Source organism: Diplotaxodon limnothrissa, linkage group LG5, assembly GCF_057381915.1.
Source record: "Diplotaxodon limnothrissa isolate DT_005_m linkage group LG5, D_limnothrissa_male_GT1.1, whole genome shotgun sequence".
In the NCBI taxonomy this organism is placed as follows: Eukaryota; Metazoa; Chordata; class Actinopteri; order Cichliformes; family Cichlidae; genus Diplotaxodon; species Diplotaxodon limnothrissa.
In genome coordinates, this window is record NC_140600.1 from 33,184,537 (window position 1) to 33,256,625 (window position 72,089).

Here is a 72,089-nt window from a genome sequence, read left to right on the forward strand (position 1 = left end):
AACACACTGTTTGCTTTTGTTATCATGGGGGTAGATTTTGATAGGATTTTTCCCTTCACCCTTCCTTGACTGCTCCCTGAACAAACAGCACCTGCCTACTGTATGTTGCTATCACAGATGATGGAGTTCTGCAGTGCGGGGGGTCGAGCAGAGCTGACAGAGCTACGTGTGTGACACACTAGTAATTTGTTCTTTTTCTTTTTTCCTTGTTTAATTTGTTTGTTCAGTGCAGGTATTGAAAAACATAACTGGCATAATTCATTATAGCCTCGGGTAGATTATTTCTATAGTTTTCAGCCATCGATTCAAATAGGCCACCAACCATCCTCGTTAAATTTTAATCTACCTATTTCTATTGTTGTTTGAACACACATTATAAATATTTAGCTATATATAAATACTTTTAGAAGGAATCAGTTCAAGTTTTATATCTTAAATCTTGAACCCGTGTATTTAACCCTGAGTAAAGGAACTAAAATAATAAGACGAACCAGTGTCCATTTTTTCTCTGTCTGTAGTGATTCAGGCAGTGCTTCTGGACTGCAGAAAAATAGTGAATCCCATCTCATAAAAGTCATAAAAAGTAATAAAATTTGTTATTAAAACTATCAGACGTATCATTGTTTCACATATGCTTTTTCTGCTAGTTTTTCTTCACTTTTATCTTCATCTCAGGAGAAAGGTATTTTCCAAGGTTTTCATCTTCCTGCTTTATACAAAGTCGTACTTACACATTTAAGTACTAAATTAAAAACAAATTACCAGCAGAATGTACAAAACAAATGACAAACAGTAGATTTTTTTAGGAGACATGGTTGCAAGTGTGGGAGAGTTTTTTTGCACATTTAAATTTATCCTTGGTTCTGGATGCAGTTTGGGGTCTTGCCCAGCGATGTCTCAGCACATGGTGAGGGGGAGTCAGAGAGCAGAGATAGCAAATCTCTGATTTGAATTCATCTTTTTGGAGTACTATATTTTCCAACAGTGTTTTAACACTCTAAAGCATTGCAAATATTACAATATGTTGTATATTATTATAATAAACAATGATTTCAGTTTAAACAATTTTTGTGATAAACAGCTGTGTGGATTGTGGATAGCTTGTGGACAAAAGTTATAAAGTCAGATCCATAAACTTACAAAGCCCTAAATCCAAGACATTAATAAAAAAAATCCAGTGAATTCAAAGGCAAGGAAACACAGAAAGCACATGGATTACATGAGTAAGAGACTATGAGACACAACCAATGAAACAATTCACTGGTCATTCAAAATTTAAAAACAACTGATCCTGAAAAACAAAAATGAATCATAAATTCACAAAAAACCTTGGGTCCAAATCCCAGGGACCATGACGAGTACTTACATTTAGATTTAATATATTAATAAATGTGTTTCTGTTTAAAATTCTTAGTTACTATAACTATCTTCATCATTCTAATTCATAATGTTTACTTCAGCGGATTAAGTAAGTAGAGTACACACACCCACTCGTGCATGAGAATCAACATTTTGACTTAACAATTTGAATTATGGGTGTCTTATAATGAAAAAATATTAACCGCATCAAGAATATGTTATTAAATCCTTTAATCTTAAAACCCTGTTCACAATTTGCATTGTTATTCCTCTGGGACCACAGACATCTGTGCCGAATATAGAATACAGTAATCTTTTAAACCTTTTTTATATTACTTAACTGTTTATGTCATCCCCCAAACTTCATTGTTTTTTCTTTACTTTGCACGACCAACAACTCAGTTTTGAACAGCATCCCCCCGGGTCACAGTGATGATGGCAGGGTGCCAAAGGGAAGACAGCGCCTGTGGTGGAGGAGAGCAGGGAGGAAGGAAAGAAGACTCAGAGCTGGCATAATCACCAGGGGCATTGAGCTAATGAACACACCGCAGGAGCAATAACAATAACAACAGGAGGGACCAGCTCCTCAACTCCTAACAGGAGGGAAGACGACCTACTGCACAACTGTCATTATGGTCTTTTTCAACAACAGCAGAAACAACAGGAGGGCTGAGCTCCAATACCAAGCGGGAGGGAAGAGAATATATTCTGTATAACTGTCATTAATTCATATTTAGATGTTAATTGTTTAAGTCAACCAACAGGTATCATAATTGCTTTAAAACACCAGCATTTCTCCAAGCAAATATTGTTGAATTTCTCCCTTTCTATGAATGTTTTGTAAAAAAAAAAAAAAAAAAAATCAACTCTTGTTTTTTATTATTACAGTAAATTTCTAAATTCAGTGATTTGCACATTGCAGTGTTAATACAACTAAAGAAACCTTGCTTGAAAATCTAGGGATTATATTATGTACGGTTTAGCCTCCTAAAAGAATCTATGGACAATGTTCAAAGAACTTCTAAAAGAGCTTAAGAGAAGCACAAAGCATTTACAAATGCAGAGCCAGCAAAGCATCTCAGCTTAATGCAACTTCTAAATCCTCTTTATGTTGTGGTGAGTCAAAACTTGTATATTAGAAGGAGAATTATATTTAATCCCCCAAGTGTTACAAGTGTACACCTCTCTGGAAAGACAGACCCCTGAAACCAAATGCAATGACATGAAATAATTAGGGTTTTTTTCAGTTACAGCCAAAGTACATTGATCGATTGTCTTTATTATCAAAGAAAATTTGGTTTTAAATGTAGCAGGAAACTTATATAGAAGCCTGCACCCATTATATGTGCTATAATAAACTACATATAGCACTCCCCAAATCCATAAACATAATAATTCCAAGGCTGACTGGAAATGAGAGAGAACTGAGAAAATAAAGCACGCAGTTGCACACTTGCATGTTAAATATAAAAGACTGACCATGCTGTTATTGGATTCTTTTCTCACAATGCAAGGCAACACAATCAAGGAGGTGAGAGAATTAAATCAATTATGTAAGATAGTGAAAAATCTTCAGAAAGATCTGCAAAACAAACAATTTTGCAGATCAGTTTTTCCCTATTAAAGTATTTCATAATAATTGATTTTATTTTATGTCCACCATAAAATAAAATCAGTAAGAGCTCTGCAACTGTAAAGCCAAAGTGGAACAAACATGAGCTCCAAAAATATAAAGGAAATAAAAAGTCACCTTGAACCCATCCAACAAAAGAGGTTCTGCCTTATAAAAAACGTAAAACTGAGACCGCTTTAAAACACTGAAGTCAGCATTGATGTTATTGAGTCTGTTCTCAACATTAACTGCAACTCTATAAAATTAAATAGCCAAGAGTCCTCCATCCACTTCAGTCAAAGTAGGAAATCTTTTCAGTAAGCCCGCCTCAGTTGCAAATATTAAAAGAAAACATTTTAAAACGCAGATGGCAGATCTTAGTTTGTTTACAATAAAACCTGCTTGTACAGTCAGGAAATATAAGGTATAAGAACTATGTTTTTTTTTTCTAGAAATAGGATCCAAATAAAAAAAGTACACTCCCAACCTGCCGGCTGATCAGTCACACTGCTGCTGGATTGGATTTTTATGGGGTATTGAAATGGACTGACTTGACTGCTGTGCTGGCCAGAGATTGGATACTGAGCTGTTGCTATGAAGAAACAACAAAAGAAATTAAAAATAATGGTTATAGAACCATGCAATATTTAATATTACCATATAATAGAAAATACAACGTATATTAGTCAATGTTTACGTACATACGTACAAACAATGCATTTGTTTGTACGTATGGTCTCTTCTAGATTTACTTGTTTAATACAAACAAATACAGGTATGGAAATTTTAAAAAAAAAATCACTGATTTGTGAGGGAAACCTTCATGTGCATGATTTGCACACAAATTTGTGTGTGCAGGTTTTTTATAACTGCTTCTGGTATGAAAATTACAACCTGCAGAGAGAGATAAGATAAAGAAAATACTGTAACACAGCATGAAAAGCCTGGAGTATCAGGAGTCCTGCTCCCAAAATAAGTGTAAGATTCCTGGAAGTGGAGCAATGATATTTTCCAAAGTTACAAAGTGTAATTAATCTTAAATCTTTAAGGATTAAAACTGTTTTTTGGAGAATTGTTCACCTCAAGCACATCTTAACTAAAAAAATGAATGAATGAATTTGTCCCCCAACAACAATACTTCCCTGAGGCAAAGGACAAAGCTTTTTCCTCCTTGAACCAGAGGCAATTCTTTTAAATGTCCACCCGAAAATAACATCAGTAACAGCTTCACAATTGAAGGGGGCTTTCTTTAAACCTTTCATGCATGAATTATGACAACCTCAATCAGGATTTTTTTCTTAAGTATTTTTATTCATCTTTAGGCATGAAAAAAAGATTTTTGAACTTCATTTTTTTTAAACATGTACTTTTCAAAGAGTTTTTTTTTTACATGTCCACTTAGGTGGACAACATACATTTTGACTTATGAATTTGGTATGGAGTGTCCAATGTAGTGGTTTATGTGCAAGTATACCATCAACACTGAAACAAATACAAGAAAAAGTCTAGGAAGAAGCTCCATACAAAAACATCCTACTTCGATCCTGCAAGCTAATCGGTCATACTGCATCTGGATTGTTGTGTGTCGTTAAAACCTCTCTTCATACACTCTCTCAGCTGTCTCTCACCCTGACATTTATTTCTCCGGGGAAGAGCTGTATATCTCCTTGTCCAGATCCACCTGTTTGATGTCCATTCTCCTCTGAAAGCACCACTGTGTTAGTATTGGCTGCTGAGCAGTTTGCCTCAGAGCAGCCAGGGGTCAAATATCTTATTTAAAGCCAAATCAACACAACATGGTTCTTGTTGACTTTCTAGGTTTGCTGATGATCCCATTCTGCTCACAGCCAAGCTTTTATTCATTTTAAAACAGCACCAGGCACCCTTTAGAAACCTTTTAGGACTACTGATGCGGTGAGATCACAGAGAGTTTGGCGCTGTTGGCCTACAGAGACACCACCCTTGCCTCTAATGGTAGCTCCACAGCTGATCTGATTGTCTTGTAGTACTCCTGTTGGGTCGACTTTAAGTCAACACCAATTCCGCATTTCTCTCACTATCCATGTATCAATTTCCTTTGTGTCTCATTTTCATAATCAGTTAAATCCTAGTGATTCATCTCACGTATGTGAGTTTATAGCTTTTGGAGATAAGTTATAAACCATCTGCTGCCTGTTATTGATTTGCGGTTTGGTTACATAAGCCACATGCTGCTGATTCAAAACTACAGTTTGGGTTTTATTATAGTTTTTTTTTTTCAAGCTTTAGTTTTTACCTGGATTCACCTCGGTAGTTAAAGCCACAATAATGTTTTGTAAAGATATGAGCTGAGCTTAAATTTCCAACCATCTGTTTCTGTCTCACTGTGAGAGCAGGTTTTACAATAGATTAAGACATATAAAGGATATAAATATGAATAAATACAGTGGATTAGGGAACAAAGAAGATCATCAAACACAGAGGCTGCTAACAAATTTGCATGCACAACTCTGATCTGAGGAAAAGTGTAAATTTGCTTACAACAGGGGTCAGCTAACCCTGTGTGCAGAACATCTTCTAACCTCTGAGGATTTTCCTACCCTCCCTTCTTCCCTCTCGCTGTAATCAATAACAGCGGGACAAGAAGCAATGTCATAGTTTTATTTACCCGCAAACATGTCTGTGAACTGGCTGATCTAATCCATCAAGGAGTGTGAGGGATTTATATTCATAATAACAAGGGAGGTAGATATCGAAGTTGCACCGAGAGTCCCGTGGACTGAGGGCCCCTGTGCTTTGTTCCACCTTGAAGGTCAGGCTGCCTAGCTGCCTGATAGGCAATGAATGCCCATGTGCCAGGGCATGATCAAACATATTCAAATACTTGTATTTTCCAAGGCCTCTCCTGTATCTCATTAGTCTGTATTTGACTGTGAGTGACCTTGAGAATTGTAGAAAACATTCACAGGAACAAACCAGGATTTCAAAATGCATTATTTGTTCTCAAGTTCTTTTTGCTGACAGTTTAAATGTTAAAGGTCAAAGATGATTGATAATTATCACATTTTAATGTTTGTGGGTGTGTGACTGCAGCCTTGGAGAGAAACTATATCTGATAAAGGTGAAATAAGCGATGTCTCTGAAAGGCACTAAATGATGAAGTGGTTCTCTCGCTCTTTACAGATGGCTAGAAGAAATGAGTGAAGTCAGGCATGTCGCAGGTAATCACAAATGTAATTGCATCCATTTTGAGGTTAGCCATGGCACTTAGCAGCAGCTCATATCCTTTTCATTTATCTCACTATAGAGAGAAACGATGAGACTCAGGCCAACAAACAAGTAAATCAAATAACCAAACAAGTAACTTTCCTGTGTAACCAAGGGGCAGGGTTTGGGTAAAGTTGGGGGGTTTATGGGAAATGAACAAGCCTCAAGTGGCCACTAGAGGAACTCCAGTTTTTGGTATCTCTGCCTCATTTTTCAGCCACTGAGGTTGCTGCCTGGTTAAGTCAAAAAAGAGCTAAAAATTGAGCCAAAAAACTTCAGTTTAATACTTGTGATTTCTTTTATTAAGCCAACACTATTTCATCCATTAAACTACTCACTGCACCAACCACCACAATTTATATTTCTCCAACAAAAGTAGCATTCCAACACCATCACTATTACAAAAATTACATTATGCTCTGTGCTCTAAAATGCAACCACTAATGAAAATAATCCTAACATGTAAATTCTGGAAAAGTATGATAGTTTCATGAGGCCACAACAGTATATTCAGCCATCAAATCAAAATAATACAGATACAGTAAAAGATATCTAGGTGCAAAACAATGTTCATCACTATAGTACTAATAATTTAACTATCAAAAGGTCTTCTAAAAGGTAAAGATTTCAGACAGTAGGAGTGGGTGAAGGTTAACTGAGTGATATTTACAACATCCCATGTTTTCAGTCCACCAACCTGAGCCACAAGATTTTTGAAAGGCCACATAAAAAAATTCAATGCCCAAGCAGATATGTGACTATGTACATAAAATACAGTTTTTATACTTGCAATAGGCATCTGTTTGCGTGGGGAAGTGCATCTGCTGGTGCCTTTACATGATTTTATTGCTGAAGATGTGTGAAAGCAACACAAAGGCACACAGTGAATAAAGTGAATGCTTTCTATGTGAATGAAAAGGCAAATGTGTGCTTTAAAGAGCTACTATATACAACAACTGACAACGATTTATGGAATGATTTTCAGGATTTTGACTACTGTGTTTGAGTTGGATCAGTGTTCTCATCTACCAATGAATATTATCATATTTACACACAGGTTTTCTAGGTGAGTACACAAAAACTGTAATGAATATAAACAAATAGTACAACAGCAATTCTTTCCATTCACATAACATTGAGCAGTCCATCAGCAGTACTTCAGTCTGTTTTTAGTAACAAAGACTCCACCCTGTCAGAAATATGTTGAAAGAATCTCATTATGCCTGATATATATGATGTAAAATCAGGTATAATATAAATGTGAATAATAAAGTGCTGCTAACGGGTAATTCTCCTCTAATTATGCATTTAAACATATGATTCAGCAGTAATTGACAGCAACTTGGGAATTTACCTAAGCTGCACAGGTAAGTTAAGTAAAATAGATGACCAAAAGAGAGTTTGAGCTACTCAATACTGCAGAATTCAGAAATAAAAGCAAAAACACAGACCTTGCAGAAACACAGACCATAATGAAGTTGTTCTGAATGTTTGACCCAAGAAAGATGAAAGCGGTTTTTGAACAACGAAAGACAGACATTCATTTTAGGCCACATTTTTTCTTTTTCTTTCTTTTTGTTTTTATGAAAAAACGTTTGTTTGTCACTGGATAACAGCATGTAACACTCGAATGCATGACAGCTCTGAAGCCAATTCACCAGACTATGTTAGCTCAGGAGGTAATCTCACCACAAAGATACAGAGAGAGAAGATCCTACACCGAGAGAGAAGAAGCTCTCTGTCTGGATCAGGTTAGTCTAACCTGAAGCTGTACCAAAGTGATAAGGCTGAAAGACTGATGGTTGTATTAGACAGGCACTTAAACGGACACATTTTCTGGGTTTTGTGGGGCAGACTTTTGGTTTTGTGGCTGCTGATTGCGAGTGGGCACTTGTGTCATGGATGGATGATTTATGTATTCAACATTACTGCCAAGTTTAGCTCTCTGGTAGTGATCTGTGTAGATACTGTTCCCTATTTCCAATTTCTTCATTTGAACTGTGAAAAAGGAATGGTGTAAAAAGATAAATAAATACAGGAATGGAGAATAAATTTTGGTTCTTTTTGCATATTTATCTAGATATCATTTCCTCATGAGCAAAAATATTGTACAAAAAATACATTGTTCTATAGTTTTCTACCAACAAAGAGTAAAAAGAGTAGTAGTTACATATATGTATAATTTGTGAAGAGTTGTTGCTAATTTAAATTTCATCATGCAAAAATTAACATTCTCATCATCTCACACCCAAATATCACAGTTTTTGTATGCAGTAACGTTCTCGGTAAAAGATACATAAATAACTTATTACTTTTCAGCAGAGTATTGGGACTTTTTTCTAAGGGCAGTGCCCCATCTGGTGGAGTGACATAGTCAAGTTGTACAGCATCAACAGTGCCAGAGTGTACAGTAACACAGCAATACAGTATGATCATTTAAAAAAGACATTTTTTGCACAGTGAACTTAAGCTACAGCGCTCTTTAACCAGATAGTCGCAAAAAAATCACTGTAACAGGTGACAGAACAGCACATATCAGTAAAATATTTAGTGAGGGGGAAAAAAGATGTTAAAAGAGGCCAGTTGATTGCAGATTCGGCTTTTCCTTCTGTAAAAATATCTTTAAAAATATTAAAACCTTCCCCACCATCTAATCTCTCATCTGTATATTTTCTGCCAGGCGACGCGGTGCCCATCGAGTTCTCGTTTCTATGTGTGACATGAAAGCAGCAGCAGAAGACGTCGTGGCAGAGCGAATCACACATGTCTGTTCTGTTTGGTGGTGAGGACACCTGAAATGTGGTGACAGTGTGAAGAATATACTATTAGTGTATCCGTCTACTTCTAGTCAGCAGACTCTTCTCCTTTGCTGTTGATCTGAGAAAGAGTTTGTTGGAAAGTTCAGTCCCAGACGCTCAGAGCTGCGAATCGGCTCCCAGGCTGTTGAGCTCCTCCGGTGTGTGCTTCTCTGCCATGGCAGCAGTCTGACGGAAGCCGGCCGCGATATCATCAAATGTCCGGCCCTTGGTCTCTGGCACTTTGAAGTAAGTGAAGATGAAGAATATGACCAGTAGCACAGTGAAAATGACAAAGACGTAGGGACCGCACGCGCTCTGCGAAGAGACACAAGAAGCAAAACAAAAGATATTAGATTGATCAACTTATTTCTTAGTACTTGGAAGCAATTCATCTTTCACAATTCTGTTTTGTATCTTGAACTCAGTATCATACATAAGCACTGATTGATTGAATTTGAACGTGACTAAAATATCAACAAAATACACTTTAACAATAACGAAACAAAGGAGGAGTTGCTACAAACATAGACTTAAAGGTAAACTCATTTGATCCTACCTCAATATACAATATACATGTATAATTACATACAGTTATATAAGTCTACACACAAATTTCAAGCATAAAAATCCTAATAACCATAAAGCTAAATGTTGGGTTTAACTGTGCCTGTCTGTAGAACGAATGAAATGTTTTGCTTAAAAAGGGCTCAACTCATATCTCAAATCTGGCTACAAAGTATGTGTTTCATTTACAGTGACAGACTCTTGGTATAAAATAAGGAAGTCATCATAAAGAAGAACCTAGTTCAGCTTTACTATTTGACACAACCGGTCCAATAAATTAAGTCAGTAACAAATGCAAGAGCCTATGTTTTTGTGATAGTTATGTGCTTTTACTCACCGCACCATACTGGAAGCCCATTCCCACTATAAAGTTTGCAGTCCAGTTGGAAAAACCAGCGACAGCAATGGCTGAAGGCCTGGGTCCCTGTGAGAACAACTCTGCCACGATGAACCAAGGGATGGGACCCGGCCCGATCTCAAAGAATGCCACGAAGGCAAAAATGGCTACAATGCTTACATAAGACATCCATTTGAGTTGCTCCTGCAAAAATAAAAGAGGAAAGTTTTTGAAAGTTGCACGTCAAAGTCATAAATCAGGTGACACTGAAGTGTGCCTTTGTCAGGAATACACCTACCAGCAGAGCCATAGCAATAGTCATGAGGATGGCTGATCCAGCCATTCCCAGCAGCCCCAGTAGGTGCAAAGACCTGCGTCCTGCTCGTTCTACGACAAACAGCTACAAACACAAAGAAATGAGGAGAAAGGTCAGTGTACCATATACATGCTTTGTATCACAAATCTGATTACAAGGGACCAGAATAATTTTTGAATTGTGCTTTGGTAGAACACAATCTGATGTTTTTGACACCTATAATGCTATTTTGTGTACTGCTGTACTCACCGACACCACAGTGAAAGCTGTATTAACCACACCGGCTCCAATGGTCGCATAAACGGGCTGCTCAACTCCAGCTTTCGCAAAGATACTAGTGGAGTAGTAGAAAATCTAAAAACAAACAAGTTGACATGTAGGTTGGTTCAGGATATCACCTCCTGATATCAACTTCACAATTTCAGTGGCAGTCTTTAGAGGGAATAATCTGAAAAACATGTAGGTCTTGAAACTTACAGCGTTAATACCAGACAGCTGCTGGGAGAGCTGCAGCATGACAGCAATGAGCAGGGGCTGACGGTAGAGGGGTGAGCGGAAAAGCTCCAGGATGGTCACCTTCTTCTCCCTCATCATCTGCCGGCTCTCCTCCTTCATTTCCTGCATGTCAGCACTCACATCAGTGGTGCCCCGGAGCTTCTTCAGCACTGAAACATGTAAGAAAAAAAACAACAGATGATTTAAAATGAACTTATGTTTACACATATGCCAGCTTGTATGACTTGTATGTATGTGCTCACCGCATTTGGCCTTGTTCTCTTCGTTCTTGTTGATGAGCAGGAATCGGGGGCTCTCTGGGCAGAGAGGCAGCAGGACGCACTGTATCACAGCAGGGATGAAGAGGAAAGCCAGGAGGAGAGGCCACAAGTTCTCGTTTCCCATGATCACTTCCAATCCAAATATCTAAAACCCACACAGACACTAATGAACCACCTGCATAGCTCCTAGCAACCACCAGTAGAAACAATTTATCACAGGATAAGACATATCACAAGACAACGAATGCCACAAATACATATTCACCAACCTGTGCAATGAGGATTCCAATGACAATGCCCAGCTGGTGTAGCGTGCCCAGGGCTCCTCGTAGGGCTGTTGGGGAAATTTCACCCACATACATGGGCACAAAACCTGTGGAGAGGCCACAGTACAGCCCAACCACAAAACGGCCAACGATGAGCATTTCCCACGACTTTGCCATCTTTGAAAAACCCATCAGAACGGCCGAGATAAAAGCCAGAATATTGGCCATGAGCATAGAGTTCCTCCTGTAGACATCAAAGAACAAGATACAATTTAGAAAAATTAAATGCAGGCAGGCTCTCAGCAAAGGACTAACATGCTGTTTAATACTAGCAGTGACTCAGTATGTTGTTTACCTTCCCAAGCGGTTAACAAAGAGTCCTACTGAGAATGAACCAAAGATGCCACCGACAGAGAAGACAGAAACAGCGATGGACCACACAGCTGTCAGGGAGCTTTTGGGAATGGGCTCATTGTAACGGTGATACCACGTTTGATTGATGAAGTTCTCAATAACCTAAGAAAGACACATTTCATTGTTACTTTTGTTTCCAAGGATTATAAACAGGATAAAATCTATCATACAGAATCATAACTCTGTAACTTCTGTCGGTGCTGTGCTTTTTTGGAAATCGAATTTCCCAGAGGAACCCACCCGAGGGATTAATAAAGTTCTATCTAATCTAATCTAATCATTTAACACATCCACAAGTCCCACTGTTGTCATAGTTGTAATGTGATCATTCCATGTCTGCATCAGATCACACGCTTGAGATTTTCCTCTTCTGAACCCTGCCACATAGCTGAAATGCCACTTTACAGCCAGCTGATGGCAGCACTGTATAATCACCAGCATTTCCTGGCCACCAGGAAGTTTATTAGACTCGGGTGTCAGGTTTCACATCCCCTCCCTTCACTGTGTCACCACATCCCAGACAACTTTGTTGACAAACACACCCAGGAGTGCGGGTGACGGTGCTTAAAAAGCAATGCCTGCTTCTGTTTCTGTGTGTCACGCTGACACCTCTGGCATGATTCAAGAAGGTCACTACCCAGTCCACAACGCCCCGTAAATGACTTCACCAGTATAGTTCTACTGCAACCAAAATCTAAGTCTGGATCATCTGGATCATGTGCCTTCGAGCTCGTGCAGCACATTTTTTGAGGCACTCTGCAGTTAATCTAGTCCCGGAGATCGTGATGTACTAGAGATCAGTGACGGCATGTGGAAAAAACAAACAAACTCTGAGATGTCCTTATTAGCAGTTATGAATAGGAGGCTTTGGCTTGTCAAGGGCTTTTCTGTAGTGGAGGGATACATATTAAATGACACTCTGACACTGTTAACACAGAGCCTGGGTCACATCCACTATCAACTTACACTCACAAGACCTTGTTGGTGATAAGTATGTATGGTATCATATACTGTACTGTCCCCCTGGCCTTCATCCCATCACGTCTGCCCTTTAAAAAGAACACGTTCACAGAGTTTATGCAAGCAGAGATCGAACATAAATAAGTACTTTACTTAAGTGCTGTAGTTTAGCAAAGCTGATGGAAAAGAGCAAAAGTGTGAGGAGAAAAGTATGTATTTACACATGATCTCCATCAGCTTTTACGTTCATATGAAGCTGGTTGCACACAGTTGTTTACTTATGCATTCAGAATTACAGAGCAACACAATCTCTCATTTGGTAGTAAGACATTTTAAGGTAAGACTTTATTCACTGTCTTAAAAGGAGATGTACTATGCAAAGTCATCTCTTTTTGGTTTTTTCATTACATTCGCAAGTCAAAGACCAACACAGTATAACTTTTTTTCCTTTATCCTTGGATTAATAAACGAATATCTTAATAAACTGCTGCTTTTGTAAAATTCCTCTGAAACGTTGTATTCCAGTTTTGTTTCAAGCACGGTTGTGTTTGTATTACCAGCTTTATTAGCTCTCCTATTTCACTGGTCCATGAAATAGGACACCATGACACCATCAGGGAAGGTACTGTTCCCTAAAAGGGGGTGTGGCCAGCCTATCTGCTTTTAAAGCTACAGACACTAAAACGCAAAACCTGTGGAACAGAAATAAAAACCAGAGGTAAACTGGTATGAACTAGGTATGAGCTGAAGAGTGAAAGGCACATCCTGGGCACAGGTGAATCTTACATTAAGTTGCAAGGCTCCCGATTTGATCTCTACCAACTCCTAAAGGAAAGCATCTGGCTCATTAGGCTCCTAAATGCTCAAACAACTGTCAACTAACTTTGTTTTGAAATTTGTGCTGGACCGTGTAGTTTTTCTGTGGGTTTTTGAAGCTTCATCACTGCCTGCATTAACAGTTTGATCTGAAAAACCAAAGAAAGAGCTCTGCAAAACTAAAAGCAAACTCCAGGTTTAAGTAATGAAACAGTGTTTTCAACTCTACAAACAACATCTTATACATGTTTTTCCACTGCCATCTTTTAATGGTTACTTTAAAACTTTCACTAACTTTAACTTGTTAGCGACAAATTACAAGGTGGCCCTTGAAAAGTTACATAATTGGTTCTTGTTCTCTAATCTCAATAGGCTACACAATCCAAACCACCAGCTGGCCTAAAGTACACATTGTGAAAACTGTCTATTCATACTGACTGGCCTTCAGCCTTGGTGATGAAACTGGTTGGGGACCAGGCTGTCAAGGTAAGCAATGTATTCAGCACACACAAAAATACTGAAAAAGGCAACAATAATATAGTTTCTCTTGTTTTAAGACCTTTATAATTAAAAAGCACTAAAATAGATGTGAACTACATAGTTATATTGTTTCAAAAGGAGAAATCTTTAAAGAAAAGTGAAGCACCCTCCCTCCTGCAATACATCCAATGAGCCTACATTCAAGTGTTGATCAGGCAAACATTCAATGGCTGGAGCACAGGACAGCCTGAACAAGGCCCTTGAAAAGGCGTATCTAATCAGAGACACTCCAACACAGTACAAGGCTTTAGGTGACACGCTGTAGGTGATTATATGATGATGAACACGTGTTGCTAATAGTGTATAGAAAGATTTGAATACTATTAGCAACAATTTGTGACGTTTTATTCTTGAAAATAACATAAGACTGTGTGCAGGTCTAGATCACTTTTTAGCAAATAAGGACAAGCTTGCGTCTGTCAGAGTCAATCAACAGAAGATGAACTCAGGCAAATTTTCAGCTAAAATCCTTCACCCAGCTTCTTAGTTGTGACGATTTAACACATTTTATAGTTTATGCGCTTTAATTATTTTTCTTTTACATATTTTAGACCACATTACTATCATGATAACCTAATATGATAATCAGACTCTTAGTTTTATTTCACGTCACACTTTTATTAATATTAAAGGAATTTAGTGGACTGAAAGCTTCTCTAATTGAAAAGGGTCCTTCATATCAAGGTTGAGCATAACAGAGAACAGCTCAGTTTAGGAGGGTCTGTCTGGGCCTCCTTCCTAGTACCTCTGTGTGGGTCAAAGATAACATAAAAGGAGTGGAGCTCTAGCCTGTCTGGAGACACACCTATTACCTGCAGAGAGTAGTCTGAGTAGCCATAGGGTGTGTTCAGACCAACGCAAACTGAGCTGACAGTAGTTCTCACACGCAATGCGACACAGGCATTCCTTAGGAAATGAATGTCTTTGCTGTACCTTCCTGTTAATAAATCGACTGTCTGACTTAGTCTTCTGGGGGGCTTTGGAACATTGTTTTTGTGATCTTTTTTGTTACGGGGATAAGTCACTGTCTGCCTCCTAAATTTAATTTCTAAATTTCATTCTCAAGCATTTGCCAGCTGGCTTCAGGTCAAAAGAGGTCCATGTTTGGGCATAGACACTCTCTGTTGCTCTCTGTTGATCCAGATGTCCTTGGACCCATTAGGCCTAAATTCAGCTATTATTACCTCACCTCTTAACCTACACCCTCCCTTTTCTGCGATGTTCTTCAAGGCAGCGAGTGAATTAACAGCCAACTGTGGAACAAAGTTGGATAGCTGGAAAGCACTTGATTGGCTTGATTGATTTCTGCAGACCCAGAGATTCTGGAAGTTTTTTGGAAACCCTGGTTATTTTATGGTTATTCTGAAGGCTGTACTTTGTGTTCCTTCGTCTGATATGACAATAAACACTGAACGAACACCTGTTGAAACCAAAAACTTTCAATTTGAACCTTTATGACAACAGCCTCTTGTTCATGCCTCACTCTCCTTTAGCTTTTTGTAATAAGACAGTTTACAGCTCACCTCCTGGGGGGCGTTGATAACACCTGTGTTGTAGCCAAACTGCAGGGAGCCAATCACCGCAGTTCCAACACTCATCAACAATGGAAGCGTTATTTGCTGAAAGAGAACAGGGAAAATATTGTCAGTAAAGATACCAGTCTGACCAGTTAATCACATTTTGCCATGTGTCCATGAGCTGGCACAGAAAATCCCACAGATCTCAGTTTACTGACCAAGAATGGAATTGATGACAAGTACATTTTCCACCCTGATGTAGTTATTATAATGTTTAATGAACACACTGTTAAGATTTCCTGAAATATTTTAAAGACACTTAATATACTGCTACAGTACATAAAACTGTGAATATGGAGCATAAAAGATGTTCATTCCAAACAGACAAACAGAGAAAAAAGAGAAATCCACCGTCGAGCTGTAACTATGTCTGTTGAAGACATTATTAACAGACTGAGATGAATAATGGATCATACAAATATTTTTAGGTCTGAGGGGGGTCACAGGTTTGTCCTTTCAAAAGCTTTCCAGATTTCTGAGTAAAGCTGCCTTGTGAAAAACGTCCAGGTCAGACTCAGGTCTACTGATCTTATTGTCTGTGCTCTTATTCCTGTTATTACAGAGTTCATTTTTAGCTTGATCTCACCAGAGCCCAGTAGATTAGAAGAATACCAAGAAGTTAACAAACCAGTGCATGGTATGTCGCTCTCAGTTTCCAGTTCGCAGACAGGGAAGCAAATGCCTCGAGCTACTGTCCACCAACACTAGGGCTGCCACGATTAGTCGACTAGTCACGATTACGTCGACTATCAAAATCGTCGACGACTGATTTAATAGTCGACCCGCGTCGTTTGAAGCTTTGTAAGATCCCAAAAGACGCAGGAATAAGTAGTAGGATTTAAGAGTGTAATAACGGACTGAAACAGAAGATGGCAGCACTGCATGTACAAGGATGCCAGCTGCAGTTAAACCCCAAAGAAGAAGAAGCTGTGTCCCAAAATTCATAGCGCAGCCCAGCTCAGTTTCCAACAATGGCGGCAGCTAGTTAGTTTTAATATTACTCTTATTATTCTTTCTGGGTCACAAAATAAACGTTTAGCATTTTTTCAGGCGATAATGTAGCTGTGTAAACCTCAAATATCTGTTCAGTTTATCAAGACACCACATATATTCGGAAGCGCTCTGACGTTTTCAGAAACGTCTGTTACCCACTAGCTCGATAGCTAGCCAGGGGCAAGGCTCACTAGAGCCCGTGAGAACACCGGACTCCCGGCAAATCGTTTTCAAACCCACCGCCGTCTTTCGCTACTCAGGTTAAACATGATATATAAGTCACTTAGATAACTTAAAAATGTTATTGTTTGGCTTTTTTTGTTGTATTTTATTTGTTCCTGAGTAAATCGGTTTGGCTGAGATTAAAGTTATAGTTTTTACACAGCTGAATAAACATCAAGCAGACAACTGATTATCAGATGCTCGAGAATATACTCCAGTGTCCTGTTATATTTTAGATAGCAAGGAGTTTATTAAACTTTACCGAAACAATCTGCAAATTTCATTAAAATTTAATAAACTATCATCTTGTCTTTATTTTTAGTTAGCACATACCGTAAACACTTAAAGCTGTAAGCTAATGATAGTTATATAAGAGCAGATGCATGCTGGTGCAATAAGCTGTACGTTGTACGTCCAATGGATGCATGATCTGATTAGTCGACTAATCGCAAAAATAATCGGTGACTAGTCGACTATCAAAATAATCGTTTGTGGCAGCCCTAACCAACACTGACCCCTTTTATCATTTCTGCGTCAGCTAACTGTGCATATGACCACCTCTGAGTGCTAGTTTTCTGAAAACATCGGTTAAACTGTATACCTTAACATTGCATTTTCTTATTTATCTCAAAAGGCTTCACATACTCAAGATTAAACTTCGATTAAATCCAGTGTTGCTTACTATTCCAATCCTTCATTTCCTTAAAAGCAGTCATCTTGTTGATGATTAATGTTTTTTTTTTCCTACCCCGCGTGATTCATGCCAAATCCTTTGGTACAGTGATTCATAACAGATACCTTCCTTGTATTTTGGCAACAAAGGATCTGACCTTTATGAGAGTAGATGTCACCTCAAAGTGTCATTGTTTTAACTTGAGTATCCTGAAGAAACCTAGTTTTAGTTTGAAGTATTTTTATATTCAAACCCACTGAACTGATTAAGAGATGACACAAATCAAGGATCTCCCCTTCGCTTAGCTATTACATTTTTTAATAATCTCAACTCCACCTTGAAACACCAGCAGAAAAAGTTTCCAATGGCCATTCAAGTCTAAGAAGTCAAGCTCGTAAAATGAACAAACATGAGGTAAAAAGGAGGTGAAAAATCACCTTGTCTAAAGGTTGTTAAAGTCTTTAACATGGAGCAGTGCAGAATGACATTTGTTCCTAATTTCACGGCCAGCGAATTTTCAAAGCTAATCAGGTAGAAAATTTGAAATACATTTCACATTGCTCTTACCAAGAACTTTTATGAGGAACCCATAATAATGTGCCATTGTCCACATCTCAGTGATGTTCTACAACATTCCGATCTGGTGACCGAAAATCAATCGTGGTTTCGTGACTAACATTTCAGATTACTTCTATTCTTATCACTCTGGTGGTGGCCATCAGAAGACTGTCAATTATGGCCAAAAAGGAAAGCACATAACCAACAACACTCAGATAAGCTGTGGCATTTAAAGGTGAATGAATAGGGGCCCAAGAGTTGCCAAGAAAAGATTTCCTCATGATTGCGCCATCAGTCACCTGAACTGCTTGTCACAGGCTGGGTCTCCGACCCAGCACTTTGAGCTTTCTTTGTATTGTTCTCATTTTTTGAGATGTTGTTAGTTTTGTGGTATTTCCTATTTGCCTTTAGTTTAGGCAGTTATTGTTCCTGGGTTTTCTGTTTGAGTTCTTGCATTATTCATCACGTATTTGGTATGTTAAGTTTGTATTGTCATGTCTAGTTTTAGTGTTTCCTGTTTTATTCTGACAGTGTCATGTGTTCTTTGGTCATTGTATTTAGTTTCACTCCTCCTGGTCCTGTCATTAGATTCATGTCAGTCAGCTGTTTCCTCATGTGTCGCCACTTCCCCTGATCACCTCATGTCTGTATTTAAGCCTTTTGTTTTCTTCATGCCATTGTCAGTTCGTCTGTTTATTCTCACCAGAGTTACAGTCATCGTCATAGTCTTAGCCTGTTTATTTTCCACCTCGGTCATAGTTATAGTTTTTGGTCTTAGTACCTTTAGTGTTTTGTTTCTTAGTGTTTTGCCAGTTCAGTGTTTTGTTTCTTAGTGTTTTGCCTGTTTGCTTTGGTCTCTTGGTTCATTTCCTGCCGTCATCGCAATAAAAGTTCACTTTTCTGTTAATCATTACTATTCCTCGTCATCATCTGCTTTTGGGTCCTGTTTCCGCACACATCGGCGCACCCCGCCGTGACAGAACGAACTGACCAGTCATGGACCCAGCGGATTCTGCTCTCACAGAGTGTCTGGAGGAGACTGCTCGGATCCAAGCGATCCTCGACCGCTTCTTTACAGCGCCCGATTTGAAGAGCAAGCTAGTAATGATCAACGCTGCTGAAGCTATTATGGAGAGGGATCCCCGCCTTCTCCAGCTCCCGGACTCACCTGCCATCGTTGATGCCTTTACGAGGATAAAGGAGATGCTGCAGGCCCAGGGACTGTCGAGTCAGGAAATGGCTTCCAGCACCCACCAGTCACAACAACCCCACAATCAGTCATCTCCATTGCTGCCTCCGGAACCTGAGTGTGTTCGTGTCGGTTCGCTGAGATTCGCCGCAGCGTTACCACCTCTCAGCTCACCAGTTTCCACGCCCTCATCACAGTCTCGCCATACTCCTGTCACAGTTCAGCGCGAGGAAGCGCCGCACACCATAGACTTGGACGACGACGAGCGCCAGTCTATATTCTGCGCTCTCTTGGAGGAGGAGCTCCGGTGGAAGCCGTGGCTCATTCCGGAGCACGAGCACTCTTTCCGGGGAACTCGACTGGCTCTCGGGGGACCTCGGAGTTACCAGGGACTTCCACCCATCGCTCCGCCGTCTTCCACTCCTAAGAAAAAGCGGCGTGCGCGCCACCGACGCTCCGTATCACAAACGCAAGTGAGTGATTACATTTTGGCTCCTCATGTTTTCTCTCAGGAAGTTGTTGAAATTGACACTACTTTTCCGGTTAATGAGCCCGGCTATACAGAGACTGTTTGCCCTGGAAAAGCTAGCCATCAGGCTCAGCTAAGCTGCTGTGGTACTGCTATCCAGGCCGGTCTGGAGCCAGAGACGGAGGTACAGCTGGTGCGGCCAATTTCAGTGTCAGCCGGAGGGCCCGGGGAGCCCGTCCGGCCTCATGTTTCGTCTGCTGGAGGTTCAGGAGAACCCAGCCAGCTTCATGCTTCATTTGCTGGAGGTTCAGGAGAACCCAGCCAGCTTCATGTTCTGTCTGCTGGAGGTTCAGGAGAACCCAGCCAGCCTCATGTTTCGTCTGCTGGAGGTTCAGGAGAACCCAGCCAGCTTCATGCTTCGTCTGCTGGAGGTTCAGGAGAACCCAGCCAGCTTCATGCTTCATCTGCTGAAGGTTCAGGAGAACCCAGCCAGCCTCATGTTTCGTTTGCTGGAGGTTCAGGAGAACCCAGCCAGCTTCATGCTTCGTCTGCTGGAGGTTCAGAAGAATCCAGCCAGCTTCATGCTTCATTTGCTGGAGGTTCAGGAGAACCCAGCCAGCTTCATGTCTCGTCTGCTGGAGGTTCGGGAGAACCCAGCCAGCTTCATGTCTCGTCTGCTGGAGGTTCGGGAGAACCCAGCCAGCTTCATGTCTCGTCTGCTGGAGGTTCAGGAGAACCACATCAGCCTCGCCATGTCCAGCCTCACGCCACGTCTGCTGGCGGGCCCGAGGAGCCCGTTCAGCCTCATGCTTCGTCAGCTGGAGGGCCTGAGGAGCCCGTCTGGCCACCTTCTGCTTCACCACCTGTGGCTGCCTCACTGTCACCTGGTTCTGCTCCAGCCTGTGCTTCGTCAGCCGCAGCTCCAGCCTGTGCTTCGTCAGCCGCAGCTCCAGCCTGTGCTTCGTCAGCCGCAGCTCCAGCCTGTGCTTCGTCAGCCGCAGCTCCAGCCTGTGCTTCGTCAGCCGCAGCTCCAGCCTGTGTTTCGTCAGCCGCAGCTCCAGCCTGTGCTTCGTCAGCCGCAGCCTCAGAGCCTTCGTCCTCGCCTGGTCCGGCTTCAGCCTCAGAGTCTTCGTCCTCGCCTGGTCCGGCTTCTGCATCAGCTGCTCCTGCTCCACCTGGTCCGGCTCCGGCTTCAGCCTCAGAGTCTTCGTCCTCGCCTGGTCCGGCCTCGGCTTCAGCCTCAGAGTCTTCGTCCTCGCCTGGTCCGTCCTCGTCTTCAGCCTCAGAGTCTTCGTCCTCGCCTGGTCCGTCCTCGTCTTCAGCCTCAGAGTCTTCAGCCTCGCCTGGTCCGTCCTCGTCAGAGTCTTCAGCCTCGCCTGGTCCGTCCTCGTCAGAGTCTTCAGCCTCGCCTGGTCCGTCCTCGTCAGAGTCTTCAGCCTCGCCTGGTCCGTCCTCGTCAGAGTCTTCAGCCTCGCCTGGTCCGGCCTCTGCCTGTGCTTCTGCTACGCCTGGTCCGGCCTCTGCCTGTGCTTCTGCTACGCCTGGTCCGGCCTCTGCCTGTGCTTCAGCGTCACCTGGTCCGGCCTCAGCCTCTGCTTTAGCGTCACCTGGTCCTGTGCCCTCCAAGCCTCGGCCGGTACGCCTGACACTTGGGCGCCGCCGCCGCCTTCTGCACGGCCGGCCACCTGAACTGTTTCTACGCCGTTGCCGTCCGCACGGTCGGCCCCCTGAACGGTTTCCATGTCGCCACCATTGCCGTCCGCACGGTCGGCCCCCTGAACGGTTTCCATGTCGCCACCTTTGCCGTCCGCACGGTCGGCCCCCTGAACGGTTTCCATGTCGCCACCATTGCCGTCCGCACGGACGGCCCCCGGAACTGTTCGACCATGGACTTCTGTGCCGTCGGCCTCCGGGCCGGCCCCCTGATCACATGAACTATGATTTTCTGGACCGTCACCCTCCGGGTCGGCCCCCTGAGGAGTCATGAACTGTTCCCTGCGCTCCTGTGATTTTGATGGACGTTTTGTTTTTGGTTTTTTTTGGCCTTGTTTCTGGCCCTCCGTCCTGGACCCCCACCGCCCGCCCTTGGTGGGTTGTTTTTGGTTTTGTTTTTCGAGGTTTTAGGGCGTCTGGAATCCGCCCTTGAGGGGGGGGGCTCTGTCACGAGGCTGTTTCCGCACACATCGGCGCACCCCGCCGTGACACTGCTAACACAAGGCTGATTGGTTCCATTGATTTGTGTTGTTGAGCGAAATGCCTCAGAACTGAGATTCTTCTGATAAGCCTATGTTTTTGGTTTGATATCATAGCTGCCCAATTTCATTTAACTTCAGCCTGCTGAAGCCTAGTATTTCTCTTGGCTGGTATAAGTGTAACCTCACATGGCCTGCCTGTCTGCTCATTCATACATTATTCTTACACTCACTGTTTAAATAATCCTCTCTGATTAATAATCCCCTTCCTTAAAGTCGTTCTTCTCTTTCCGCTTGCAAAAGCTTAGGTTTAAACAGCAGGTGACCAGAGATAATCTGCTTACAACTTAGGTGATCATATCCTGCCACCAAGTAGATATTGTTTCCTAGAAAGTTGATTCTGTTCATCTAGACGTTGTGAGAGGAAGGAATGTTTACTCACTCATCCAAGTGACTGATGAGTTATGAAATGTCTTTTCTTCAGAAAGTGCAACATCCAGATCAACCGAATTGACTTCCTGGAATTTCCTTGCTTGAATGACTGAGCATGCATCAAGATCAGAGAAAATTTGGTTTAAAAGGGGGATGAAGAGAAAGATGGCACCAAGATTGAGTATAACATTGATAATCTTTAACTGTCACTTATGCAAAGATACTTGACTTGAAAAGCAGAGAATAGTTCTCCTGAATTAAATCTTTTTGATATAGAAATATATATCAAATTGACAAATGAAGTTGCAGAAGTTTGTGATTACTTAATGAGCTCTTTTTTGGCTTTTTTGCATCTTAGCATCTTTGTGGGTCATAAAATCAAAACAGATTGGTAAAAGAAGCTTTCAGTAGTTATTCCAGCCTAATTTCACAATATTTTCCAATGACGAACATTTTTAAAGGAACAAAAAAAAAAAAAAAAAACAAGAAAACAGCCCAACAGGTTTCTTTTTAAAAAAACAAAACATTCCTCATAAAGGATTTGAAAGGACTGCGCCTGTAATCAGCTCTGTAATGCTGCAGGTATTTAAACACAGGTATTCTTTGTGTTGTAGGCAGCTTGGTTACATCTAAAACTGTTTTTTATGCTCCTCCAGAGCAGGAAGAAGAAAAAAGTCTGTGTGTGTTTTGAGAGGCGGTAACTTAAGCTCTGCTCAAAGCAAAGAAGAAAAGAAAAAAATGAGGGCTTGGCTGAAGTCATTTACAGACCAGCCTACGCCTCTGAGCCAATAGCAGCTCTTCTCGGGAGCATGTCTAGAGAGGGTCACTAGGTTCATATATGTGTGTATAAACATAGATATACACGCTCTTTTCAACACTGTGGGCAAATGATCAGAACAATCATGACTGATGTCTCTCAGTTACAGCTACAAAAAAGACAAGAGGCAATTCAGTGACCTACCAGCTGTTTTTTACTCTAAACAGCTAAATCTTGACTGGCCCCTTTGGGGAAAGTCATGCTTTGAGCTTGTTTATGTCCCCTTTTGGGAACAGCTGCAATTATCTGCAAAAAAATGTAGAGCTGCAACAAAAAAGTACGGAGAGCAGCATGTGTCCAAGTGAAATTGAAAACTTCTCTGTAACATCTTTACCTTCAGCTTATAGGTGTTTCTGTGCAAGCCAGCCATTTTTATCCAAACATATACTTGACATCATTTTATCATGCTGGAAATTAAAAAGTAGGTATTTGTTCAATAAAACTGATTAATTGGCTTAGCCCAAAATGACTGATGCAAGTTTCAGTTAAATCTCTTATAGGTGAGATCACTTGCACATAGGAACGAGAAGAGCAGTATAATGGATGACTTTCTCAAAGAGGAAACAATGAAGTCACATCCGAAACAACTCTACTCTATGTTTAGAACCTCAGTGGTGATGACTCCTCTGCTCTTGCTTCAGCTCTCCAACTTCAACATAATATTACCGTATTGTGTGTGTATAACCTCTTTTTAAGTTTTGTGGATATTCTACATGGTTATGCTGAGGATATGTCGGCCAATTTCCACTGGAAATGCCTTTTGGTTAAACTGTCAGCAAGCAATTTGCATTTGCACTGTTAAATTTTTATATATAACTTTAATGCACATAAAAAAAAACAGCTGCTTGTTTTTAAGTGAAAATACATTGATGGGGTTTTTTTTGCACTAATAAAGTTGAGGAGTTGTAAAGTATTTTGTCTAGTGTCAATTATATCGTCAGTTATATCATTATTGCAAATTTTCAAATGTATATCGTGATAAATATTTTTGGTCATATTGCCCTGCTCTACTGCATACCACAGCGTTTAACAGTCGGCTCTAATTACAGGAATTCACACTCTGGGGCGGTGCTACCACGAATATTCAAAAGCAATTCCAAAGAACTGTAAAAGAAAATGTAGAAAAGATAATACTGTGTCTGTGACATTAACAGAAGACAGACAGAACTTAACATGCACTTTTCAGATATAGATGAAAAAGTTTTGAGTTTACAAGTATGCCATTAAATGCTTATAAATCTTTTTTTTTTAACTTTCGAAAGTATAAAAAGAAGGAATCTTACAAAGAAAACACAAAACATGGATCCAGGGGTCAAAGTATCATTACTTTCCTCCTCCCACACCCTTAAATATGGTCTAGATATATGCAAATGTTCTCTCTTTGCATGGACAAAGTAAAGCAGCCAAATGCATGTGCAGTGAGGAAAAACCTGCCGAGTCATGGCTGTGTTTATGGTAGCCCTGGTTGCTTAGCAGCCCTTAGCTTGCTGCTCTTCCTGAGTGTAAACAGACAGACATCAGAGCTCATAAAGAATTATTAAAACAAACTGCTGAAATGGAAAAGCACAAAATGTGGATTTGAGCAAATATTAGCACATTAGCAGCTCCCATTCAACCATGCTGCTCCTTTTCTTAGCCCCTAGAAAACCTTTAGGCACTTTCACTGTATAAACGTCTAAAAGACATAATGATTTGTTCCCCAAATTAGGATCTATGCAACCACACAACAACAACAACATCCAGAACCTTCTAAAAAGTTGAAATTCAACAGACATGAATCATGACATTGAATCTACACTTCCTACAACTATTTTTTAAACAATATAGTGTCTCTTTGTTCAGTTAAGCATCTAATCTGCTTAAACACAAAAAGCCAAAGGAGGAAAAGGAAACTTGAGCTCTGACTAACAAAACCAGCTGACATGAGGGTGACGTAAAACTTTGAAACCGCAGGGCGTTGTGATAAAATAAATATTTAAAGAAAATCTAGGGTTTGGCCACAAAATAGTGTCAACAGGAAATCCAACAGTGCTGCAAAAACCACTGAAGCAACGAGGTAACTGTTTACAGCTATTGTAGCTGCAACAACTATAAAAATAATACTAACCAGTTCTATATAGTGCTAAAGAAGAAGACCTTTTACAGATACAAGAAAGTTAGCGATCAAAATACGCGTTCTGCAGAAGCAATTATTTATAATTTATAAACATATCACACTATTTTTTAAATAGTGCATCGTTTCTTATTGACCTAGTTACAAGATACTGAACTAAAAGTACATTTCCCTTTTATATGTAGCAGAGCAGAAGTGTAAACTCAAATCAGACGGAATTTCTTCAGAAGCAGGTATGTGTGTGCCGAATATGAGGAGATAATTTCACTTAAAAAAAACCCAACAGAAGTCTGAAGCCCTGAGCATTTTTTTAAAAACGGGGCCATCTGAAAAAATCCATCTAGGCAGTTGTAACATTTTACTCCGTGCCAAAACTCAATAAGGTGTTTTGTACACTGCTGAATCTGTAACTCATCACAGCCACACTCCAAGAGGTTTCTCTCTCGTCAGTACGTGCTAGAGTCATGGTTTGGTTTACACACCTACCATCATGTCCCTCCACCACTCCAGGTCACCGCGGCAGTCTCAGCTTACACTGCTGTAGGGAACCCAATATGTGCCCTCCTCCTAAAGTCACCTGACTGAAACAGCACATCGTGCTCTGTGAGCACTGTTTCCAAATAAATTCCATGCTTCTTATAAGGAGAAAAAGTAAAAATACACCCTTGACATTATAATCTGGACCTCACAGCCCAGACACTATAGCAGACACAGATGCTTGCACTGTATTTATTATGGTATGTAAACTCCAAAGTAGTTTCATTCTATGCATGTTATGCAATTAATAACACATGACATAAATACTGCAATAATGACAGTTTAGCTTAGCAGATCCTAATATGGAGTATACTCTACTGTTGTTGTTTCTGTTACAGTTGTTGTCATGTGAGATATTAGTCACCTACATGTTTGTCCTGTGACCCTTTACTGTCATCCTTAAAGAAATTGTTTACCTCTAAATGCTGTATACACTTAAAGTAAACAACATTTCAAGAGTGCCCGTTAATGCCTTATCTACCAGTACCAATGAAATTTCTGCCAAGCTCAAGTGAGATCAGATAAAAATGTATTTATAGCTGTGCTCTATGCTTGGGAATGTTAGTCTCACCATTGAAAGCTGTACACTAATAATGTGTATGTGGTCCTTTATTTACTATATCATCTTAAGTTGGATGTCAGCTGTTAAATGCAAAATAAACACCAGGAGACACGAGTCAAAGTTTAAATAACTGTTCACATGTTCCAAAGACTAAGCATCATTGTCAGCATCAGTATATTTAAAAGAAGGAATAAGCAAATAGGTAGAATAGTAATTACAATAAATACACAAATATTGATGCTGGATGGGTATTAATGATATAATTCTTAGACAAAGAAATAAAAGTGTATTTCTGGGCAGTAAATACTGCATAATTTAGTCCTATATCTTTTTAACCTGCATAAATAAATGAATACAACAGACAGTTTGTGCTGTTTCTGCTGGACAGTCAGAGGTGACACCAGACAATTAAAGGTCAGACATAAAAGTAATGCCCTTGGTCAGATCTGATTTGTTAAATAGAGCTAATCCCAGTGGAAAAATGACGTCAAAAGAAACCCAAAGGTACACTGTATTTCAACAGTAATTTGCAGAGTGACCAGAGGTGGGAGTGATGCAGTACAGTGAGCACTAATGAAGTGAATTAAACATGAACTCCTGCTTCCCTGTTCATCTCAATTAAACCCCCCCCTGGATCTCTTAATCCCTAGTTTTACAGTAAAGCCTCATTATGCCCCATTAATACATGGCTGACAGTTACATTATAAGACATACTGAAGAGAAGTAGTCACGCAGATGAAAGTTAATCTACTGGACTGTCTTAAAGACAGCAGGAACTGGGTATTGCCTGAAAGGCTGAGGACGTAGAGGAATCAATCGAGTGCAATTAAGTCTGTACAATGTGAGGCTGTTTTTTGGCACTGGATTCCCAATCAAAATACCTGCTGTTATGTTAAGGCTGTGTTAAGGTTCAAAATTGAGGAGGGAGAGTACAAACCACCCATGGTCCAGAAGCTCTTTTTGGTCAAACAATGATTTTTAATGACTACACACGTGTGGGAAGAACAGGAATTGATCTTCAACTTAATCAGAGCATACACAGATTTTTATAGCATCAGGGTTTGAATTACTGACGCCCCTTCATACGTCACAGACAGGATATATACGTACGTCAAATCAAAACCACAATGACCTTTTAACACAATTTAAAAAGAACATCGTCTTCCATCTTCATAACAGGTGCATCCTGTCACTGCCAGATGCTCGCTTGTCATCTTGACACCTCAGCAGCAGTTCTGCGACAAACTGCTCTTTTTGCAACCCCAAGCAAAACATGATTAAACTTTCACCTATAAATGATTCTCTAACTGAGTGTGTGTGTGTGTGTGTCTGTGTGCTAACCACAATTGCACCCTGTTTCACCTCGCGACTAGCTCCTAACCTCTAACCAGACAGAGAGACAGAAGCCACTCTGATATGTAACAACTGAAACTATGTATGTGTCCTCTACTAAATAAATGTTTTAATCAAGAACCCCTACTAAAAGCTTAATACAAGAATATGAACATATAAAAGATATTAAAATGAACTGTTGTGTAAGCATGTACTGCAATTCCTTCTATGTTCTAGTTTTCCCTCAGCATGGATCATCTAGACACTCTCACTAGATGAAGCTTAAGACCATTAATGAACCTGAACATCAACTCAAATAAGCACAGATATGCATTGTGTACACAATAGTTATAACTGCATCTGAAATACAAAATTAACATCATCATAAACATCTTAAGGCCATCTTAAAGCTATCTGTTACATTGTCAAAGCAATGATCATACTGCAAATTATATTATTAATGCAATGGTAATAATGATGATTATTTAACAATAGCAGTAAAATAATTTCCCTGCTCCACACTCCCTCTCTCGACCTCTGGAACACCAGAGGTCGCAATACATTGTGTCCTCGCTCAGACCCTCTCTAGCCGTCCTCTGGCTCAACCAGCTCCCATTCGAGAACACTCCATGTGTAAGCTTAGGTTTTCTCGGTCCCTCTCTCGCGATCGTCGAGATCTTCTGCAAAGGAAACAAAACACCTTTTCCTGCACCTCCCTAACTTATCCTATTTGGGACTCTTTAATCAAAAGCATGATCCTAATTATCTTCTTAACTTAGTGACTTGTATTTATATATATTCTTCAACGTTACTCATCACTTAAGCTTCTTTAAGCGCTGGTTTCACGTCCGGTTGCTCGCTCTATTTTCCTTATCTGATCATCAACATCCTTTACACAAACTGTCCACCTTTTTAACAAAAAATCATTAGAACCAGCCTATTCTACTAAAAGCTCCAAAAGAAAAACAACCACTTTAATCAATTAAGTTTAAGCATATAAGCAATTACTCCTGTATACATTTCATCATAGCTAAATGCTGCCTTGAAACAACACCTGTGTGTTAACACTAACTTCATTTTAAAACCTCACATTTCCTATGTTATAACCTGTTTTTGGTATAGCCTTTTTATTTCATTTGCTCCTTTTAATTTAACAATACCTTCTAATTCTAGTTTATCAGACTTAACCAAAATATATGCTTTCCTTCCTTTGGTCCTTCTTTAAGTTCAGTTAACAACTAACTGAATTTGAGGCCTTTTGCCTGGAATCAATACTGTCATGTGTGTTTCTGTGTAGTATCTGTCTGTGTAAGCCTACATTATAACCACTTCTTCTAAAGATCAAAAAAGAAATCAAACCTGTTCTCCTCCTTCAACCCTCACTAATTTTCCCCTAAGATTTATTCACAGCTTTGAAAAACCGGCATTGTATCTTCTAAACAGGATTCAGTTCTTTAATCCTTTAACCTTATGTTACGGCCCTAGCTGGGCCTCCTGATACTGCCCTTGTGTGGGCGTGGTGTTTTCCTCCGCCTCCTCCTCTTTTGCTCCACCCCCCGTCTCTCTCTTGCTCTTCTTTCTCCCCAGGACACAGCTGCTGCTCATTGGACTCATTTACCACCTGGGCCCAGTCAGCAATCACCTCTCGGAGGTCATATAAGCTGGGGATGAGCTGTGAGCAGGGTGTGGGGGTGTTCTCTGGTGTCTCTGCGTTGTGTGTGGTTAGCCTGCTCAAAGTGTGGAGTTGTGGAAACAGCATAGCTGCTTTGCGTGAGTGGTGTGGGCTTGTGGGCCTTGGCAGCAGTAAAGCCAGCTGCTGTTAGTGACAGGGTGAGCTTGTGGGCCCCTGGAAGTACCTCCTCGTGGTGTGGAGTTTTTGTTTGGTTATTGTGTTCTTTGTTGTTGCAACCCTTTTTCTCTTTTTCCAAGTGTTATTGGTAAAACGGCGTTGCCGGCTCTTTATGTTAAGATGATCTATAATAAAGACTATTTTATTTACTGAAAACACTGGTCTGTTTTCCTTTCATTCTGTTCTGGACTCATTTGTTACTGGTCCCCTCACTCACATGCCTAGACCCCTTCGGGGGGAACGTAACAAAGTGGGGGCTCGTCCGGGATATGACTGGAAGGAACAGCAATTGAGTTTTAGTGAGTTGTTTGCCGGTGGCTTGTTTAGTTGTATTGTATCTGCTGCGCTCTCTCTCCAGTTAGCAAAGGGAAGTGTCTAGCTGAGCGTAAGCTCCTCCTTCAGGCACTCATTTTTTATTTTTCCTTTATTATTTTCGGAGTAATCCCGGGTGGGGATTAGTTCCCTGTCGGGGGTAGGCTTGTCGGTGCTTTGTGCACTTGACGCTTAGCCTTTAAAGTTGCCTCGAGCCTGGTACACTCCAGAAGCTAACTAGGCTAAGATTTTAGTAGGCAGGTCTGGGGAGAGGGTTGGCGGTATTTTTATTTATTGGTTAACCTGTGGCCACGCTTTTCCCGCCTGTTTCTCATTTGTGTATTGGAGGTGGTGCTTCTTTGTTGTTATTGTTAGCCTCAGGTAGTTTTTGTTTTAGAGTCAATGGCTACCTTTGATATTGCAGTGTTTAAGGGTGAGCGTGGTGCAGCGTCTCAGCCCGTTCTGCAGGCGCCAGCTCAAGCTGTAGGTCCATTGGTGTCGACACCTGTTGATCAGGGGCTGCCTGAGAACAAACCCATGACAGTGCCTCGCTTCGAACCCCTCTCCATTGAATCAAGTGAAGGCTCGAAGCTGGATGCTAAGCTCCGTGTCCGTCTGGCTCGTCTCCAGCTGGAGAAGGAGCAGCGTGAGAGAGAGTTCCAGCTGAAAAGGGAGCTAGAGCTTAGGCGTTTGGACGCGGAACTGGCTAGGGCTAGGGAGGTCGAATTGAGGAGGGTGGAGGTGGAGGCAGAGACAGCTGTGAGGTTGCGACAGCTGGAACTCCGGCAGGTTTCCCTTCCTCCGACCGCCTCCATTCGTCAGGCGGACACCCCGTTTGACGTAGGGAAAAACAGTCGTCTGGTTCCGATGTTCCGTGACACTGAGGTCGATAGCTACTTCGAGTCGTTTGAACGAATAGCCACGGCCTTGCACTGGCCACGGGATTCATGGGCCATTTTGCTCCAATGTAAGCTGGCGGGTAAGGCTCAAGAAGTTTGTTCCTCGTTGTCAGCTGAGGACAGCTTGGACTATGACAAGCTGAAAAGGGCTATCCTGCTGGCCTATGAGCTGGTCCCAGAAGCCTATAGGCAGCGTTTCCGGGGGTTGAGAAGAGGTCAGGGTCAGTCCTATCTTGATTTCGCCAGGGAAAAAGGTGTTCTTTTCGATCGGTGGTGTGCGGCCTGCAAAGCCACTGACCTGGCTTCGATCCGGGAACTAATGCTCATAGAGGAATTTAAGAACTGCATTGCTGAGCGCATCGCGGTATATATTAATGAACAGAAGGTTTCCTCGCTACAGCAGGCTGCGACGCTGGCTGATGAGTTCGCGCTCGTCCATAAAACCAGTGTCAGTAGGTATGACCGGCGCGATGCCCCAGTGAAGGTTAGTGATGTGCCAGCTACACAGTACCGAAAGGGTGAGGTACTTGTGTCCCATTCCAGTGTGAAACGAAAGTGTTTTTTTTTGTTTAAAGTCTGGCCATTTAATAGCAAATTGTGGAGCCTACAAACAGAAACAGTCAGTCTTGAGAGTTAGGAGTGTGCCAGCTAACAAAGCCGATACAGGCGTGGTTTCAAGAGCCAAAACAAAGCTCTGTTTCTTCTGCCACAAACCTGGCCACCTGGTTGCTCACTGTTTGAAAGCAAACTCAAAGCAAAATCGATCTGCTTTCAAAAGAGTGAACTGTGGTTCACAAACCGACAAAGTTGCCAGTCCTAGGCAACAGTTGGAGCATAATTGCTCAGTGGTGTCATTTGGTCACTGTCAGAGATCAACTAATTGTAATCTGCCACCTGATGACGGTCTCTCGGGTCCAGATGACCTACAGTGTGATAGATTGTGTGTGACACAACCATTTCAACCTGCACCTCTGGCTAACCAGCATGCCTTTTGCCATGACCTAGCGAAGAAGCGTCAGAGAAGTGTTGCTGTAAGCCCTTCTAGCTGCCTGATGGGTTCTCCATATGTGATGGCTCAAAAAACATTTGGCTGTCATTTGGGACACTATGTTGAGGGACTTGAGCCAACCCCGTGCAGTGTTTTCAACCCATCAAAAAGGTCTTGGCAGATTCGGCAGGGTATGCCTAACTGTTATTATGGTGGATGGTAGGTGATATGTTTAAAAGCTGGGTAGGACGTTCTATGACAAACCACTGGTTTGTATTTATGGGAGGGGGTGTTACGACCCTAGCTGGGCCTCCTGATACTGCCCTTGTGTGGGCGTGGTGTTTTCCTCCGCCTCCTCCTCTTTTGCTCCACCCCCCGTCTCTCTCTTGCTCTTCTTTCTCCCCAGGACACAGCTGCTGCTCATTGGACTCATTTACCACCTGGGCCCAGTCAGCAATCACCTCTCGGAGGTCATATAAGCTGGGGATGAGCTGTGAGCAGGGTGTGGGGTGTTCTCTGGTGTCTCTGCGTTGTGTGTGGTTAGCCTGCTCAAAGTGTGGAGTTGTGGAAACAGCATAGCTGCTTTGCGTGAGTGGTGTGGGCTTGTGGGCCTTGGCAGCAGTAAAGCCAGCTGCTGTTAGTGACAGGGTGAGCTTGTGGGCCCCTGGAAGTACCTCCTCGTGGTGTGGAGTTTTTGTTTGGTTATTGTGTTCTTTGTTGTTGCAACCCTTTTTCTCTTTTTCCAAGTGTTATTGGTAAAACGGCGTTGCCGGCTCTTTATGTTAAGATGATCTATAATAAAGACTATTTTAATTACTGAAAACACTGGTCTGTTTTCCTTTCATTCTGTTCTGGACTCATTTGTTACTGGTCCCCTCACTCACATGCCTAGACCCCTTCGGGGGGAACGTAACACCTTAACATAAAAATAACAGTTTCAGTTTTACCATACCCAAATAATCAAAAACCCCAAAAGTCCTAAAATGATCCTAAATTATTAAACAATTAAATTAATACACCCTAAACCCCCTTTATTTTGACACATGAAATGTGTCAAAATACTATACAAAACTAAAAATGCTCAGTTTTCCCCACTCATGTTCCAATCTATGTCATAAAAATAGGAATTTGACATTTTAAAGGGCCTCTCATTTAAACCAGAGCAGCCATATACTTGTTCCCAAACAGCATTGCATTCTTTGTAGAGAGAAATAAAAAGGCTGGGGAGACTTTTCAGTTCAAAACAAACCTGTCATTCAGGATTTTTTTCTCTAGATGACGACGATGGCAGGAAAACCAACATATTTCATGTGCTTTAGTTGCCGGCTTAACCAAAATTTGATTTAAGATAAGAGTAAAACTGAATCAAGATTTTAAAAAAGGAGATAAAATAAAATGAAGTTGTGTAAGTTGGAACTACAAACCACAAATTCACAATCAATGACAAAGTCCAATGTGCGAAATCAACAGGACCACACCGAGTACTTATAACTCTTTCTACAGTTGGTTATTTCTGTAAACAGTCCAACGCAATGCTAAGCCAGGCATGAAAATCCTGAGCACGAGCTATCGATAAGCCCACATGTGCACAACTACAGTGTTGGAAGTAACAAATCGCAAAGATGACGTGAAAAGCGTCTGTGAGGAGAAAGCTCCAAGCTTCACAACCCTGGAGTTGGCAACTGTGTATTCCCTTGGTGAGCTCCCACTCTCTCTGGAAATCTGATGTGTTCATGTCACAGTGGAAAGTGGGAACAGTGAGAACTTTTCCCATCATGTCAACTGCAACCCATCCAGCTGATAGGCCACAATAGTACGAAGCAAGCAGTGGAAAAAAAGCATGAAGATATGAACAAACAGCTAAGGAAACATTTTCTGACCACCATGTCAGACTGAGCTGCCCTGGTGCAGCTCCACTGGGTTTAAATGGGCTTATATCAATGAGAAAGTAGGAGGGGGAAGAAGATTGAAGTCCTTTGCCTACGTGCCTCACTGTGTTGCATGCAAATGGTGACCAAAAAGCCACACGAGGACAGAGACAAGGTTATCAGGTGGCAGATAAGTCCGGCTTACTTCCTGAACAATGAGCATCACAGTCTATAACGAAAACTGAGTGATACCTTTAGACTGTCTAATCACCAGTCTGAAATCCAAAAACATAAGCTGATAATTGATTAGGCAATTAGTAGATACTGACAATAGTTAGAGTTCATCACTCATGTCACCAATCTGGACAAGTTGAGTACCCAAAATGTGCTTGTTAGTTTTTTGCTTTTAATCAGTGTAAACTGAAGATGGAGCAAGTCTGAAATCAGCATATGACTGTCTGAGAACGGATCTTGCATATTTGGTCCTTTTTATCCAAAAAGCAATGACTTGATACCTACACAATAACATTTATTTGAGACACTTTTTAAAATTTGACAGGTTGTAAAAAATGAAACTGTACGACAGCATGATAATTAGTGAGAGAAAATAATTCACACATCTGGATACATGAATAATAATGTGTAAATTATATGTAATATTCAGCTGACAGGATTGTTGATTACACAGTTGTTGTTTGACTTTATATTACATGTTAGATTTTTATTTTTATAACATTAATATCGTTATTATTATTATTATTATTATTATTATAGCCTCAAGTATCTTGATGCATTCTCAATCATCCAGGAAAGTAAATCTCCAAAAAGTTGATGCTGTTCATCTGGACGTAGCGTTTTGTGGGAGAAACGTTTCGTCACTCATCCAAGTGACTTAAGTGACCTCCCAGCCCAATGTTCCTTCAGTGGGCTGGTTTCAGTCATTATGCAAATGTACTGTTTATAAGATTGGGGAAACCTGCATTCAGCTGAGACTGAAGAAGTCACTTGGATGAGTGACGAAACGTTTCTCCCACAAAACACTACGTCCAGATGAACAGAATCAACTTTTTGGAGATAGCCTCAAGTAGCAACGGCTAAATTGATTCAAGACCTAGAGCACATGGCATGTTGACATGAATTATTTTTTGCTTTGAGATTATTTTGCTATCACTTTTTCTGCTGTAAACATTTTAATGTATAATGTCCATGTATGTGTATATATGTATTTCAAGTAGGCTTTTTACAGGAATAGACTCCCTAAGCTACAGACTGCAGTGACAAATAGTGCATCACAACTGCACACACACGTATGGAAGGCTGACACATGGCAGTGCCTCTCATCTTGTTTCAAGGAAGAATTCAATCATAAAAAATCCCCTATTAAAATTATGGCATCAAATACTGAATCATAATCCACATTTTGTGCGGGTACCTAAAGAAATACTTTATATTAAATATTAATCAACTTTGACTTTAAGTTCAGGAACAATATTATGATATTGATATTTGTAGTAAAACAAAGTTGTTTCCTGGGGTGTAAGACACTGCCAAGCCTTTACTTTGGAATGCTTTTTTCTTTGTTCCCGTTGGAAAATTTTGCAGTATAGTGTTACATGGATTGGGGTTTTTCCTCCATATACAAAAACTGACACAACCCGGGGAGCTTTTGACCTTCCACTAAAGGAAAATTACCAGAAGCATGATTATTTTTATCAGCTCTTTTACAAGTGTATAATTGTCTTGTAGTTATTAGGACAGAAAGACACAATAAAAGAGTGTAAGGAGAGTATGATCTTCCATTTATGCTTTTTTGCATTTACAAAGTGACAAAGTGAGGGAGTTGCAAAAGTTAAAAAGCTTCATTCAGATAAAATACCATATTTCAAATGACACCTCTTGGCACAAATATTTTAGGCCCTAACACACACACGCACACACACACACACACACACACACACACACACACACACAAATATACATATATATATACACACACACACACAAGTAGTATTATATTATTATTATTATTATTATTATTATTATTATTATTTATTTGGTTGTTTATGTTGGCTCAAAAGTGTCACAGAAACTGGGCTGGACCCTGAATGCCCCAAAATACCGCATGGCGATGACTACCACAAGAGCAACGTGACGCACAACAGAGCGCGATAACCCTTAAAAGCCCCTAATTAATATCATAGTAATAACATAATAGACCATAACTAAGGTTGTGCGCAAATAACCCAATAGAAACATGAAAATGCACTTAAAACGGTGACTTGTAGCAGTATAGCAGGTCACCCGGTTCACCCCAGAATGTAAATATTAGCTGCATTCTCGCGGACGCCACATTTAGGAGAGGCGCCCTGTTAGCGCTGAAGCTCTCGTACACGGACTGAACGAAGCTAACACAGACCGGACAGGTTTGACAAGGAGTGAACCAGTGAAGTGTAATTACCTTTCCTTGATCCATGGCAGTGCAGGGAGTTATTTCTTCTTTTTCCTCCTCTATTTCTTCTTCTTCTTTGTTTCGGCTTTTCTTTTGTCGGAGCTGAATACGATGGAACAACTTCCTGGCGGTGTCCCGGTGGGTTTCGTTCACAAATCAGTCATCCCCAAAAGTTTTTGTTCCGCGGAAATGACCTCAAACTTCAGTCCAGTTCTTTTTGCTTTCTTTCCTATGAAGAAATTATTCAGAGGTCTTTCTGTGATATAAAAAGAAAAAAGCCGGGGAAGCTGTGGCTGGAGACCCGCTCCCGTTATTTGCCTCCTGCTTCTTTTGTAACTTACGAGCTTCAGCAGCTTTTTTACAAAATTTACAGCTTCTGTGCTGGGTAAAGTTTTCCAGGATGAATCCTAAGTGTCTTTTGATGCTGGAGTAGTGCCGCTGTCACGATTATGAAAACAGCTCTTAGGCACATGAGCCGGTTTAGTGTTCATATACAAATTGTTTCTGACGCAATAAGTAGTAGGCGTGGCGCTAATGAAGGAGGTTGGTCCTGTTTGCAGCCAATGATGGGCATCACAGGCAGGGAGGACGCGTGGTGAGACTGCACGCACGCTGTGGTGGAGGTTGAGTTATGACTGTCGTACTTTCTTGTTGAATTTCAGATCAAAAATGTAAGTTTCTAGTGCTAATTCTTTCAGCTCTTTTTACCAATAACTACAAAATTAATATTTTCTTTAACGTATGAAGTGCATATGAAAAGATAGATAGATAGATAGATAGATAGATAGATAGATAGATAGATAGATAGATAGATAGATAGATAGATAGTATTGTGTTATTCCCAAATAAATATAAAATCGTACAGTCTATGATAAGCAAACAAAATACTTAAAGTAAAAGTGCCATGTGCTCATAGTGCAGGCCATATATTGTGAATTTTGTATACACAACATTGAAAAAAAACAAAGAATATAAAACAAAAATTCTGTCAGGGGCCAGTGGTATCCCTCAATCTACTAGATATGCCGATGGTATCAATTTGTCTGTTCGTTCTCACTTCGTTCTAAAGTTATCACATTTACAAGATTTGACAGCCTGACCTTGAGGGTGAGGTCACTGAGATTTGAGCTCATACAAGATTTTTAGAAGATACTCCTTTGGTATCTTTTTCAAAATTGTAGGTGTCATCATTCTTGATTTATCACATTCACAAGATTATTGGAAAACTTGACCTCTGACCTGTGACCTTGAGCCCAAGGTCACTGAGATTCAAACTCAACGGATATATTTAGTAGATACCCCTATGGTAGCAATTTGAAAGCCAAAATGTGACCTTCCTTGCTAATGTGAACTCCTTTGCTTTGTAAAGAGACAAATATAAGAAAGTTAAAGTTTAGTCTAATGCAGCAGTATTTTTACTTTTTTTTACAGTAGCCTTTAAATGGTGATGGTAACCTGATGGTTACCTGATGCTAGATTAGGAGACTTCCAGTCTAGACTTGATTGTAGCTACATTTATTTTTATTTGTGGTCATTTTTATCATAGTCCACAAAAATCTTCATAAATTGTGACTTTTTAGTGACTTATAATTTTCAGCCTTAGTTGTAGCGTAGCTGATGGTTTCCAAAAGTTGATTCTGTTAATCTGGACGTAGCGTTTTGTGGGAGAAACGTTTCGTCACTCATCCAAGTGACTTCTTCAGTCTCTCAGCTGAGACTGAAGAAGTCACTTGGATGAGTGACAAAACTTGAGAATGCATCAAGACGTAGCTGATGGTTGCATGATGACACCCGTTCAATAAAAAACAAACTTAAGAAAAGTGACATCCTATGATGTTGACCTTTGGAAACTAGAGCCAATCAAGATGTGAAATATTGTCTCTATATGTAAAAGTAAAAATGTTTTGCAGTAATTTAAAGCACCAGTTTGGCAATATTACTTATACTGGGTTGATCAGATCCCCACAAACTAAACGTGGGGCAAAATGTGTGCTTATGTGGGACACACTGTTGTCTGAAATTTTGACATTTATTAAAAATAAACCAATGCATTATATTTAAAAGCAGGTTTCTGTCTGGGGTTTGAATACTCTCACCATCCAAAGACATGCATGTTAGTTTAACTGGTGATTACAGTGGTGTGAAAAAGTGTCTGCCCCTTCCTGATTTTCTATTTTTCCGTATGTTCATCACACTGAAATTTTTCAGATCATCACCCAAATTGAAATGTTAGAAAAGGATAACACAAGTAAACACAAAATGCGATTTCTAAATGAAAAAGTGATTGCCCCCTAAACCTAATAACTGGTTGGGCCACCCTTAGCAGCAACAACTGCAATCAAGCGTTTGCAATAACTGGCAATAAGTGTTTTACAGAGCTGTGGAGGAATTTTGGCCCACTCTTCTTTGCAGAATTCTTGTAATTGAGCCGCACTGGAAGGTTTTTGAGCATGAACCTTTTGAAGGTCATGCCACTGAATCCAAACAGGGTGAAGACTTTGACTAGGTCACTCCAAAATCTTCATTTTGTTTTTCTTAAGCCTTCAGAGGTGGACTTGCTGGTGTGTTTTGGATCATTGTTCTACAACAGAACCCAAGTGTGCTTCAGCTTGAGGTCACGAACAGATGGCCGGACATTCTCCTTCAGGATGTTTTGGTAGATCGTCGCTGCGCTTTTCGGGTAATTTTGGTCAGCTGGCCACTCCTGGGAAGGTTCTACACTCTTCCATGTTCTGTGGAGTCCCACAGCTTTAGAAATAGCTTTATAACCTTTTCCAGACTGAGAGATCTCACAATTATCAATTTGTTTCTCATTTGTTCTAAATTTCCTTGGATTGTAGCATGATGTCTGGCTTAAATCGTGGCTGTCTGGCTGTTTGTTTGATGATCTGAATCATTTTAGTGAGACAATCATACAAAAAAATAGAAAGTCAGGAAGGGGGTAAACACTTTTTCACACCACTGCACATATTGACTGCAGGTCTGAATGTCAGAGTAGCTGTCTGTCTTCATGAATTAGCCCTGCAATATATTGCCGACATGTCTCGCCCGGTGACAGCTGGTAGGCTCCAGCTCACCACATCTCCTGAAAAAAAAGAAACAAATCCTGAATTGGAGAAACATAACAAAATGGATGGATTGTTGTTTCCCTGAAATTATAAAAAGTATAAATGGAGTCTGAAGTTGTTTTTATTGCTCTTTAGATACCCACATAATCTCTTTTCTATTGCAATGACTGTCAATTGTTATTTCATCTGCCATTCTATCTATCTGGGGTTCAATTGGAATGAATCTTAAAATCTTTAAATCACAGTCTTCTTGTTATACTCACATATCAACATTTGGGAACCAGACAGTGAACATATATTACATTGTATTAGTCTGTGAGATGGGGCTGTTGATTATGTATTATTATTTGTTTTAATGCTGCAGTTATTCTTTACCATTTTCTCTTGTCTGTGTTTGTTTTGGAAATGTGCTTCTGAGTGGATGAGCTGCTGCAAACCAAATCTACCTGCAGTTCAAAATAAAGTAACCTGAGCCTTTACCTGAACCTGAGGGGGATAAAATGCTGTGCCTGTGTAAAGTGGGACACCTGGCACAGCGACTCATATGTGTTGTTGTTGTGTTTTGGGATTTTTTTTGCATGCATGCAAATTGCTTTATTTGGTACTTTGAATAGTATTGTTCCATGTTATGGATGTTTATTTGTTATTATACTGTATATATCATTCAGTTACTTTTTTAAATACACTGTTTCGTGATTTCTGTTCAAATAAAATAATAAACCCAAAGAAACGTGTGAAATGTCAATACTAATAATAACTGTATTTTTGATAGCACTTTTACTTTATTAACGGTTACAAAATGCTTCACTGTACATTAATTAAGTGTTGATATCCCAGCAATCAGACACAGTCTGTATGGTTTTACATTTGATCATACATAAATACTATGTTACTATTAGTAATACTAATTTTAATATAAATTATTGATTCTTTGAGGAACCTCTCTGATGACTCATTGATTAAAGCTACATGTCTAAAAAAAGCAGGAATAGGGTCATGTTTACCACAGTGTAGCATCCCCTCATATTTAACAACAATCTGTCACATCTGGGAACTGAGGAGATTAGCTACTGGTTTTAAGAGAAGAATAGATGTCTCACTGTTGTCTGACATAGGATTCTAGCAGCTCAACAGTCCTTGTTTCATGATGGATCAAATGTTTTGAGCTGGTGTAAGCTCCAGACTGCCACGCAGGCCAGTTCAGCACCCAAACTCTTCCAGTGCAAAGCTATGCTGTATTAGTGGATCCAGTATGTAGGACGGTTGTCTTGCTGAAATATGTAAGGCCTCATCCGATGCGAGCAATGTTACTCAAAAACCTGTATGTATGCCTTTCAGCATTGATTGTGCCAGATGTAGCAGATTGTTTCCAGATGTGGAAGCTACTAGAAGTTTCACAGGAACTAATGCAACTCGAGATCAGAGATCGGGCCAAGTTTCTGGATCATGTTCACGTGTGGCTTCTTCTCTGATCCAAATCCAATCTCCATTTATTTACAAAGAACATTTAAAAACAACAAAATGGGCAAAGTGCTGCACACAAAGGAAAAGGCTACACAATAAAACAAGACTTGCAACATGCATGCATATATACTGAAACAGCCTAATTGCCTAAGCTCTCACTGTGGTTTGAAAGCCAAAGAATAAGAATTGTGAAAGGCGAGGGGCTAGCCTATTGTGGCTAGCCCCTTATTCCTCAGTTTACAGGCAAGAAAGCTCTATCTTGTTCTTTAGTCTGTGGTACACAGAGTAGCTGGTCAACAGATGTCAGTGACCTTGTAGGTACATAAGTAACACAGTAATAACCTCTATGCATCATAGAGCTTTAACTTGCATTTGTGGATTGTATGGTGAACTGTGTTCACAGACAGTGATTTCTGAAACTGTCCTTGAGCTTATGTAGTGATTTCCATGACCGTATTTTAATGCAGTGTTGTTTGAGGGCCTGCAGTTCATGGGCATCAAATGCTTATTTTCATGTTGCTCACCAGTTGCCAAGTACCACTTTCTTTTCTTTATTTAGCCTTTTCTTTGACAATCTGATTAACTGAAAACCTGACCAGTAAGGCGTCACTGCACTGATTAAGAAATTAAGAAAATTAAATACAAAAAAAGAAAAACAATGTGGTACTGAAATTGTGTAATTTATTCTTGGAAAGTATTATGAGCCTAGATGTCTAGACTATGAGTCTATCATCTATGACTTATTTGTCTTCCACTACTTTGGTGACATGTCTTGGCTGCCCTCTCTTCAACCCCTCTGCTGTGATGTTGGATGTTTGTTGTCAAAGGACTGAAACTTTTTTTTTTTTTGAAGAGGAAAGCTGTGTGCTATCTTTTGTCTGGGATTGAGGAGAAGTGTCCGGTTTGAGTGTGCGCCACAAAATTAAGTAAATAATTAGGAGCAACCAAAGGGAAATGCATGTGTTTGCACAGTGCTTGAAAGCAAAGAGAAATAGTCAAAATTTGTTCCCTTTCCATTTTGTCTTCAACCATTGAAAGCTTGGGAAAACAATAACAGGGAAATATTGAGGAAAACGCCGAGTGATCCCCAATGAACTGACCCAGTTTTTCAAACAGAATCTGAAGCAAAGGAGAGTTTATGTGTAAGCAAAATGTCACATTGTCACAACAGTATATCCAGGAAACAATCTTGTCATTGTCACTAACACTTCAACAATGACAACAAAGACATTTTCCCACTTTTTAACACACTGAAATATGGATTTTTAATAAAAGTGCAGAGCAAATACACATCCTACTCCTTTTCCAAAAGCACATTGTCCAGAATTACTTTATTGCATAGCGTACAAGCAAAGACACATATGATGCACATGCCTCTTTCTATAGTTGTTGGCGCCGATATCCTGTCCCAGTATATTGAATGTAAAAAAAAATAATCATGATTGTAGAGGAGGAAGGACCACTGTCGGGACAGCTGGGGAAAAAATGACACGTTATGGAACAGTTTTGTTATTGTTTGGTTTTGACCTGCAAATCCTTTGAAAGCCCAATAAAAACAATAACAGACATTTTTCTGGAACAAAGAATAAATGTTCTGAAGGATGGTATTGTGCACTAAATCAAACGCTCAGGATGCCAGTCACAAGGAGTCTGAGTGTCATCCTGTTTCTGCTTATTAAAAAAAATAAAGGAGGATAAACCTCCTGGAAGAATTTTTACATTATTAATCTTTTTTTCCCAAGAATTCTCTTTGAGGTTTGAAGCCTCAAGTTATGGCCAAAAGAATCGGTTTCCTCTTTTTTTCCTCATTGTTTCCTTACTTTGGCATAAGTAGTGACCAGTTTCAAAGAAATATCACATTTCGAAATATATTCCAGTTTTTTTTTCTTGCTGCTCAAATGTATTTATGGCAAAAGTGAGGTACAAAAGAAAAGGTCAAAATCAACAATTGTAAATACATGCCCAATTAACAGGTTATGTCATCCAGAATCTAAAAAAGCAGGTCAGCTATTATTTTCATAAATTACCATGAAACTTGTATTAATCTTCATAAAAATGTTGGCAAATTTCGGTCGTTTTGGGACTGGTTGTTTCCGCCTGGTTTCAGCACTGGTGCTGAACTATTAGATGCCTGCCAGCCCTGTCTCTGTATTTACCACACAAACATGAAGCGGGTATCAGTGTTCTCGTCTTCCTCTCCACAAGAAAGCAAATGAAAGCTTTCTGTCTGACCATTACTTTTCATACAATAAAGTCCAATCTGGTCCATTTCTTTCCACGTCTTCTCCTGCAGCCTGGTCCATTTGTTGCCCTTGCATGTAACTGACAGCACCTCTATTGAAACCGAAGCTATTTTTCACCTGAATAAATGGGCGGATCAAGTTCTCCAGGTCGCAATGAAGGCCCGAGAGCTTGCCTGTGCCCTTGTGCACGTAGGCTCTCCTGCTTTGTTATTCTCACGAGTCAGTGTCCATCACCAGCCTTTGTGCCAGTGCTAATCTCCGCAGGACAAGCCTACAGTTGCATGGCAGCCCACAGTTTTTCTGTCAAACACTTTGAGAATCTTTGTCCTCGCTGTATTAACACAGGACCAAACCCCCTTCTTCCTCATAAAACCAATTTGATTCTTATTAATCTCTACACTTACAGTAATGTGTAAAAGTCTTGAGCCAACCCTCATTTCTTTACATTATGCTAGTAATGGGGGGGAAGTATGTGGAAGTTCACATCCACTCCCATTTTTAACAAGACCTCCAACACCTCTGGCTGAAATGAAAACCCAAACCATGATAGTGCCTCTACCGTGTTTTAGAGATGACCATAGACAGTCACTTTTCTGCCTCTTTCTTGACCTTTTCTGTATATATTGATGACAAATTTCAACTTTATCAGATACTGTTTATTTGCTCTAGATAGCTTTATAGGTCTGCTACTTCTTCTTTTGCCCTCCATTTGTCCAGTTTACTTACATTTCTTTTAAGACACCCTACACACCTTGCCAAGATATGGCAAGTTTTAAGCTAATGGCTCTCTGGGAATCACTTTGTTGGTGCAAAATACTGTTTTATACCTGTCAGACTGCTATTTTTGCATTTTTCATAGATTTAGCTAAAGAATTTAGAACAAATGATGTGGTTTAGTTGTTTGTTTGTTAAGGGGTTATAAGGCTGCTAGTAACAAAGTGCCTAACAGTACAATTTAAAATGTATTCTCTGCTAAACTGTCTGTTATGTTTTTGTTTTTTTGTTTTTTTCACTGTGGTAGAAGAAGTACCACTACAGGGATGCAAAAATACCCCACTACAAATTAAAGGCCTCTGTTAAAAATCCCACGTAAGTAAAAGTACATACATTTTGGCAGCAACATGCATTTAAAGTCAAATCACTCGTGTGGTCTCTCTGACCAGTATGTTATTACAAATGACATCACTGGATGTGTAAGCAGTGTATTGCCACTGTAGATGTTGAAATTAGTAGTTTAAGCTACTATTTTTGATTGTTCTAATAATTTCTGATAAGCAACATGATTCTTTCTAGTCTAGAGATATTACTTTCTGTCTTCTGAAGCCTTACCTTATTACCTTATTATACCATTAAAGGCCCCTTTGCTATATATTCCCCATAGGGTTAATTATTGAACCCCAGGGTAATTAACTGTACCATTTTAAGAGCTAGAAAGGTATGTATATATTCCCAAAAGGGATATTCTGTCTCTGTAGTGTATTAGTGTTAGGGCAATTAGTGACAGTAAATAACAGTATACATTACATTAATAGGTACCACTATGCCCACTGTTCACATATCAACTGTATACCAGCAGCACCATCCCAGTTGCAAGCCACTGTACCCCTGAAGATACGAGTTACTTTTTTTAATGAACATTTACCTGATTTAATCTAACTAACTAACTAACTAACTAACTAACTAACTAACTAACTAACTAACTAACTAATTGCTAATAACTCAAAGACAGTGTTTTTAAGACATATTTAGCAGTGTCTGGTAACTTAAAAGCTTGTTTTATGAATCATTGTGTAGAACATGAAATGCAACAGCAGCTATTAATTGCAAAGTACTTCAGAACTGTGCTATAGTGCAATATAGTTTTGATCCAGTGCTAGAAATGAGGATATTATCAGCTATCATGGGAATAATGGCAATTATGTAAAATATATAATTAAAAGATCATTAATAAAATATTATGTTCCTGACTGATCCATATGTTAGAACTGCAGGTAGCTGGCCTTACCTCGAAAACTAGACTACAGCTACACGCCTTGTCTTGTCTGGGCTAAGATGGCCAGTTTAGTAGGACTAGTACAAAATATAAAAGTATTACAGCTTTTATATCAGCAGTGATTTGCATTTAAATGTTATTTTAATTTATAAGTCTGCTTTATTGTTTTGATGTATTAATACTGTTATTGATGACACGTAAAGATAAGCAGGCCAGCCTATTAGCGGAAATGCGACAGCAGGACGACTCTCTGCCTGTCCGGCAAACTTTGCATCTTGCTGGAGCTTTTTACGCAAACAGAACAAAAAGATGCAATATCAACACTCCCCAGAGCCTGGGCCTGAGGTCTATCAAAAAACAGATTTGCTTCCTGATCTGCACGCCCTGCGTTGTGCTCAAGCAAAACACAAACGCTTCAAAGGCCTTCTTTCATCGTGGGGTCACAGCAGTACATCACATCACAAAGGTTATATTGTGAACACTGAGGTCACTACAAACAGTTTTAAAAATTGTAATATTTTATAACCATTACATTTCATATACTTGAACATTAAAAAATTAAATTAAGAATTGCCTTCTTTCTCCTGAATAATATTGTTATTAGGAAGTTCCTGCTTTAAAGGCGATCATGCAAACAAGATCAATAAAGAGCAATAACATTTCTCCCATAATAGCTTCTCTTTACTGGCTTCCTATAAAATCCAGAATTAAATTTAAAATCCTCAAGAGTAATGTTCCTATATGTCCCAGTACCCATCATATTATATTATCCCAACCGAGCCCTTTGTTCTAAGAGAGCAGGGTTATTTGAGGTTCCTAGACTTTCCACAGTAGACTGGGATGCAGATCCTTCAGCTATCAGACACCTCTCCTGTGGAACCAGCTCCCAGTTTGGGTTCAGGAAAAAGATACCCTCTCTCATCTGTAACAACAAGCTTAAAACTTCTTTTTAAAAATAATAATAATAATAATAAAGTTTAACATTACAGCTTCTCTGGTCCCAGGCCGCCAGGAGAACTCCTGTGTTTTTCTTCTCCTTTAACTATTCATGAGCCACTTTTGCGTATCATTAAATTTTAGTCTTTTTGTCTGTTTTGTAATCTCTATTTTCACTGTTGCGCTTCCCCATACCTGGCAGAAAGCTGCCCGCCCCAAGTACTTTTCCTCTTGAGGCTGATCTGTTAAAGGTGAGTTCTTCCTTGCTACAGTAGCAGTGCAGTGGTAAGCATTGTTCGCTCAATTCAAGAAGGTTCTGGGTTCAAACTCCGTGGTTGGCTGGGGCCTCTGTGTGTCTCCAGTTTCTTCCCACAGTCCAAAAACATTTATCTTAGGTTGACCGGTGATTTTAAATCAGCCTTTAGGAGTGAATATCAGTGTGAGTTTTTGTCTGTCTCTCTGTGTTAGCTCTGTGATGAATTGATGAGATGACCTGGGTGTACCCTTCCTCCCAACCGAGGCTCCACCCCTTAGACAGATGAGTGGTTAGAAGAAAGATAAATGGAAGGATTTGCTCACACAGCATTGTTGAGGGGTTTGTTGTTGTTACATTGGGTTTATTTATATTAATATATAATATAAAGTGCCTTGAGATGTCTGTTGTTGTAATTTGGTGCCTTGCAGATTAAACAAAATACATTTTTTGGTTGAATTAAATCTTGTATAATGATGAGATCATCTAAACATTTCAGGAACTAAATGAACTTTAAATTCCAGATATTTACATCACAGGCCAGTGATTTGATGGCCAATTTGGTGATTTTTACAAAGGAGTGACCTTCCTTTTGACCTTGCTTTTCTTTGGCTGCTAAAGAGTTATAGACTTGGACTTGTTTTTTTTTTTAACCGTTCCCTTGGCTCATCACTGAAAGCACTGCTAGGCCATGGCTACCGGCTGACCTGTCATTCATCTTTCTAAGTATTTGGAATGTAATCAACTAATGCTTTGCTCTGCCTATTACTGTTCTGTTCAAATAGTTGGAAGAGATCCCTTGAATCCCATGAGTGAGACTGTACGTGGTATCATTAACCGCTGAGGCGATGCGTGCAAAACCATGGGTACAACCAGTCCAGTGAAATGTACAAAGGAACTGGTGCAAAGAGGACTACTTATTTTAGCCATGCTACCAGCATGTCTCTAGGGACAACAACATTGGTCCGCCCCTTTGTTCCAGACTGAAATGTTGTAACAGCGACTGGTAAGAGACTGCAGTGGCATTTTATAGAGACGAAACTCTGCGAGGAGCGAAAATCTGTCCGACTTTGGTGACCTATTAACGTTGACTAAACTGATAATCCAATCAAAATGTTCGCTTCCTTATTGTGAGCCGACTTGATTTTTCACTAGTCAACAGTCATGTTTTTATACATTGCTGCAATAACCCTATTCAGATAAAGAGAAAGTTTTTACACACACTTTTTAATCTACACATTCGGACTTTTCTTCTTACATATCTTCACTTTATCGATTACATAACAGTGGGAAACAATTTGTTTCAGGACATGTGAGCCAAAGTTACGTGCAAGTTACATCACCCTGTTAGCACAGAACAGGAAAGTCATTCAGTCACACAATAGCTGGCTTTACCCTAACATTGCACACATAAAGTATAACAGCTGTCCAGAGTCTACAATGATCCCTCAGTTCAGTACCTTGCCACTTCCATCACGCTTCCCCAAACACTGAAACCTGAGCAGCTGCAGGGCAGCACGTCTAAAACTGGGACATCTATTTGGCTAATCGCCATTGTGCTGTGCATATCAGCAGTGACTGATAACCTAACCTATTTGTGAGCACACACTCAGTCATTCTCATTGAAACACTATCTGTCAGTGAAAAATAGATAAACCTATCCACAGTGTTGTCACAGGCCTGTTAGGAAACATAGTAGGTTATATCTACAGTCAACAGGACATGCATTTGAGTTATTTAGCCATGCCTGCTGGATTTATATTTTTCCAGTGCATTCCAATGGAGCCTCTGTTTCATAACAGCGGTTATACTTAACCCCTTAAGCCCAACCACCGCTCCACCTGAGAAAACTCCTGCACATTATGCCAATAACAGCTCTCCAACTATATCAATAACCTTGGGCTCCATGGATAAGAGACTTTCTTTGGGAGAATTTTGAAGCACATTACAGGATGACTCCTTGGTTGTAGCAGGTGAGGGGGTGATTTGACACAATTAAATTGGATCACTTCAGGTAGTGCTATTCACCCTCTATTGTGGGTGTGGGCAATTATTTTTCCCAAGGCACCACGAGACATTAGGACTGCTGTGAAAAGTCACACCAGTAAGTTGAACTCAGTTCTGCTCAATTTAATTTAATAATTTTTATATTTATAAGCTTATTGGTGAACCACAACAGTCCCAGTTTCTCATGAGGCCACTGGGGACCCCTGCACTACAGTGTTAAAACATAATTGTGTCGTGGCGCAGACAAAACATCAGAGCAGAGTATGTGCAGCTATGCACACACACAAGTGATAAGGAAGACAGAGAGACACATCAGTACATTTATTTCTGGAAAAAGTAATGTATGCATACTAAATCACAGCTGATGTCCTTCACATGCAGCAATGAGTGAGCTAGGCTTCCTTTATTTGTGGACAAAAGTGGGTAAAATTGTTCTTTAATCATTTTTTTAGTCAGATTCTTTATATAAATAAATAAATAAAAACACCCAGCACGCCCCTGCGGGCGGTTTATCCTTCAAGCTCGGGTTCTCTACCAGAGGCCTGGGAGCTTGAGGGTCCTGCGCAGTATCTTAGCTGTTCCCAGGACTGCGCTCTTCTGGACAGAGATCTCCGATGTTGTTCCTGGGATCTGCTGGAGCCACTCGCCTAGCTTGGGAGTCACCGCACCTAGTGCTCCGATTACCACGGGGACCACCGTTACCTTCACCCTCCACATCTTCTCGAGCTCTTCTCTGAGCCCTTGGTATTTCTCCAGCTTCTCGTGTTCCTTCTTCCTGATATTGCTGTCATTCGGAACCGCTACATCGATCACTACGGCCGTCTTCTTCTGTTTGTCTACCACCACTATGTCCGGTTGGTTAGCCACCACCATTTTGTCCGTCTGTATCTGGAAGTCCCACAGGATCTTAGCTCGGTCATTCTCCACCACCCTTGGGGGCATCTCCCATTTTGACCTGGGGACTTCCAGGTTATACTCGGCACAGATGTTCCTGTACACTATGCCGGCCACTTGGTTATGGCGTTCCATGTATGCCTTGCCTGCTAGCATCTTGCACCCTGCTGTTATGTGCTGGATTGTCTCTGGGGCATCTTTACACAGCCTGCACCTGGGGTCTTGCCTGGTGTGATAGACCCCAGCCTCTATGGATCTTGTACTCAGAGCTTGTTCTTGTGCTGCCATGATTAGTGCCTCTGTGCTGTCTTTCAGTCCAGCTTTGTCCAGCCACTGGTAGGATTTCTGGATATCAGCCACCTCCTCTATCTGCCGGTGGTACATACCGTGCAGGGGCCTGTCCTTCCATGATGGTTCCTCGTCTCCCTCCTCTTTCTTGGGTTTCTGCTGCCTGAGGTATTCACTGAGCACTCGGTCAGTTGGGGCCATCTTCCCAATGTATTCTTGGATGTTCGTTGTCTCATCCTGGACTGTGGTGCTGACACTCACCAGTCCCCGGCCCCCTTCCTTCCGCTTAGCGTACAGCCTCAGGGTGCTGGACTTGGGGTGAAACCCTCCATGCATGGTAAGGAGCTTTCTTGTCTTTATGTCAGTGGCGGAACCCCGGCGGAAGGGGCTACATGAATAGGATGAGGGACCTATAGACTGGACTCTCACACACATCACATCACCACACGCACTCTGTTTTTTCTTTATGCACACTTCCTATAATTTATAATCTTTATAATCTCTTTCTGCTATTTGCACATTTTATACTGCAAATTTCTAAGTTAATTTGTAAATTTTTGTAGTAACCTGTAAATTGTAAATACTGTAAAACTTTTTTCTGTCATTTAATGGTCGGGCATTGCACAGCTACAAGCATTTCACCCCCATGTCATACTGTGTATGGTTGTGTGTGTGTGACAAATAAAATTTGAATTTTGAATTTGAATTTGAATTTGATATATATATATATATATATATATATATATATATATATATATATATATATATATATATATATATATATATATATATATATATATATATTCTGTATAACTTTGGTGGGTGCTAACATTCGCATATGCAGGAAAATTTCTTGACAACAATCCCACACTGATTGTTTTCATAGTGCTATTAGGAGGCCTTTTCACTTCACAAAATCTTAAGTAAAAAAACGGTCTTCATTTTAATAATATGTAAAGCCTGGTAAGGGAATTTCCAGTGTGGAAAGTGACACACAAAACCAGTCAACGTGACAGAGTCTAAAGTCACAGTATCAATCAAATTTGTCCCTTAATAGAAATACAAAATACAAATGCAGCTGTTTAGTATGTGTGGATCAGAATGAGTCCTTCTGGTATAACAAAAAATAAAAAGTTTATGATTTCTTTAATTTATTTGTAGAACATTACTGAAACAACGACAGGAAATGAAGCAATTTTTTGGTCTGGTGGTTAATGCAGTTGTAAATGCAGCAGACAGTGAGGACTACCAGCTGGGCCCTTATGTCACATATCCTTCCCCACCTCTCTCTCCTGCAGTTTCCTGCCACTCTCTACTATCTACCATCTACTCTCCAAAAAAGCCATAAAATATGCCCCTGCCAAAATGACATGCTCAGATTAATGGTAAGATCAAGGTATGGTTGCACTATCACCTTATCTTTTAGGAACTTTGAATGTGTGTGTGCTGTTTGACTGCAAGGCGTTTAGTAGTTTAGTCTGAACCAAAGTGTCAAACATATACACAGCCTTCCCTAAAGCCAAGCTAGTACAGCTAATGTCTAAAAAGAGTAATAATGAAGTGAAACCGGAGGCATTGTAAAAAAGAACCCTAATGCCAAGGTTCTGTGACAAATTCTTCTTTTTAGCTTCCTAAAGCATCAGCCAAAGCCACAAATATAAAGCCTTGTTCTTTTGTCTTAAAACTCCATGTTAAATAAGTCATGCAATTTATCAGCGATAATGTGTTTAAGTTGCCATATATTCACTGATGTTTTCTTCTAACCTTTAGTTCAATTCAATTCAATTTTATTTATATAGCGCCAAATCACAACAAAAGTCGCCTCAAGGCGCTTTATATTGTACAGTAGATTGCACAATAATAGATACAGAGAAAAACCCAACAATCATATGACCCCCTATGAGCAAGCACTTTGGTGGGAGCAAACATGCTGAGAGGAGGAGTGAGAACCATAGGTTTTGTAAAGCCTGCTTCCACTGTTTGTATTCATGTTGGTATTATACAACTTTAGGGATTAACACTAACTATGTTACATAATCAAGATGGAATTCAAATGACTGGGAAAAAAATCTGAAACCCTGATTTATGTTTAAAATCATTAGATTCAATTTCATTTGTTACCTGTCGTTAATGATCTTCCATTAATATTAACAGCTGAAAATGCTACATGTGTAAGGAGGAGATAGTAATCTTGTTACAAATGTTACATTCACTTATCAGCAGTTAACAAATCATTTGATTGTGAGGGCTTGGGCCATTGCCACAGTTTATTGGCTTGAGCTGCTCTCTGGCAGAGCTTCTCATCTCTACTTTAGTAAAGAACAACTGCCAAGTCTTTGGTAAGTAGTTGGCAACACACAAGTCAGGTGATTGCTTTGTGGCATCATTGATGCAAAGAGCTGTAAAGCCTGTTGCCTCAGAGTTCAATTCTAGGACCACTGCTATTTATTTTATGTATAAGCAGTTTTGATCATCGGTCAATCTCTGTCACAGGAGCAAACTTTAATTTTTATGCTGATGACATTTTGATGTACCGCTCTGCACCCACTCCTAAACAGGCTGTTTGTCAGCTACGATCGGGTTTTTATAGCTTGTGTGGTTTAAAACTTATTTTATATGCTGACAAAATTGATGAATTTCTTGAATGTTAAATCAAAACCGCTGAACCTTTTGCATGTTACCACACTCTGACGCTCTAAGGTTGGGTTAGTGTCTCAATGTAAGTATTATAATAGATTACACTGACCCTTCTGCTCCTAACAGTCATACTGATGCTGAAACTCAAACTGAAACATTGTTTTTAAATTTAGAATCAAGTCGTGTTTGCCGGTTGAGACAAAAAGACACAGTTTTATGTTAGTGCTGGCTTAGGGTGAGGTTAACTATATGCATGTATCTCCTCAGTGCTTATATGAATGTGTTGTATACTGTTTATCACAGAGAACTGAGATTTATTACAGATCTTATCCACTGTTGTTTAGATGGTCTGCTTTATCATTTTGTAGACTCGGCCAGTGGTACACTCTTATTTATAAGGCCAGTGGTTAGCACTCACAGCAAGAAGGTCCTGGGTTCAAATCCACCATCTAGACAGAGCCTTTCTGTGTGGCATTTACTTTACAGAACATTTACATGGTCACGCCACGTCTGCGTGTGTTCTCTCTCTCTCCCACAGCCTACAGGCATGCAGTTAGTGAGGTTAGATTAGTTGGTGATTCCAAATTGGCCAAAGTTGTGAATGTTAGGGGAAATGGTTGTTGGTCTCTATGTGGTAGTCCTGCTACAGACGTGGGTATGTCTCACCTCTCACCCTATAGTAGCTGGGATAGACTCCAGGGCTCACACAATCCTGAACTGAAGAAGTGAGAGGGATGGAGGGATGGATGGATTCTTGCCTTGCTCACTTACTGATTTACGTTCATCAAAGAAGTCTAAAATGTGAAGACTATTGTTTTTGGCCCCGCATTTCTCCTGTCAATCCTAAAAATTTGAGGTGAATTTGGGAAGAGGGCACTCAGATTTGCAGGTCCCCCGTTCCTGGAATTAGCGTCAAATATTTTCAGTTTCAACACTCTTTATGATATTTCATCATAAAGTAACACTTCCTCTTCTGAATCATTTGTGGATCCGTCTGCTGGAAATCCTTTACAAACATTTTAAGAACAAATACAGATCAGTCTCAGTGAGAGCTCATTATGCTTTATATAACTTTCCTGTTAATGATATTTACATTACCGCTAAACATTTACTTTGATAAACAAATACATTTGTTTCTGTCAAATATGAAAAACAAAGCTGGTTGCATTTGTTAAATCACCTGGTTTGATTAATTAGGTCTCCTTTGTGGTGCCTTGGGGGGGGGGGGGAGCTACGATAAATAAATAGACATTGCCTAAAATGTAAATCTTTACTGCAACGAGCTTCCGGCACCACCTTTTTCAAGATGACGCCTAAAAGAATTTTGCAGCGGCACAAAATTTTGTGCGTAAGATTTACTGTCAAAACAAAAATCAATGTTTTAAAGTGACTTTTTCCAAAAGTTTCTATATCAGTGCCTGTGTTTCAGTTTAGTGCAGTGTGGACTATTGAAATGCTCATACTGAGAACACATGCACATTGTTTCTCCAAGACTGATAAGCTCTTACTTCACCAATACAAAGAAAAGCATTGTCTTCAGACATTTGTCAGCATTTCTGAATAACTTTCTTGGACGAGTCTCTGCAGAGCCTTATGATGGCTATTTACATCATAGGGTAAATCTGCATTAATATCCATATTTTCGAGAGATGTATGTATTATTTTGTTGCTGAAAACACTTCATAATACAACCATGCAACATTTGCTACATTCTGCAGAGCAAGGGTCAAGGAGATTAACTGTTTTCATTCATTATCAAAACAAATGACTCAAAATAAGTAAACAAGTAAAACACCCCAGAGACCTTTCAGTTCTCTAACAGTCTACCCCAAATGATGACATTTATGAAGAAATCATTATAATAATTTACAAATAATCCTCTGACACACACACACACACACACGTACGTATATATATATGTGACTCAGTTTACAAGATCGATTTGAGAAGACTTCAGCAGCACATATTTGTACTGATGCAGATCTCGAAACAACATGGCCATAGTCCAGAGATTGCTCAACTCTTTCTTTCTTTTTTTGGAAAGTCTTGTGATTGCAAACAGCACTATAGAGAAATAAATGTAGACCTGGAAAAAAGCATAACTGAAATAATTATAAATGTCTACATGTGATTTTAACAGCATTTGTGTAGCAACACAAATATCTTGATAAACTGGTTTTAAAAGATGTCTCTACACTAACACAAACAAGGCGTGGTAAAAATGTGATTCTTGCATTAACATTCACCTAGGCTATGGACAACAGAGTGTTGCAGTGTGCCAAAGTGCACGGTTGCCTTTACAACAGTTGGCATGTTTCTAACATCTCTCAGTCCCATTCATCTCACCCATTGCCTGAGAGGTTGTGAAACTGACAGATAAAGCAGACTGGCTAACAAAAGATTGCATCTGGCAAAAAAATAAACATTACAGTTAAGTGCGTAGCATTTAACTAAAATGCTCAATCCTATCAGCTTTACATATTGGCCCCTCATAGTATTTGTTATAAGGAATAGGTCACACTGTTACTTCATACTTTAATTCTTCTGCCTTATGTTGTCAGATTTAAATTGGGTACATTACAAAAATGCAGAAATATGTTTAACTGCTATTTAATCAAATACATTTTTGATAATGTTTTACTAACTTAAAAATGTAGTGCTTCATGCCAGTTTTGTGCAAACTAGAAGATGTAAAGTAGCCCAAAAAAATACCAGCTTCCAGTATTTCTCAGTCTTTGGCACTGTGGTCGCTGAATACGACACAAAAACTAACCAGAATGAACCGGCTGGCTCAAAAGCAGCCAGAATCCCGACACAAGGACCAAAGACCCATTCTTTTTCTCTCTATTGTACCGCTTCCCTCTTTGAAAACACACCTAAGTCTAACAAGGTCTTGATTCACTGTAACTGGCTCTGGCACTTTGCCCAGTGCCCCTGCAGAAACTCAGTTGACCATGCGGCAGGCAAGAGGCCAAACACGGCTCTAGCGCTCAGCTAATTCGCTGACACACTCCTTTACATTCTTTGCTGTGCTCAGAAACTCTGCACCCCTGGTGCCCCAATAAGATGCCCGTGAGGTCCGCAGAGGGGACTGAGAGCTGAGGATGCTAAATGTATCTACTCCTGGAGTGACTGAGCAGCCAGAAACAAAGGGGGGCAGTGTGAAACATTACACTTTGTCGTGAATGTTTAGTGGTAAACTTTCCCATGACCCTTCTACCATTGTAACACCTTGTCTGAAATTTACACTACCCAGAGTTATTGGTTAATGCATTTAGGTTTCCACTGTGTATCTGTTGTGTGAGTTAATGTATATTCACTGGTTAAAGAGGGATTCCTATACCAGTAACCACTACTGTCGGTTTAATGCATGTGCTTATGTCAGGACACCCACTTTGTATTCTCAAGGTCCACAAGAAAAGAAATACCAGAAATATATCCTGCTCAGATTTTTCAAGAGTCAGACTCACATACACGTACAAGAAGAGCAAAAGAAGCTGTGGATAATGATACGAGATCGTTATTCTTCTATCAATTCTGTGGCAGCACAAGACACGTTCAAATGTGTACACTGCCCAAGGAAACTGGGCATACAGTAATCTCAAGTGGGAATCCAGTCTCCACTCCCTCCATCATTATGTTCAATTATAAAAATGTCACTCCTTCTGCTGCCTCCAAAACTGGGCAAAATGGAAAAACAGAATATCACATTGCATTAGCGTGGTACTGCCCTGTTTACAAAAATTCACTGGAGCATCTCTGAGGTCTGCAGCTCGAGCCAAATGAGGTAAGAAGGGACTGAAGCCAAATATGGAGGACATGCAAGTCTGCTGTCTCTTTCAGAAATCTTCTTTTGCTCATTTACTGTGTAATAAAATTGGGCTATTGTCTGCTGCATTATCACAGGACGCCCAAGCCTAAGAACGAAGTCTGATACTCAAGATACAAGATAACAGGACAGCTGTGCTTTTTTCTGTTCTTTAAATGTTCTGAGAAAACATTGTCTTACGTTTCAACCAAATTCAGACAACAAAGGCGCATCTTTCAATAACTGGAAAATATTTCTTTTTCACTTTTTTAGAGTTTAAGACGTTATTTTTGACATCTTTTTAAATTATTTTATGCTAGGTGTGATTAAATTAGGTTTATGTGTGTGTGTGTGTGTGTGTGTGTGTGTGTGTGTGTGTGTGTGTGTGTGTGTGTGTGTGTGTGTGTCTTTGCGCCAAATGTGAATTAAATGTAAATAAAAATCACAACTGGCAGACCACGGTTCACCAAAAACACAATGTTCATAGCATCTGGTGTTTGGTGGGATATCATTAAGGAAACTGAATTTGTGACAATCACATGCTGTTCCTGTTTTACAAAGTATCTCCACAATGTTGACATTGTTCCAGTGGAAGTTTAGTCCACATCAAGTCTCAAATAGACCCTCCTGAAGGACACAGTCTTGTCTAGGAAAGGGAGTTTTGCTCTCCCTATCACCTTCTGACAAATCACGCAGTTAGCGATTTAGTTCACGGTCATCTCTAGAGGTAATTACCTCACGGTTCTCATTTTCATACTTTGACCTTTCATTACAGAAGTATAAAGACACATAATTGGGCAGTTTGTTAAATCTGTTAATAAAAATTATCTTTTTAAAGGAAGAAAATAAAAAATATTGTGCTGCTTTACGTTTTACATTCATCTTGCTAAAAAGAAAAATTCAAAAACAGAACACAGTAAAATGTTAAGTGTAGAACAAAATTAATCATGCTTTAGGAACCATCCATATTATCTGTACTCAACTTTACAGCACATGTTGGGGTGCTGTGAAGGGATCTTGTTCTTTAATTGCAATTTGTGATCTGGTTTGGTGATAAGAGTATGAAGTCACATGAGCTTGAGGATAATAATGCATTAGTAAAGCATTAGTAAACTAGCACTGCTGGATTGGCCGGCCAATTCAGGACTACACCGGTTTAGTCCTTCCTCTCATGTGACCATGAATCACACATATGACTCTTTCTCTTTTTCTGATGTGGTTTTTGATTCTTTAATTACTAATTCCTCTCTCAACAGCTTTATTCATTAAAACTGGTGTAACCTAAATATACTCAAAACAAAAAAAAGTATTGTTGTTACTAACATTTATGTTAGCAAAACATTATTGATAGATTCAGCACTTGTGATAGTCTGAGACTGAACAGTTGCTCAGCTAGCTTGTGAATACCTTTCATTTTCTTTTGGATTACATCTGTGTGTTGAGTTTTGATTGAAATGTAAAAGTCTACAGTTGTATTCCAACCAGCTGTGCAACAAACTTCTTGCCCAATGAGAGAGGTTCAGTCTGGTTTATCATATTAGTATGATACAGTTTGTTTTGTTTCCAAAGAAACATTGAGTGTTAATGGCGATGCAACATGACATTTTACAGTTCTTAAGAACTGCAGTGGTTCCACTGAATTCATTACATCAGTGACTGAGACTCCTTTTTCTTTACATTTCTTTCAATTCTCATTCTCTCAGCCATTCATGGCATACGTGCACTCAGGCTCATCTACACTCTGACGTTTTTTCTCTCTGACTCACTCAGTGGTTACCAGCTTGCTGAAACTTGTTTTCACCATCTACCTCTGTGCAGATCACAAGCCCCTGTGGTTTTAACCCACTTTTTTTTTTTTGCCTTACTGGAAATAGAAAATGTGTGCGTGCAGACAGACACTGTGTCAGTAACCTGCAGCTTTTAATAAACTATACTGTAAATGAAGTGGATGTCATAAAGCAGATGTGAACTCTATTTTACCAGTATGTCAGTTTCCTTATTCAATTAACATGACTTAGTTCCTGTTAGACCATCAAGCCTGAATGTAGGTCAAACTACAGCAAGCTTTACAGTGGCTCTTTGCATGCCCCGCCTACTCTTCCTCTTTAAGTCACCTTAGTTAACCTTAACTAGACAGACACACACACATAAACAAAAAACACAAGAAAAGAGAAAGCAATGTTCTTTGCAGATAATAATAATGTTTAATCAGTCAGTATCATGTTTGGTTTGGCTAGTTTGAAGAGGGAGAAACTGATTCTCACAGCCATATTTGGGTTTATTCAAACTAATATGCTCTGCCAGTCTACAAGGGAACTAGTTTTGTTTATTGCTTCTGTTCTCTTCTTGCATCATCATAAAAAAAATATTGTGATTTTGATTTTTATAATCCTTCTAAAACATTAAATAAATAAATACAATTTAAAAAAATGCAGTCAGAAAACTAATTAAGTTTAAAAAAAGGCTGATGTCAGATGTCCAGTAACCTGTCGAGGATGTACCTCTTTTTTCACCCCTTTTTTTTTTCATTTTTCTTTATTTGAAATAAAGGTTTGCATTGATATTGAGTTTAAGGGGGTATTTTTGGCTTCCTTTTCAAGGTTTTCAACGTCTTCAGAGCAAGTTGAGTTTATGAGCAGTTTCTCTTTCGTACTTTCAGCGTCATTTCCTCAGGCACTGATTCTTTTTTTAGGTGTGATTTATGTCTGTGACGTCTTGGGCAGCCTTTGACTGGCATGCCATTTTCACAATGAGACATGAAGTTTCATCTTGAGAAGCAAGGAATGACTGACAGTCATGCCACTGTGGTTACCTTAATATAATCCCTGCAAAAGATTCTTGTTTTACTCAGTTTAGATAATAAAAGCCAAGACCTCTAAATCAGGCTCCACATTTATTCCTCCATTGCTTGTGGTAATGTTTGTTCGTAAGACTTTCTGTAAGATAGAAAAACTAAAATTTCTTGAGTAAGGCTCACTTGTTACTTACCATAAATGTTTTTCTATTTATCAAAGGATAGGCTGGGGCTGTCACTGGGTAAGGGGCAGGGCACGCAGACTGTCACAGTGCTAACACAGAGACAGACAACCATTCACTCACATTTATGGGCAATCCAGAATCAAAAGCTGTGACTCACTAACTCCACTAAATGCATGTTTTTGGACTGAGGGAGGAAGCCAGAGAACCTGGAGAGAACCCACACAGACATGGGAAGAACATGCTAACACACAGAAAGGTCCTATGCCAGGATCACATTGACTTAAAAATGGCCTTTGGGCTCTAATCTCTAAGTGGAATTCCAGGATGAAAATGCTTTTACAGGATTTAATGTAATTGTTTGTCATTTATCCAGGAAACTTGAAGCAGTGACACATTAAATATCATGATGTTGAAATTCCTATTATTAGAATAGATGGTATCATAGTACAAGCAAGTAAACTTATCACATTAAATCACTGTTGTTTTGTTTTTTTACTTTGGTTTATATTTCTCTTTTTAACATAGCTCAATCCCAATATTAGCTGTTTCTGTGGGAACTGGCAGTCCTGGTTTTCATCTACAAGGGAAAATGATGAAAGTGAGCTGAGCCAAAAGGCAAGCCTCACAAACAGCTGATGGAACGCTAATTTGCAATAGGAACCCTGGAAAACACTGGACCCTTGTTCTTCCACACACATCGCTGCACACAACCCAGCGTGTCATAATGTTGATGGCAAAAATCCTATTATTCTGATCGGGTGCGCGAGAATTGAAGTAATGTGTTTGGTCATTCAGTTTCTGCAGAGACAATTTAAGCTTCTGTAAGTCCAGTAATGCCACTTTAAAGAGCCATGGGGAGGGGGAAAAATCAATACAGGGAGAATAAATGCAGCTATTCTCAAGTGGAGGTGACAGAGCAGAAAAGGACATTTTACAAAGAAAATCCTTCTAAACATATTCCACAATGCCAGAAAGGAGTAATGAATCATTTTATACATTGACAAAAACAACTGTAAAGGTCAAGAGGTTGTTTAAAGTCTGGGTGAGTGTACAGTGAACCTGCTACATGTTCTTGTTTCATACTGACTTGAGAGTTCCTCTTATTGCACAACACTCTTTAATAATAAGTTTAAATACGAACAATAGTAGTTCAGCCACATCATGATTAAGGGTCCAGTTGCAGAGGGCTAACTACAGGATGCTTGTAATCCTTTTCTGTGAAGTTTGTGTGCAGCAGGGAGTGGATGTCTGCTGGGACTGAATCAGACTAAATATCCTTCCTCACAATAGTCATCTGTGCTGTGTAAACAGCAGCGCGACAAATCTGAGAACTTCGACACAATGAGGAGAAAACTGACTAATTCTTGAACTAATAAGCAAACTTTGATGCTAAAGGCCTCTCTGTCGTCATTCCCAAGCACTTTCATGCATTTAAAAAAAAAACTAATCAAAAAGGCATCAGGATGGTGGTCTACGCTGTCTTTGAAGAAAATCATGAAAGCAAACACAACAGGAGTGACCAGAGAGGAAGTAGCAGCACACTGCCTTTGACTTCAGGAATTTTCATTGTTTCACAGAAACAATTTACCTAGTTCCTGGACGCTAAATAAAACGCCCCTTACCAGCCTGGGTGATGATGACATCTGAGAAAAGATAATTTCAAACGTAACTTCTCCTGACTAAGACTCTTTGAAGCTTTGTTCTCCAAATATCCTTTAGGTGTCTGTTTTGAAAATGAAATAATGGATTTTAGGCTCACATAAACATACATTCTCCAGAAAGCAATAACACAACACCTTACTGTTTAAAAACGTTAGGGAAGGCAGATAAAAGCAGTACTGTTATTTTATTTAGTTGTATTTGATTTTTTTTTTTCGTATTAGTGCAGTTTTAAATGAATCTGGGACTGTGCAAGGAAAGGCTTTTGCAAACTAGTAGCACGATGCCGCCCCCTTGTGGATGAAAGGAAACTACACAATCGCTTACCATGGAACTATTGCAGCGGGATAGACTTCAGTACCTAAATGGAAGAATAGCACAGAGCATATCCTGGATTAATAAAGGTATCAAAGAACACGCCCATCTCGTTTCATGAGAAACAGTTAGGGAACAATGAGGTCCTTTAGCAGCCTGAATCTAATGCAGCATAACTAAGGCTAGGTTCACACTGCAGGTCTTATTGCTCAATTCCGATTTTTTGATCAAATCCGATTTTTTTGTCTCCTCGTCCACACTACAAATAAAATGCGACAGCAAACGCTCTCTAGTGTGAACGCTCAAAGCGGCCCGCATGCGCAAAAGAAGATGTCACACACAACGCGCTCTGTTTAGACCAAGAACAAACAGTATTGTTTGACTGATGGCCGTTAATATAAAGACTTCGGACTTTACGTTTCCCAATTTTTGCTTTAAGTTATTTTGTTATTTACATAATAATGTAAATAACCTAATAATTATCCTTATTGCTGTTTAAGAGAGGAGCGGTGCTTCAAAGGATAGCTGCAGATTTCTGTCAGAATCTGCAGATTATACAGTACAAATAAAATGTTTACGTTGTCTTCCCAACAGTTTCACTGACATCTACACTGGATGGCTAGGAAGCGTTCGCGATGTCTTCTCGGGCGCTGATAATTGGCTTCAGTCTTGTGTCGGTGACGTAAAAGGCGGATTTAATGCGACTTGACCGTTCAAACAGCAGTCGCTTTCTAAAACATCGGATATGTATCGGATTCAGTACCACATAGGAAAGTGACCCAGATCGGATTTGAAAATATCGGATTTGCGCCGTTCACACTGTCATAGCATGATCGGATATGGGTCGCATAGGGTAAAAAAAAATCGGATTTGATGCGCTTTCGCCTGCAGTGTGAACGTAGGCTACGTTCACACTGCAGGCGAAAGCGCATCAAATCCGATTTTTTTTTGACCCCATGCGACCCATATCTGATCAGGGTATGACAGTGTGAACGGCACAAATCCGATCTGGGTCATTTTCGTATGTGGTACTGAATCCGATACATATCCGATGTTTTAGAAAGCGACTGCTGTGTGAACGGTCAAGTCGCATTAAATCCGTCTTTTACGTCACTGACACAAGACAGACGCCAATTATCAGCGCCGGAGAAGCGCCCGAGAAGACATCGCGAACGCTTCCTGGCCGTCCCGTGTAGATGTCAGTGAAACTGTTGGGAAGACAACGTGAACATTTTATTTGTACTGTATAATCTGACAGAAATCTGCAACTATCCTTTGAAGCACCGCTCCTCTCTAAAACAGCAATAAGGATAATTATTAGGTTATAACCTAATAATTAATCTACTGTAAACTGTAAAAATTAGGAAACGTAAAGTCCGAAGTCTTTATATTAAGGGCCATCAGTCAAACAATATTGTTTGCTCTGGGTCACACTGAGTGTCACCGCTTTGAAGGTTCACACTAGAGTGTGTTTGCTGTCCCGTTTTATTTGTAGTGTGAACAAGCAGACAAAAAAATCGGATTTGATCAAAAAATCGGAATTGAGCATTAAGACCTGCTGTGTGAGCATAGCCTAAGTTTCATCAAAGATGACAGCTTTACACTTAATCTTAAAAGCATAGTCTTTCTGTTGCCTGAATTAAAACTGGTTTCACAACATAGGAGCCTTTAAAAAAAACTGCCTTGAGAAAAGCGTTGTGAATAAGTGCTAAATGAAAGTGGAAGGCTCTGCCTCCTATTTTACTTTTGGAAACTCCAGAAATCACAATTAAGCTTCCACTCTGAGAGCAAGATCCTCTATTGGATTAATGTGCTCTTTAAAGTATCATGGGGCCTGATCATTCAGGGCTTTGTATGCGAGAAAGCCAGTGAAGAGAGGCTAATATGGGAAGAGTATCACCTCTTGTTCTAGTTCCTATCAGTACTCTCACAGGAACTTTTTGAATCAGTTGAAGGCTCCTCAGGGAAACTGTCACAATTTGTAGAAAAGAAGACCCACTGCAGGACTCAAAATCAGGCTGAAGTTAAAAGACAGAAAAGCTTTTATTGAGGTAAATTCAGAACATAAAATGACATGCAGTCATAAAGCAAGAACACATACAAGGTAGGAATATAAACAGACAACAAGCACACTGACAATACAGAAAGGTAATTAAGGCAGAGTGGAGACACCTGGGAAACCAGACACAGCTGAACCAGACGAGGCCAGGGGAAGTAAAACCAAAACCAAGGCGCAAAAGACAAATGTCTATTTAAATAAAACAGGGAGTAGCATTGCAGAGGAACATGAAACACAGTGACAAACGCTCGAAACAAAACAGAAAGGCATGCCAGAAAGTCTAGACCAAACTAAAGGAAGGAATCAAGTAACAACTAAAAAACACCAAAGAGAAAACAGAAGAAACTAAAGACTAAGAATCCTAAAGACCTGAATCAAACTGAGAAACAAAAGAGAAAGGGATTAAGAGAGGAGGCCATGAATCAACTGGAAGTTACATAGAACTAGAATCAATAAATGAAACGTACGCATAAGCAAGAAAACAAGAACCAAAAACAATGAGACTAAGTAAGGAAAATCCAGAATATAGAGATCATAACCAGATAGAGAGTACTTCATAATTCTTAATAACTACGTGATTCAGGAGTCCAAAATCCAGGACCTTAACACAACATAACATTTGGGACAGCTTAACAAATAACAATAGTCCAACCAAGCAAACATCAGTATAAGGCTCAATAGCCCAAGAGGCAATATCCTAAATTTGTTTCTTTTTGGCTCCTATTCTGCTGTAAAACATTTCTAATCTACTGTAAACTCTTCAACAGACACTTAACATCTGTAAACTGCATGTCAGGCTCTTTTAAGGATCTCTTAAGATAAAAATCTTTCATTTTCAATGTTTCAAGTTAGATTTCTTATGCTGTGTGTCATTGTCCTGGGTGTGACCCAGTGTTTTGTGTTTAATTTATATTTCTTGTTAATTGTATTCATGGTTTAAGTTCTCTTGATGTTATATTTAGCCTGTTTCTCAGTGTCATGTCTGCATCTTTGTGAACTGTCTCATGTTTCCTGATTTATTTTGATAGTCTCAGTCCTGCGTGCAATGTATCCAGTTTTGCTTCCCCTTGTCTTGTTATGTTTGATCACTCCCAGCCGTGCTGTCCTCCTGTGGCTTATTTCCTCCTTATCACTCAGTGTATTTAAGCCCTGTGTTTCTCTCTGGCAGTGTTGTACCCTTGTCGTGCTGTGGTTTCCCCTCTGTGTTTCTGGTAACCGTCTAGTTCTTTGTTCAGTTTTGTTTCAAGTTTCCCCAGTTTTTCTGGTTAGTGCTACATGCTTTGAGTTTTAGTTTCATGTTCAAGTTCGCCAGCAAATGAAGCTGCGTTTTGAGTTTAATTTTTCCATCTCGTGAGTCCTGCAATTGGGTCCCATTTCCTGCCTGCCACACAGCAAACCTTGACACTAAATAAGTTCAGTGGGACTTGAAAATTGAGGTGCTATGAAACAGGGTATGTAGTGCCTTATTAAAAACATTACTTGTATTACAAAGACATGGTGTTTGCCTCTGTTGAAACAAATTCAGTCCTGCAATTTAAAATTTGTCCATAATAATATTATTATATACTGCAATATAAATCTCCTTTCTTCTTGTTCTTTTTCATCTTCTTACACCTCGATCCTTTAAGGGTCACCACAGCTCCTCTTTCATACTGAACCTTCTGCATATAATCCACCTGTGTGTACTTCCCTTCATTTATGTTCCTTTGTCTTCTTGAAATATATTTTCACCATAGTCATTTTGATTCCTTCCGCTAAATCTGCTACCATGTGGGTTTTTTTGGGGTTTTTTTGCATTTCTCTCCTTAACAACAATTATAATCCACACCTCCTCATCTCCTCTCTTCTATTATATGCCTGCTAAAGGTATCACTCTCTCCCCCTGAGAACACTCTCGCTCTTTCATCCAATCCATATCAAATTTTCTTCTTATCTATAGTAAGAAGCAATAGTAGAAGAGTTTGAATTTACTAATGTTCCCCTGTGCATTGTTTCCCTTCTACCTGGTCTCTTGCAAATACAATATATCTACATCCAAATCAAATCAAATCAAATCACTTTTATTGTCACATCACATGTGCAGGTAGATTGGTACAGTACATGTGAGTGAAATTCTTGTGTGCGAGCTTCACAAGCAACAGAGTTGTGCAAAATACAATAATGTAAACAAGCAAAATACAAGAATGGCTACATCTGAAACTAATAAATATATGTACAATATATAATAGTATATGCATTTCTGGATGTGTATACTAAATATTTTTCTACGTGTGTGTGTGTGTGTGTGTATACACATATTTTACAAATTAAATAGAGTAAACAATAAATAAAATATATAAAAATATACAGAGTGAGACATGTGCAAAACAGTGGCATTACTGTACAGTATGGAGTGCATAATGTTAAAGTTCCAGTAGTGAAGCTGAGGTGTCTATGACGTGTTCAGCAGTCTGATGGCCTGGTGGAAGAAGCTGTCTCTCAGTCTGCTGGTTCGGGACCGGATGCTGCAGAACCTCCTTCCTGATGGAAGTAGTCTGAACAGTTTATGGCTGGGGTGACTGGAGTCCTTGATGATCCTCCCCGCTTTCCTCAGGCAGCGCTTCCTGTAGATGTCTTGGAGGGAGGGAAGCTCACCTCCAATTATCCGTTCAGAGCACCGCACTACTCGCTGGAGAGCTTTGCAGTTGTAGGCGGTGCTGTTGCCATACCAGGTGGTGATGCATCCAGTGAGGATGCTCTCAATGGCACAGTGATAGAAGGTCCTGAGGATGCGGGGGCTCATGCCGAATCTTTTCAGTCTCCTGAGAAAGAAGAGGCGCTGCTGCGCCTTCTTCACTGTTTTGTTTGTGTGTACTGACCACGTAAGATCCTCAGCCAGGTGTACGCCAAGGAACCGGAAGCTGCTCACTCTCTCCACAGCAGCGCCATTGATGGTGATGGGGGTGTGTACTTCTCTGCACCTCCGGAAGTCCACTATCAACTCCTTTGTCTTTGCGACGTTGAGGGTGAGATGGTTGTCTTGACACCAGTGGGTCAGGGCGCTGACCTCCTCCCTGTAAGCTGTCTCATCACTGTTGGTGATAAGACCCACCACTGTAGTGTTGTCCGCAAACTTCACAATGATGTTGGAGTTGTTAGTGGCTGTGCAGTCGTAGGTGTAGAGTGAGTACAGGAGAGGGCTCAGTACACACCCCTGTGGAGCACCAGTGTTCAGTGTGATGGGGGATGAGGTGATGCTGCCCAGTCTGACCACTTGGCGTCTGTCAGACAGGAAGCTAAGGATCCAGCTGCAGAGGGAGCTGCTCAGTCCTAGATCCTGCAGTTTCCTGTCCAGCTTCGAGGGAACGATGGTATTGAATGCTGAGCTGTAATCTACAAACAGCATTCTCACATACGTGTCTCTCTTCTCCAGGTGTGACAGGGCAGTGTGTAGTGTCAGGGCTATGGCATCATCGGTGGACCTGTTGTGGCGGTATGCGAACTGTAGAGGGTCCAGTGAGTCGGGTAGTGCAGAGCGGATGAAGTCCCTGACCAGCTTCTCGAAGCATTTGCTCACGATGGGGGTCAGGGCTACAGGTCGCCAGTCGTTCAATGAGGAGATGGTGGAGGATTTGGGTACAGGGACGATGGTGGCCATTTTGAAGCAGGCTGGGACTACAGACAGAGAGAGGGAAAGGTTGAAGATATCATATCCTTATATCATATCATACCAGATCTCTCTTTTTACCAAGCCAGTGTCCCTATATTTAAAGTCCCTATGCCTACCTTTCCTTCTCTCTCACTTCCTCTGAACATGCCTTCCCCCTCGCCTCTTTTGTCTCCAGTGGTAAGTTTACACCGGCACCCCAATTGCTCAAAAGCACTGGATGTGGTTGCTGTTATTCTGGCTCGAAATGATCTAGAATGCAAGTCTTATCTGCGCATCAGACCCATTCACCTTGAAATTCATTAAATTTATGAATATAATCACTGAGTCAGCCCAAGCAAAGTCCAACTTCCACCGAACAGGTCTGACTTATTGCTATCAATATGAACCCAGTTCTTAGTATGGTTTCAAAACGACTCATACCCCACACTTCCAAAGTGCCATCTACAGCAGCAGCCCCCAACACCCGGGCCTCGGACCGGTACCGGTCCGTGAGTCGCGAGAGTTGAGGCTCAGGTGTGAAATGTATGGTTTTCAGCGTTATTTTGTTATCGTTTTTATCATTTACTCGGTTTTCCTGGGTCTTTTCACATGTGTTATGAATAAATCTTCTTTTTTTCGGTACCGGTACTAGTTTTATTTTGTTGTATTTATCCGCGACACATTAAAGGCCGGTCCGGGAAAATATTGTTGGGCATAAACCGGTCCGTGGCGCAAAAAAGGTTGGGGACCGCTGATCTACAGGACAACCCAAGGGACGTGATCAAATGCCTTTTACAAATGTGCAAAAAATATGTAGACTGTTTGAGCAAAAACCCATACACCTTCAAAGATCCTTGAGAGGATAAAGAGCTGGTCCAGTGTTCCACAACCAGAACAAAAGTTATATTGTTCTGTCTGATGCCGAGGTTCAGCAAAAGGACAGGCTTTTCTCTCTATTATACGGTGGCCCTGAGAGGCCAAACGGACTGCAACTTCCCTATTTACACACAATTTGATGCACTGAACAACACACAAACGAAGAAAGCCACGCCCCCAACCAGACCATAGCTCTGCCTGCAGGAGAACTTTCACCAAGGTCAACCCACGGAAAGCTGCTGGACCAGACAACATCCCAGGTCGACTGCGCTGATCAGCTGGCCGATGTCGTCACAGACATTTTCAACTCATCGCTGAGCCAGATGATCGTCCCAGCATGCTTAAAGTCCACCACCATCATCCCAGTGCCAAGGAAATCCTCAGTATCCTGCCTGATGACTACCGTCGAATCACCCTGACCCACATCATCATGAAGTGCTTTGAGACACTTGTCAAGGCACATGTGAAGAGCAACGTCCCCTGCTCACTGGATCCGCTGCAGTTTGCATACCGGCTGAACAGGTCGACTGAGGATGCCATTGCCACTGCACTTAACCTCTGCCTTTCCCACCTGGACAAGAAAGACACTTATGTCAGAATGCTGTTCATAGACCTTAGCTCAGCATTCAACACCATTATCCCCCAATAACTGTTTGAGAAACTCAGCAAGCTGGGACTGAGCGCCTCTCTCTGCAACTGGATACTAGATTTCCTGTCAGAGAGGCCTCAGTCTGTCCGAATCAGTGACATCTCCAGCACCATCAGACTGAGCACAGGAGCTCCTCAGGGCTGTTCTCAGCCCACTGTTGTTCACTCTCCAGACACACAACTGCACCGCCCTACACAGCTCTAACCACGTCATCAAGTTTGCTGACGACACAACCGGGGTTGGACTCATCAGCAGCAACGGCGTACAGAGATGAGGTTCAGCATCTCAACATCTCAAATGACCTCTGTTAGGATGCCTGGGTCGTTGACCCAGGGTTTTTGAGTTTATTATATTTATAATTTCTAGTCTTTGGTTTCTTTGAGTTCTGTCTTATGGTTTATGTCTCTGTCTTCTCTAGTTGCTCTGTCTCCCCTGTCAGCTGTATTCCCTTGTCTAGTTCGCGTCTCTGTGTATCCTTAGTTGCTATATCTCCGTGTCCAGTCAGTGTCTGTGTCTGCCCTGGTCCCACGTCTCTGTTCCCTCTGTTACAGTGCGTGCGAGTCTGTGTCTTTAGTTCAGTCAGTGTCATGTTTCCTGTTTTATTTTGAAGGTCCTTGTCTGAGGTTAATGTATCTGGTTTCGCTTCCCCTTGTCTCGTTAGGCCTGATTTGCCCCAGCTGTGTTTCCCTCCTGTTATTCATTCCCTGATTGCTCCCTCTGTGTATTTAAGCCCTGTGTTTCTCTGTGTCTGTGTTGCGATCTACCGTTTACCTAGCTGTGTGTTCTGTCAGGCCTCCGGTGTAAGTTTATTTTGATTTTTTCCAGTTATGTTATATTTGAGTTTAACATTAAAGCTGTTTTGAGTTCACATCTGTCTCCGGGGTCTGCACCTTGGGTCCTATTCCTGTCTGCACACAGCCGCTCATAACAGACCTCGCCTGGATGACCAACACCACCTGCTGTTCATCCACACTGAAACGACTGAAAAATAGTGATGTGCGGATCGATACTGAAATATCGATTCCTCAGATACCAGTCATTTATGTTCTATAATCGATTCTCACATTAAAATATCAATATTTTAGTAATTTAGGGTAAATTTGTAGTTTATCATTAACAGGAACACAGTGGAAAGAAACTATATCATTCGGATTGTCAACATTGGAAGGAACTACTTCCTCTTCTGCCTTTCATAGTCATGTGCAAAATACAGCTGTATAAATGTGTCCAGCCCCTTGGCGTGTGCACTCACAACAATGGCTGAGTGTAATTGGAGTTACATGCAGACGTATTTTACCTCCACAAACAGCCGAGATGTGGTTTGCAATACATGTGGCAAGACAGTGAGGTGTTGTGGCAACACCACTAACCTCGTGAAATACCTCACAGTAAATCAGATCACAGAATATGACGAGCTTATGTTGAGGCGAACTGAAGAGGAGGACAGGGACAGGTGCTGCTAGGGCGAGACAGACGTCTCTCACTGAATCCTTTAGTGCTGCAGGTAGGCAGCGTGCTCAAATAGCGCACAACTTCAGTTTTTTTATTTCTATATGATGAATTCTGCATTATTAAGTGATAAGAGCAAGTAATATGATGTCCTGTAATCATGATGATGCTATAATTTGAGATACAATAAAAGATACAATAAATAAAGTAAGTTTTTGTACAAAGTATCGGTATCGGATCAGTATCGTCGATACCACCCTGAATTTTTTTTCGGATCGGAAAGGAAATCAGTGGTATCGCACATCACTACTGAAAACGCTTACGTGCCATGCGTGAAACATAAGACGATTCGACCTGCGTCATTTCTGTCTGACGTTTATTTACTTTCTGGCTCTTTGAAACATGGCAGCAAAATGTGGAGGCAAAGCACCGAGTTTTTTAAATGGACTGACATTGAGGTGGAGTTGTTGCTGCGAGTAACACAAAAGTACAAAGTTGCAAAAGCGAGTGACTATCAAAGAATCTGAAGAAAAGCTATCTGGAGCATGTACATTGCATATTAATCTTTAATAGGGCTGTCAAAATTGAGCACAAACAAAACAACTGCTGTATTATGCCCTCTGCTATCTTAGTTTAATTGGTCACATGACTGCATCACATGACTAAAATGTGTCATGGTTTGCCCCCTGTTTTCGCAGTCCACATTGATCCTTTTACATTAGTCTTAAGTGTATATTTATTCTCTTCTTATATTTATTGTTGTTTTTTTTGCACTGAATGGAACTGAAGACTTGTTGTCTCATCTCTCTATATACTGTACTGTTTATAGCAGAGATGACAATAAAGTTTACTTCAACTTTGATAAACTTTCCCAGGGAGGCCGAGGACTTTGATCCCTGTGAAGTTAGAACACACCTTCTTAAAAACAGAGGGACCCACTACCCCACTCCGCCAATCCAGAGGCATTGCACCATCCCTCAATATGTATACAAATATGTATGGATACAAATTCACTTGAGGCCAAAGACAATACAATATATGTTTTATTTTGTTTTTATGTGTTTTGAAAAGCTAAGCATAAAAGCTACTGGTTCCATCTATGTGAAACATAATACTTTAATTAATGCTGCTTGTCCACAGTTTATCATTTTGTTTGGGGCTTTGAACTCCCACATGTTTTGAAAGGCAGTTCATTTGGTAAAAAACAACAACAACAAAAAACAAAGAAGAAGAAGAATAGCCTTTCTGTAAAATTCATGCAGAATTAAACAATAAACAATAAACCTGTGTCCCTTTGCTTGTGGCTTTGGTTTAATAATTGTACTTCTGTATAATCAGACTAACCACAAAAAAGTCACACTTTATGTTTGAAACCTTACTTAAAGCAATAAAGAACAAAGAAAGCTAACTAAATTATTTTAAGTTTAAAATTATTTGCATCACTGTAAAAAATATAAAAACTCCATCTCTGATTTTATTGGTCAACAAAGCTGAATGGGAGCCACACATAAATATTCCATTAAGATTCTCACATTATTATCAGCACACCATTACCGCTAGTCCATTATGGCATACAAGCGTCACATTGAAGGTATGTTCCAGTCCAACAGAGCAGTGTTTGACTTCACTGTTACCTCTGCTATAACATTAATATCACACATTAATCTTGGCTGCAATCCCACAGCGTATCTTTGGGGACTAACTGCATTACTGGAACGATGCTGTGCTCATACTGATGCTGTGAGGGATGTATCAGGGGAGCTATGAAAGACCACATAATTAACTCGCGGGCCAACCAAATAAGTCATATTCAGATAAATTATTCAGTATTTGCAGGCGTATGAATGTGCTGCTTCCTCATATTGCAGGCAACACAACAGTGACTTACTGAAACATTAGCAGTTCATTGCTGTCCAATTTATTACAATGCTGGGTCATTTCCATGAGGATACAAATTACAGATTCAGTGGGGCCTACTCTTGCATGTGGAATGCTAAAGAGTCTGTGCAGAGAGCAAAGACAACCACAACCCGAACCTGTGAAAGATGGCAGTTTTTAAGGAATCTGGAAAACAAAAATCACAAAATGATAGAAAACTACAAATTTGTGTGTTGAAAATTCTAAATTGAAACAAACAGAACAGAAGAAAAGGTACAGAAACATAAGCACTTCCTTACTTTTTTGTTGTTCTGGTCAGTCTGTGTTTTACTTTCTGACATTTCCTCTCATCCCCTCTTCTTCTGCAGATAGAGCTGAGTAAATAAAACGAGTCAATAAAATGTGAAGGCCAAAACCGCTTTTGTGGGGTACAAAATATTTGCATAATCACATTAGTTACACCTTGTCTGTGAAGGTTCTCAGTCATCCAGGTCATCGTAGTCAAAGGAGCTTGCAAAGAAAAGCGTCTGGACTTCTTTAAGTTGCTTGAAGACGTTTCACCTCTCATCCGAGAAGCTTCTTCAGTTCTAAGGTCAAATGGTGGAGAGTCCCAGATATACACCTAGTGGGAGTAACCCCCCACAGAGGGACAAAAGGACCCCCTGATGATCCTCTAATTGCCTGAGCCAAGGTGTGAAACTGGGTGTGGGTCCCAATCAGCCAGAGTTTCGGGTGTGTTCATTGTGAAACCTGGCCCCACCAACGCCCAGTTAGGATAGCTGCACGGAAGCACTCAAAACGTGCGGCTAAATGGGCGTGCTTAAAGTCAGCAAAGAGTCACAGAAAAGAAGACCAGACACCAGCGAGGGAGGATAAGAAGGACAGACGCAACAACATTGTCATCCCCTATGTAGCCGGTGTATCAGAGAAACTCAGGAGAGTTTTTTCCAAGCATGACATCCCAGTGTATT

The 72,089-nt window shown here is 40.3% G+C and overlaps 1 protein-coding gene across 1 annotated transcript; it reads right to left on the bottom strand.

Annotated features, from left to right (window-relative positions):
• Nucleotides 1-6,529: 6,529 nt before the first annotated feature.
• On the bottom strand, nt 6,530-36,525 carry slc2a1b (solute carrier family 2 member 1b). Its single transcript, XM_085353437.1, has 10 exons — nt 36,045-36,525; nt 15,528-15,623; nt 11,630-11,790; nt 11,278-11,518; nt 10,991-11,153; nt 10,710-10,897; nt 10,482-10,586; nt 10,215-10,316; nt 9,917-10,120; nt 6,530-9,330 (listed from the first exon to the last, which is right to left on the bottom strand). The coding sequence occupies exons 1-10, from the start codon at nt 36,057-36,059 to the stop codon at nt 9,133-9,135; spliced, it is 1,473 nt and encodes a 490-aa protein (XP_085209563.1). The 5' UTR covers nt 36,060-36,525; the 3' UTR covers nt 6,530-9,132.
• Between the last annotated feature and the right edge of the window lie 35,564 nt (nt 36,526-72,089).

Excerpts from the sequence above, each read along its gene's own strand:
- slc2a1b (XM_085353437.1), bottom strand. Across the intron at positions 11,519-11,629 it reads TTTGTTAACCGCTTGGGAAG|GAGGAACTCTATGCTCATGG; the intron begins GTAAACAACATA and ends TGATGTCTACAG. Across the intron at positions 10,898-10,990 it reads AGAGAACAAGGCCAAATGCG|TGCTGAAGAAGCTCCGGGGC; the intron begins GTGAGCACATAC and ends TACATGTTTCAG.